Source organism: Trichomycterus rosablanca, chromosome 25 (assembly GCF_030014385.1).
Source record: "Trichomycterus rosablanca isolate fTriRos1 chromosome 25, fTriRos1.hap1, whole genome shotgun sequence".
In the NCBI taxonomy this organism is placed as follows: domain Eukaryota; kingdom Metazoa; phylum Chordata; class Actinopteri; order Siluriformes; family Trichomycteridae; genus Trichomycterus; species Trichomycterus rosablanca.
Genome location: NC_086012.1, coordinates 5996839 through 6068927, shown reverse-complemented (window position 1 = coordinate 6068927; position 72089 = coordinate 5996839). Strand labels below are relative to the sequence as shown.

The 72089-nt window shown below is 42.5% G+C and overlaps 3 protein-coding genes across 5 annotated transcripts in view; 2 read left to right on the top strand and 1 right to left on the bottom strand.

The window, feature by feature from the left end:
* The window catches only part of epc1b (enhancer of polycomb homolog 1 (Drosophila) b), a 35220-nt gene extending 11322 nt beyond the window's left edge, over positions 1 to 23898 (top strand). For both annotated transcript variants that reach the window (XM_062987376.1, XM_062987375.1), the window contains 13 exons: positions 11266 to 11425; positions 12403 to 12548; positions 13101 to 13307; positions 14243 to 14391; positions 15651 to 15792; positions 15908 to 16066; positions 17030 to 17119; positions 17965 to 18113; positions 19012 to 19337; positions 19455 to 19561; positions 20779 to 20920; positions 21967 to 22282; positions 23572 to 23898. In XM_062987376.1, coding sequence (XP_062843446.1) covers positions 11326 to 11425; positions 12403 to 12548; positions 13101 to 13307; positions 14243 to 14391; positions 15651 to 15792; positions 15908 to 16066; positions 17030 to 17119; positions 17965 to 18113; positions 19012 to 19337; positions 19455 to 19561; positions 20779 to 20920; positions 21967 to 22282; positions 23572 to 23644 — 2106 coding nt within the window. In that variant the 5' untranslated portion in view covers positions 11266 to 11325 and the 3' untranslated portion in view covers positions 23645 to 23898. The remainder of the gene's footprint in view (positions 1 to 11265; positions 11426 to 12402; positions 12549 to 13100; positions 13308 to 14242; positions 14392 to 15650; positions 15793 to 15907; positions 16067 to 17029; positions 17120 to 17964; positions 18114 to 19011; positions 19338 to 19454; positions 19562 to 20778; positions 20921 to 21966; positions 22283 to 23571) is intronic.
* A 3294-nt stretch (positions 23899 to 27192) lies between these two features.
* On the bottom strand, positions 27193 to 29329 carry LOC134302764 (dual specificity protein phosphatase 14). Its single transcript, XM_062987965.1, has 2 exons — positions 29254 to 29329; positions 27193 to 27837 (listed from the first exon to the last, which is right to left on the bottom strand). Exon 2 carries the CDS (start codon positions 27830 to 27832, stop codon positions 27317 to 27319), a length of 516 nt encoding a protein of 171 aa, XP_062844035.1. The 5' UTR covers positions 27833 to 27837; positions 29254 to 29329; the 3' UTR covers positions 27193 to 27316.
* A 2940-nt stretch (positions 29330 to 32269) lies between these two features.
* Positions 32270 to 71494, top strand: LOC134302897 (kinesin-1 heavy chain-like). 2 transcript variants are annotated; one of them, XM_062988150.1, is made up of 26 exons: positions 32270 to 32615; positions 45525 to 45612; positions 45698 to 45771; positions 46800 to 46904; positions 46994 to 47042; positions 48366 to 48421; positions 49571 to 49658; positions 49783 to 49907; positions 49991 to 50095; positions 53637 to 53782; positions 54109 to 54257; positions 56306 to 56514; positions 56599 to 56667; positions 57642 to 57848; positions 59412 to 59555; positions 59863 to 60048; positions 63020 to 63137; positions 63239 to 63288; positions 64008 to 64117; positions 65047 to 65148; positions 65755 to 65815; positions 65905 to 65976; positions 66059 to 66163; positions 66636 to 66852; positions 68193 to 68337; positions 68807 to 71494. In XM_062988150.1, the coding sequence occupies exons 1-26, from the start codon at positions 32490 to 32492 to the stop codon at positions 68808 to 68810; spliced, it is 2910 nt and encodes a 969-aa protein (XP_062844220.1). In that variant the 5' UTR covers positions 32270 to 32489; the 3' UTR covers positions 68811 to 71494. The 2 variants fall into 2 exon arrangements, with proteins under 2 accessions (XP_062844220.1, XP_062844219.1); XM_062988149.1 differs by having other exon boundaries at positions 59860 to 60048.
* The last annotated feature ends 595 nt before the right edge of the window (positions 71495 to 72089 follow it).

Sequence of the window (72089 nt, the reverse complement as noted above, 5' to 3'; positions counted from 1 at the left end):
TACAAACAAAGAAAGTAACCTCAAATAAATAAACTAAGGTTTTGCCTGTGCTCCTTCCAAGCTTGTTAAGTGCTGGCATTACAGTTTGGCTAAAGTGCGGGCGCGATGGAATGCAGTATTTAGGCTCCAGTGTGTTAACCAGCAATCGAAATCCCTCATTTTCAGCTACTGAAAATAGCCTCATATCTTTTGCCACGAAAATACCAATTCACCTCATGTGAATGCGCTTGTCAGCGTGGTTTGCCCTTTTATGAATGATTTTCGCTTACGCGGGGTGACCGGAGCTTCTCACTGTGGTGCCGGTTTATATGTTTATCATGTTCGTTGTGCTATTTGTGTAGTTCAGTATCCTGTTGTTTTTGTTTTGTCCATTATCTTTTTTTTTTTTTTTTCATTTTCGGTCTTGAGAAGACCAAAATGCTGCCACACTTCTGATTTGAAAGAGGAGGATCCTCAAGTTCCACATCTAGAACTGTGTAGTGACCGGATTGCCAAGTCAGGCATAAATCACCACTGCAACCTTTGAATTTTCACTCATTTTGAATAAGCTCGATTTGGCAACCAGGCGAGGTGGCTAGCGCAAGTGCCCTTTTCTGTTTAAAGTGAATATCGATTCATTTTACTTGAATTACCGAATTAAATCGTGGCAAAAATGAATCGATTTTTAACTGTGTTGGTGCATTGTTACATCCCTAATATACAGTAAGAGCGCAAATAAACCCCTAAATAATCTGAGTTAAATGTCATAATCATAAGAGGGTAATATAGCTGTTTCTAAATTGCCATGTACATTTGCTTTAGGTAAAAACATAGTGATGAAATGTTAAGGAATTAATGTTAATGAGATCTATTAGAAGAAACATAACAGATTGTGTCCATCCTGTCCAAACTGGGCATCTGAGTAACCGTAAGCCGTAGCCTAGTGGTGAAGGTACAGGACTAGTAATCCACAGGTTGCTGGTTCAAGCCCCACCCCTGCTAGGTTGCTCCTGTTGAGCCCTTTGAGCAAGGCCCTTAAACATCAGTTGCTCAGACTGTACACTGTAACCATAATGTAGGTCGCTTTTACATTTTCGGCATTTAGCAGATGCCTTTATCCAATGTAAGAATCCTTTTCACTCCAGAATTATGTGTACATGATAAATATGGCACCAGGATCGAAATCGTCTGGGCTGTAAAGATTTGTGTCTCCTTTCTCAATTACAATCAAGTCGTCTGTTAGAAAAGAATTCATAGACATTCATTACAGTGCCAAGCCATTCAGTTACACATCTGTATAATGACATATCAGCAAAAATCTGTACAGTGCTGGTTACATTTCCTTTATGAACAGCGTGTTCATCGGTGGTGAACAAGATTCATAGTTTGCTGCAGGGTTGCTATTTTATAGATCTGGAAGCAGTTGTTATAAAATGCTAGTTGACTACTATGGGGGTGGCACCGTGGCTAAGTGGGTGGCACTGTCGCCTCACAGCAAGGAGGTCCCGGGTTCGATCCCCAGGTGGGGCGGTCCGGGTCCTTTCTGTGCGGAGTTTGCATGTTCTCCCCGTGTCCTCGTGGGTTTCCTCCGGGTGCTCCGGTTTCCTCCCACAGTCCAAAAACATGCAGCCAGGCTCATATGGGTACCTAGCTGCTAGGATGCGTAAACCAGTGCGTTGTAGTGCCGGACCCAAGCCCGGATAAATAGGGAGGGTCGTGTCAGGAACTACTATGGAACACACATGCTCCTGGAGCAATGTATGGAATATTGTGGCTATGATTTTAAGCAATGTTAAGATTGTTACAATTTAAAATGCATCATGTTTGGACCTTTGATTGAACGTTTAGGTGATTGCTGCTTTTCCTGCTTGTGATAGGGTTAGGAGTAGTGATCGACCGATATGGGTTTTTTAATGGCCGATACCGATATTTAGACGAAATAAGTGGCCGATGGCCGATATATAAAGCCGATAATACCATTTTTTTACAACTAAAAAAATACAATAATAATAATAATAATACAACAAAACAGAATTAATGATCTTAAATAAACATTTATTTATCACTGTATATTCTTGTTTGCTCTTTTGGCCGTTCAAAAAAAAAAAAAAAAAAAACTTTAAATAAAATACAAATTATTTCAAAGGTTTCAGTGCACTTAACATACACAAGCAGATAGCAGTATCTTTTTGTTTTTAAGAATGAACAAACATGCTTAGTGAAGACAGTTGCACATAGAAGAACTTCTTTTAAGGAGCCATTATTTAAGCACCAAACTGTGTGTGCATTGTGTTTGAGCATTTAGATAAGTAATCAAAATATAAATAAAATATTAACCCAAATATTTGTGAATAAAAAATAATGAAGTTAAAGTTAAAGTGAAATATTTGGGAAAAAAAAAGGTTGTAAACCCTGTCCAAGTCAAGAGCAGCAAATTGTAGGAAACAGTTTCCAGTCTTGAAATAAAATGGCAATATCCTCACTGAATGTTTTCTCAGCCTCTCTTTTTTAGTAGTCCCAGTCTAAAAGCAGCAAGTTGTAATGCAGGAAACAAAGTTTCTCTGCATTTTCTCCAGTGAGCCTGTTCCTTTTCTTCTCATAAATGGTCCCAATCTCACTAAAAATTCTCGTTCTTGTGCATTCACTGATGTCTGCCTGGAGAGCTCTAACAACAGCCAGACCAATGACTGTATACAGTCACTGAGCTGACGGAGGCAATGTTTAAATATCGGCCTTGTGCGCACATATATCGGCCGATGCCGATTATCTAAAAAATGCCAAAAATCGGACCGATTAATCGGTCGATCACTAGTTAGGAGTGTTTTTTAATATAAATAATTACCATGGAGATTATTTTTCAGCTTGTGTTCAGTTCAATTCCATAGAACTGTGCATAAGAACTACCCAAGGTGCTTCTGCCGTATTAGAGTTGACGCTTTCTGTATTTTTTGGTCAAGATTGATGTGCGTGGTTAAGTGATCTTATAGTTGCCACTGATGCAGTGTTCATTGGGTCATCAATGCACACACACCTCGAACCCTTGAATCTCTGGTCAGTGTTTAAATTTACTGAAGCTATAATGTGTTATATAGGGTTGTTATTCGCTTGTTAAGTGTGACGTCACGCGTCATTTCCGGGGCCAAACGAACCTAATCGCAAACGCAAACAACTATGGCTAAACCTGTGAACCTTTTTATATATATATATTGTAAGATCCATATTGCACTAATTGTAATGATCTAACCCTATTTTCTGTTTGGTTAAAGAATACTTATTTGAGGTGACTTGGTATTTCAGCTATTGATGATTTTTCCTGGTAATCAGTGTATGCTGTTATTCATTAGTCCTCTTCGGTGGAGCCTGCAGGGGGCAGAATTGTACTGACTCTATATACTGACAATATTTATCAAATATACGGAAAGAAAGAGGACGTGGAGCAACAGATTTATGATCGTAGTTTTGTTTGTTATACGCCAATTGCGAACATAGTGAGTTTTTATAAGAAATTTGGATTAACGGACGAGTCAATGTAAGAAGAAAGTTAAAATAAATTCTGTTTGTGGAAAACTTAAGGAACTCGTGTTGCTGTCGTTGGAAATTGGATTTACAAACATTACCCGAGTCATAAATGTCTAGTCCTTCTCAATAGCTGTCTGGACGAGAAAAGGTCTTATTATATACATATATTATATATATATTAGAAACATACATTAAGATACAAATAAGACAAGATGTGCAGTACACTAGTGCACTTCAGGTAATCTGAATATCATGAAAAGTTCATGTCATTATTTCATTTCATGTCGCGGTCATATTTTTAATTCATTACATGAAAACTGACATTTCTGACTCTTTGGTTTTACTTTTAATCAGTATAGCTTATATAGTAAAAATCCAGAATCTCACATTATTATATGAAATAAATAAAAAAAGCTTGATACACGTGTAATGAATATACAATGACAGTTTATCTTTTTACATTGAATTATGAACAAAAATATTACTTCATGATATCTAATCGCAAGGAAAGTGGTAAAAAGACAGTTGGGTAGTTTTTTTCCGACTCTGACCTGTTGAAGCAGTACGGGACACAGCACTGTGGCATATTGAAAATACGAGGGACTCGGCCAACTTGGACCCGGATGTGACGTATCATAAGGTCGACACGTCACCACTTAACAAGCGGATTGAGTTCTCAATGGTTTAATCATGCCGTAACCCGACTTTAGGTCTTACAGACTAGCAGTAGGTTAAAAGATTAGCAGTATTATGTAGAAGCAGCTTCAACAAAATATCCTGCTACTCTATTACTGTAAATGTTCATTGGGCAAGTAAACGTTTGTGACTTGGTTGTTTACCAGCAACAGTCAGTTATCTGCTGATAGAAGGGGTGGGTAGCACTGACACCTTACGGTAAGAAGGTCATGGGTTCGGTTCCCAGGTGGAGCAGTCCGGGTCATTTCTGTGTGGAGTTTGTATGTTGTCCCCGTGTCTGCTTAGGTTTCCTCTGGGAGCTCCGGTTTCTTCCCACAGTCCAAAGATGTGCAAGTGAGGTGAATTGGAGATACAAAATTGTCCATGACTTGAACTGATGAATGTGTAACCAGTAATAACCGTTCCTGTCATGAATGTAACTAAAGTGTGTAAAACATGACTTTAAAACCTTAATAAAATTAATACATGCGCTGACAGACTTTGAAAAAACATGCCTCTGTACAGTGGTCATGCTGGACACGTTTGTAATTAGACCAAGTGAGGATTGGTAAGTTATAACCTGCACATTATGTGGGCATTTACATTTAGGTCATTTAGCAGACACTTATGATCTACGATTATGAATACCATGCAAGCAATTGTGGGTTAAGGGCCTTGCTCAGGGACCCAACAGAGGCAACTTGGCAGTAATGGTGATTGAACTGACAAGCTATTGGTCACCTATGACCGTGAGAAGATCCTGGGTTTGATTCCCAGGTGAAGCTGTTCTGGTCATGCGTTTGGCATGTTCTCCCGTGTCCGTGTGGGTTTCCTCAGGGAGCTCTGTTTTTTTTTCCCCACAGTCCAAAGACATTTAGTCAGTCAGGTTAATTGACGATACAGAATTGCCTGTGATGATGTTTGACATTGAACGTGAACTGATGAAGTATATATTACCTGTAACTACCTGCTCTGTCATTAATGTAACAGTGTAACAGTAGATTGTTACAGTGTAGCTGCCCGATGTGCTGCTATAACGTATTTAAAACTTTTTCTGTTCAATTTCTACATACATATAAGGGTTTATAATCAGTATCCACTTTCTGTATGTCACTAGAGTTCTTGCAGTTGTAGCCTAGAGGTTAAGGTACTGAACTAGTAATCAAAAGATCGCTGGTTCAAGTCCCACCACTGCCTTGAGCAAGGCCCTTAAACCTCAGTTGCTTAGATGGCAAGCCGTAGCCTAGTGGTTAGGGTACTGGACTAGTAATCAGAATGTCACTGGTTCAAGCCCCACCACTGCCAGGTTGCTGCTGTTGGGCCTTTCAGCAAGGCCCTTGACCTTCAGTTGCTCAGATTGTACACTGTAACTGTACTGTAAATCGCTTTGGATAAAGGCGTCTGCTAAATGCTGTAAATGTAAATGGTATACTGTCAGTACTGTAAGTTGCTGTGGATAAAATTGTCTCCCATATGCAGAAATACGGTCATATATATATATATATATGACCATAATAATTTATAGAAATGTTAACAGCTTAGAAGCTGAGGCTAAGTAAACCTGCGTATTGAACAATAGAGCCACTGACTGTATTCCAAAGCTTTTTAACACGAGATTAAAAATGATAAAGACTGTTAAGGATGAAAGGCTGCTAAGTCAGATTTCAACACTTCTCCTGGACTCACACTTTTAATGCTTGCATGTGTGTGTGTGTGTGTGTGTGTGATCTGTAGTTTTGCTTTCAATTCAAATGGCATTTTTAGCTGGTGGCATTGCTCATGCTTGTTCTGCAACTGATTTGTTGATTGTTTAGTCGTACATGAAACAGCTGTAAGCGTTTCCATCTTAGATTCCACCCTCTTTTGTTGGCGTGATTGTATGAGATGTGTGAATCATGAATCAAGTGTTCGTTGCTATAAAGGTGCTACTTGTTAAACTGGCACATTGACCTGGCATGTGTGTCTGAGACAAAGATGTATCGTTACCAGTAAGGGTAGCTGGGTTGTGTAAATGGTGCTTCACTGTTTAGGTGAAGACTACACTTTCACCACATTAGCTTTAAACTAGCTAAACTTTGTCTATGTTTAAATGTCTCATATTCGGCATGTTATAAAGCGCCTATTTTACAGACGTATACTGAGGTGGATTGGTGGCTTAGTGGGTAGCACTGTCGCGTCACATCAATAAGGTCCCGGGTCCTTTCTGTGTGGAGTTTGCATGTTCTCCCCATGTCTGCGTGGGTTTCCTCTGGGAGCTCCGGTTTCCTCCCACAGTCCAAAGACGTGCAAGTGAGGTGAATTGGAGACACTGAATTGTCCATGACTGTTTGAAGTGACGAACCTTGTGTAATGAGTAACTACCGTTCCTGTCATGAACGTCATTTTTCCTAATTTATTGGGTGCAACACGTCTACATTTTTAAATTTTCTGTTTGCATTTGTTACCCAATTTCCTTCCAATCTAGTCAGCCAATCACCCGATCGTAATTCACTTCTACTGGTGCAGACCTCCACTTGTTATTGATGTGGGTTGCAACCATTGCACGCTCCCCCCCCGACACGTGTGTCATATCACATTTACATTTTTGGCATTTAGCAGACACCTTTATTCAAAGTGACTTACATTACAGTTAAAGTATACAGTCTGAGCAATTGAGGGTTAAGGGCCTTGCTCAAGGACCCAACAGCAGCAACCTAGCTGTAGTAGGGCTTGAACCAGTGACCTTCTGATTACTAGTCCAGTACCTTAACCACTAGGCTACGGCTTGCCCTCATCTTTTTACCTGCATGAGGCGGGTTCATATGGGGGTTCGTTTTGTAATAACGTGCGTGTCTTACTGTGTAGGCGCTATGGATCAGCCAGCAGAGGTCGTAATTACAGCAGTTATTAGGAAACCTTGTTCAGCCATTGTCCCGCCCCTTTGAGACGCAGCCAATCATAGTAATAACTGCAACTGATCAAATCTGTGTTGGAGTGCCTATTAAACAGCTTTGTTAACCCTTGTTAAGCTTACTTTTGCTTCGAGGCTGGCTTTTCCAAGAGGCTTATTGCTAACTAATTATCTAATTATTATGTAAAAATACTCAGCTTTAGAACTTGACATATCTTTGCTTGAAGCTAACAAATTGTTATTGGATTGTTATTGCACCCAGGTAAAAAAAAAACCTTAAAAATACCACACATACTGGATTGTGAGTAGAAAAGAGTTTTAATCTTATTTGGATGAGCTTGATTGCCAGTAGTCAAATGTGATAAGACGGAAAGAAAATAATCACCCTTTATACTCCCATCAGTCAGCTTGAGGGCATCGTTAACAGTGCTAGAACATTGGACCTGGTCTAAACCAGCTAGAACTGGGTTTTGAAGGTCATACAATGTAATTGACGCACTTCTTGTCACGTACGCCACCGTCCAGTAACGTTCTATTGTAACAGTATTCTTGGAATATTGGAATATGACTAAAGGCAGTCATGCCCTAGGCATATCCACACGTTTTAAGTAGTAATTGATTATGTATTAATACTTCAAGTGTAAACATTATCCTCGCACATAAGCAATGCATATTTTTACATAGATTATACTCAGAATGCAGCTGCTTTTAAAAAGCTTTTAGTTCAGTGTTAATTTCGTCAACGAACATTTTTTTCATGATGAAAACGAGACGATAACTAAATAAAAACTACACAAGGATAAAAACTATGACGAAATGAATTGACACTTTCGTCAACGAATAAAAACGAGACGAAAATGTTTGGCAGGGACGACATCCAATCAGAACTGATTTAGTTTTGTGGAAGGTAGGGACAAGTTAGAAAGAGATCCAATCAGAACTACTTTAGCGTATGTGGAGGGGCGGGACAAGCCGATTAGCCATCCAATCAGTACTAATCTTTTGCGGTACCACGGTAAGAGCACACTCGCACAGGTTTGATCTAAACCCCGGAAGTCCAGAGTAGCCTGTGAACTGTCTTTACTCATGGAACGAGGTTAACTCCACAATGTCAACAGGGAGAAAGAGGAGAGCCGATATATGAACACATTTCTCATTTGATGTCGTGAAAAACAAGACGATGTGTAAACCATGTGGGGCGACGGATCGCTGGTAGTATAATGGCAACATAATGTCACAGCTGCTTTTACGGTACCCAGTTTTATAAAGAATGTAATATGCAATTTGTTATGAACAATGCATATATTTTTCAGGCAGAGCAGAACTACTGGTCATTAATATTTTGTTATTGTTATGCTCAATAAGCAGGTCAGGTAAATAAAGATGTTGTTTGAAATAAGTTAAATCTTGTTTTGTGTGTATTGCACATTCAAACATTAATAATATTCCATAACTGGTTAAAAATGTTTCATTTTGTGTAAGTGTATATAATGACTTAAATAATCTAAGGGAACTGATGAAAAAGCATTTAAATTTTACACCCTTTATATGTATTTTAGGGCGGCACGGTGGCTAAGTGGGTAACACTGTCGCCTCACAGCAAGAAGGTCCTGGGTTCGAACCCCAGGTGGGGCGGTCCGGGTCCTTTCTGTGTGGAGTTTGCATGTTCTCCTCGTGTCTGCGTGAGTTTCCTCCGGGTGCTCTGGTTTCCTCCCACAGTCCAAAGACGTGCAAGTGAGGTGAATTGGAGATACTAAATTTGTCCATGACTGTGTTCGATACAACCTTGAGAATCGAATAAACTTGTGTAACGAGTAACTACCGTTCCTGTCATGAATGTAACCAATGTGTAAAAACATGACGTTACAATCCTAATGAACAAACAAATATGTATTTTAGTCGACTGAATCGACTGTAGATGTAGTCGACTATATATAATTAGTCGACTAAAACTAGACTAAAACTAAAACAATTCAGATGACCAAATTACGACTAAAACTAAATGACATTTTAGTCAAAAGACTATGACTAAAACTAAATCTAAATTTGCTGTCAAAATTAACACTGTTTTAGTTCTGAAGCCAGCCAGTTAGGATGCGGCTCCTGATGCTGGACAGTACCCTGCCTTTTATAACTGATGTTATTTATGACATATGAGCAACTGTATTACTGGGCAAATGGAAGCTTTTTCAACGTGACTCTCAACCTTGTATAACCGCAAGCTAGCTGCTAATTGTAGCGTAGTTGAAATTATGCCTTTCATGATTGGTTTATATACAATTAGAGATGGGACGATCGGGGTTTTTGGCACCGATTGCGATCTCCGATCTCCTTTCAGGGCAATCGGACGATAGTCGATTTCGATCGGGGGGGGGGGGGGGCGGTGACATGCAATTTTTAGCGCAAAATCAGCAGTAAATAATAAAGTAACCAAACAATTATTTTTTTCACCCACAGGAGACATATCTTATTAGTCTAACTGACCACACACACACACACACGCAGGTTTAATGTTATCCAGTTTAGTCTGAAAAAAACTTAGAGAGCCTCACAGTGAAAATAAACCGAAAGCAACAGCGTGTGTGTGTTTCTTTAAAAAAAACGCTTTGTTCACAGTGTCGCTTTAAATGATTCTGATTCAGGAGTCGAATGTGACGCGTAAGTTTCTCTCTCCGTTTTTACTGTTATTAATAAATGCTGTGGTTTTAAATAAACACCAGCTACTACAGAACATTTTGTGTGACTTTCTTACATTAAAAAGCTTCATTAAAAAGCTTAATTAAACCGCTATTACCACAGAGCGGTCACCGAGTCAGACTCGTTCCGTCTGTGGAGCTAAAAGTTCTGATTACCCTAAAAGTTTAGCAGATGATCCTGAACTAACGAATTTGGTAATGAATAAACTTTTGCCTCTGATTGGCTCTGTAACGTTTTCTGTTCTCATCTACATCACAAGTAAGAACCGCTCACGATTTACCAAAGTGAACCAGGAGTTTATATAACGTGCTGATAGAATCGACTCAGATGTGACCGGGTTGAATTATCTTTTTAAAGTAAATATTACAATCAGCAAAATTACATCGTATGTATGATGCACAACGTTAATGATGTTATTTTAGGTCATGAAGAGCTTTCATGATGGTTTCTGTACGATGGTTGATGAATGGTGATGTGATGGTTGGCGTGTCGTAGCTCAAAGTCTGGATCAATCCACTGAGCTGTTAACTTAACGTGGTCTTTATATATCACACGATCGAATCGGCTACTTTTAGGAAATATCGCCGATCGCCGATAGCATATTTTGATTAAAAATCGGCCGATACCGATTCATAGCCGATCGATCGTCCCATCTCTATATACAATTACTCATTCAGCCCTAATAACGTTGTATAAATTACATGCAAATGTGGAAGAACCTTTTAAGGTTTATTTTTTGTCTAGTCGGCCGCCTAACACAATTAGCCGTGTTAAGGCAGGGGAGGCAGCAATCACTCTGACTTACTGTCTGGTCCAGGCGCCAGCATAAGTGGCAGAGGAATATAGATAGTCTGGCATCATCCATCCTGCTGCCTGTGTCTCCGTCCTTGCTGCTGAGAAGCACCCACATGGTATGATGCTGCCACCATCACGCTGTACCAAAGATCTCTGTAAGAATCCAGTGCTGGTTGCTGAATAGAAGTTTGATAAGCGTGTACACACGTAGGTCCTGGATTTGATTCCCATGTGGAGCGGTCCGGGTCCTTTCTGTGTGGAGTTTGCATGTTCTCCCTGTGTCTGTGTGGGTTTTCTGTTTTTTTCCCCCCACAGTCCAAAGACATGCAAGTGAGGTGAAGTGGAGATACAAAATTGTCCATGACTGTGTTTGACATTAAATTTGTGAACTGATTAATCTTGTGTAAGCAGTAATTACCTGTCATGAATGTAACCAAAGCTTGTAAAACATGATGTTAAAATCTTATTCTTAATAAATGAATGAATTCCTACAGAAGTTGTACACGTCCGTGTGTTATTCTGAGTAGTATGTGTTGGTGAAATATTAGGAAATGCACCTAAATAGGGATCCGCTAACTTAAAAAATGCACCAGTAAATCCAAGTCTTACTGTTCCATTACTTGTATTATTATAGTTTATATTTGTACACCAGGACTGCCGTTAAAAACAACCTGTTTCTTACACTTCGGGATTTTGTGTGTGTCTTTCAGGAGCACCATCTCCAGCGGGCCATCTCGGCACAACAGGTGTACGGCGAGAAGAGGGACAACATGGTCATTCCAGTGCCTGAAGCTGAGAGTAACATCTCTTACTATGAGACCCTCTACCCAGGGGACTTCAAGATGCCCAAGCAGCTCATCCACATACAGCGTAAGTTGAGCATGAGTTAATATTTAAAGCAGTAGCTGCTGTCAAATGGTAAAACGCATGGACTAAGTAACACATACAGGATGCCCTATTGACTACTCCCATATAGCATACGGTCACCTGACAAAAGGAGAACAACCCCCGTTATATGATACTTGCCTAACAGACTTTACAGTCTGTACCTAGAATCATGAAAGAAATCTTTACTCAAGGCAAAGCACCCAAATAAATACCCATAACACCCCTATAAATCCATCTCCCAAAGACAATTGATAAGGACTACAGACTAGAATACCTCTCCTGAATGTAAACATAAGGCCACTCTGGTGGCGCAGCGGTAAAAACACGCGCTGGAACCAGAGCTGGGATCTCGAATACATCGTATCGTATCGAATCTCAGCTCTGCCTGCCGTCTAAGGCTGAGCGGCCGCATGAACGACGATTGGCCTGTTGTTTAGAAATGGGCGGGACTAAGCCGGATGGGGTCCGGTGCAATTGCGACCTCTGCTGGCTGATCGACGGCGCCTGCACAGAGATGAGAAAAGAGTGCTGTCGGGGTGTGTCTCTCCGTACACAACGCTGAGCTGCACTGCACTCGTCAAATTGTAGGTGATACGATGCATACGGCACGCTGCCCACGTGTCGGAGGGGGCATGGGTTAGCTTCGTTCTCCTCAATCAGAGCAGGGCTCGGCATTGGTGGAGAGGAAGCATGACGCAATCGGGCGATTGGACGTGCTAAAAAGGGGGGGGGGGAAACAAACAAATGTAAACGAGGCATGTTAAACCCAAATAAATAAACCCTCTTGTTGGCAGTGTCATTGCACCAATTATCATGCAAAGCTTCTAGCAGTGAGCCAGTCAGATTCCCCAAATGAAGACAGTAGTTCAGTTTGTATGACACAATTGTGCACTGCAACAGGTATATGCTTTAGCATGAGCTACCAGTGCTGATCTTATCTTTTTTGTCCACCTATGCAGCCTTTAGCTTGGACACGGAGCAACCGGACTACGACCTGGACACGGAGGATGAGCTGTTTGTGACGAGGCTGAGAAAAAAGATGGAAGTGGGAGCCTTGCAGTTTGAAGTGATGATCGACCGGTTGGAGAAAGGCAGCGGACAGCAGGTAGAGCCAGTACAGTACTGGGAATGTAGTGGTGGGGGGGGGGGGGGGGGATACCACTCTCTACCACATCTCTACCACATCTCTACTATATTGAAATATGAAGTGATTAAATATACATACTGGCTCTGGACACAGTGCCAAACCATCCCACTCAGTGTCTAGGTGCCTGGCTGGCCTGTAGTACTTGCTGAGATTCGAACTGAGCTTCTCTCTCTGCTGTTGTTACTGTGTGTAGCAAGAAGACTTTTAACCTACCTTGCAACTATAAAAATGAACATATAGTATGGACCAAGATATAAAAACACATACATAAAACCTATTACTGCCATTAAATGACACCAATGTGTTAAACATGGCGTTAAAACCTAAATAAATAAGTTACTGTGTGTAGACTTTTGGGGTAAAAATGACCCTTCCTATTACTCATTGTTATGAAAGATGTCATGAGTGATTTACAAATATGTTGTGGACTAGTGCTTTTTCCATACAAGTAATGTACAGAACCAAACAAAAATGTTCGTGTCTCACTCTTTCCGTTCCTCTCTTTCACAGCTGGTGTCTCTGCAGGAGGCGAAACTCCTCCTCAAGGAGGACGACGAGCTGATCAGGGAGGTGTTCGAGTACTGGAGCAAGAAAAGGAAATCGTGCCAGAGCGGCTCTCTCATCCCGACTGTCAAACAGGAGAAACGAGACGGCTCGAGCACCAACGACTCCTACGTGGCCTTCAGGCGCCGGACGGAGAAAATGCAGACCAGAAAGGTGAGCTTTAAAATCTTTAATGACAACATACATATCAAATCTTTGGCAAGCCGAATGGGACAAACTTGACCCTAACAATTAGTTCCTGATTAGGGGAGAGAAGGCACCCTTCTTTAGGCTCTGTCAAAAGCAGAAACCCCCCCTGCCAAACATCTAAAGCTTAAAGAACATACACCAAGGAAATACAACAAGTACACATGCCTGGTACCATTAAAGAAATTCTCACACAAGACCACACAAGAACAGTGTTACCCTACCTCGTAGTCTTAAAAATGAAAATATAAAATGGACCCAAAATATAAAGACAAGATAAAATAATCAGACTTAAATTTCCCTAAACAAAACCCAAACAAACAGGCTGCTCAGGTGGCGCAGCGGTAAAAACACACGCTAGCACACCAGAGCTGGGATCTCGAATACATCGTATCGAGTCTCGGCTCTGCCTGTCGGCTGGGCTAAGCAGCCACATGAACAACGATTGGCCTGTTGTTCATATAGGGGCGGGTTAAGCCGGATAGGGACTCTCTTATAACTGATGCAACTACGACCTCTGCTGGCTGATTGATGGCGTCTGCACAGAGACGGCGAAAGAGCGCGGATCAGGGTGTGTCTCTCCGTACACGGAGCTGATCCGCAGCTGTCTCGTCCGGTGTGGGTGACAAAATGCATACGACTGCTGCCCACGTGTCGGAGGGGGCGTGGGTTTGTTTCGTTCCGGTTTCCTCTCACAGTCCAAAAACATGGTCAGGTTAATTGGTGAATGCGTGTGTCTACTCTGCGATGGACTGGTGGCCCCATCCAGGGTGTCACTGTGTCCCTTGCGCCCATTGAAAAGCTCCCCTCCCGCGACTCTGATTGGATAAGCGGCTAAGTGATTGAGTGTTTAAATTTCTTTATTGTTTTCTTTAAAAATATGCGTGTGTGTGTGTGCGCAGAATCGCAAGAACGACGAGGTCTCGTACGAGAAGATGCTGAAACTGAGAAGGGATCTGAGCAGAGCCGTTACCATCCTAGAGATGATCAAGAGACGCGAGAAGAGCAAGCGGGAACTCCTACACCTCACACTGGAGATAGTGGAGAAGAGGTCAGAAAGCTCAACCTCATTCATGCTCGGGTTCACACGTGCATTTCACTCATTTACCAGGTCGGCATTGTGAGGACGCACCTGCGATTTGAAACCCGAGCTACTATGAGGCAGCTATGAGTAATTATCGGGCTCTTGTATAAACTGAAGAGGAAACGGTATCTGCTGATGTTTAGTGGGGCGAGTGTTTTGAGACGTTAGCACGGGGAAAACAAAAGGACAGAAATTTGAAACAATTAGGCAGGATTAGGTTTCTGGATGCATGTTAAGTAGTGTTACTAGATTAATGATTAATAAGGGATAATGCCAATGGCCTAACATACAGTTGGCCCTGTTTGTAGGACGGGAAGTTAAATAGGGTATGACTGGTCTGGTCCGTTTGTAAAAATAGCTTGTTTCTCAGCACCTGAAAGTTTGGAAGGTTCCACCACTGGCAGGTGTAAACTGTAGGAAAATACTGTCTGGCTCAGACACCTGGCAGCCAAGGTATATTTAAAACATACATGGTGCTATTGCCATGACGTATATATTTATCTACATTCCTGCTGGCCCATACCGATCAATAACGCTTGCCCTATGTGGGTATTTTTAATGCATTGATAAGTCAACTATCGTTCAGTCACCAGTTAAAAGAATCTGCCAAGTGTTCACGTTTATGAGTTGAACCTCAGCAGTGCTAACAACCTGTCCAGGCGTCCAGCAGACAATAGAATAGAATGCCTTTATTCGTCATATATACATATACAGACGTACAGTACAGCGAAATTCTTTCTTTGCGTATCCCAGCTTGTTTGGAAGCCGGGGTCAGAGCGCAGGGTCAGCTATCGTACAGCGCCCTTGGAGCAGAAAGGGTGCATGGCAGTGCTTTCAGTTGATGACCCTACTCACTAGCCTACCACTGTCCTATACAAATAGACAAATAGCTGTGTATTAGGGAGGTGGGGTGGATAGGGTTTCTCCATGCTGCTGCAGTGTGTGATCTCAAGAGCTGGTCCGAGTTCTTTTATGGCTGTGGCGATACGGCTGTGTGTGGGAACCCACCACTGGTAGGTGATAAGTATTGGCCAGTGACCTGCGTGTCAGGGGTTTGTGTATATAGTCAGCTGCACTTCTTGCTGGCCAGAATGGGTTGGTGCATGCAGCAGTGAATCTACAATCGAAATCTATTTACTTTACAATTGGGAACAGCTAAAACACATCAGACATATTTTGAGGTTGCCAGATATTTGAAATATACATTCGGTTTATTTGTGTATCAGGAATGGCATGGCTGATTTTGGCGGGGAAGTGATGGCAGAGATGGCACAGAGAGCGCTAGAGAAGCCCGTTATCCCACTGATCCCCATCACCACCAGCAACCAGTACAGACACGTAGAACACGATCGCGACTACAAGACCAAGGTAAGCACACCCACCCACACATGCAGGCCACAAACAAAATTAATACATGACCCAAACAGCAATGCAAAATTTGACTGTCCAGTGGCCTTAACCATGTAGCAATATGTGTGTACAGGTGGATAAACCAGAAGTGGTGCGACAGAAGAGGAAGTATGAGAAGAAGCCAAAGCCGCTGCTGCTGACCGGTGCTCACCACACTGGCCCTGCAATCATCAACACTAAAGACCTTAACCAGTATGATTTTCCCAGCTCGGATGAAGAGCCCTACTCGCAGGTAAAGACACCTACTACATATACACCCCACCCCCCCAACCAGAGCTAACCGGTGGTTCACAGACACAAATAAAACGTGTTATGTTTTATTGTTATGTTCTTATTGTTTGTTTTGATGGTATTTTAATGCTAAAATAATGAACACAAGGCGTGCCCATGGTGCAGTGGTTAAACACACTAGCAAATCTCAAACTTTTTAATCTTAATCTAGGCTCTGCTGCCTGCAGGGTGGGCACCTATATTGACAATTGGCTCACTGGAGGGTGGAAATACCTGTGGGGATTCCTCATTAGTGCTGCAATTACGATCTCTACTGGCTGATCAGTGGTTGGCTGCTTAAGAAAAATGGAGATCAGTGCTTAATTCTCATTGTGCAATACGGATCTCTGTATGAACCGTCGGCTATTGCACGTGTCGGAGGGGGGGGGGGGGGGGTGTTAGGAAAATGTGATTGGGTAGTAGCATGTGTGATACACAACTGAAGTCAAAAGTTGTTGTGCACTACATTCTGGAAGCAACTCAGGTTTTAGGAGTAATGAAATTAACACACAGCATCACATTTACTCAATGATCAGTATGAGAGCTGCTGTGTCCCATATACCATCATCTTGTACTAAATAGTGTTCTGACCAGCAGCAAGGCTACTAATTTGGAGCACGCATAGGATCTTTGTGTTTGGATCGGGACGCAGTATGCACCCTGAAATTCAAATCTGATCATTTGCACCTTGACACTGCAGCCCTGATCATGCACTGTTTGTCTCCCCAACATCTAAATTTTTTTAACATTCATTATTATAATTTTATATATATATATATATAGGTTTAAATATTTGTCGACGAGGCATGTTTTGTTTACAGTGTAGATCGGCCAATCGGGGATGTTTGATGTTTCTTTGAATGTTTATCTCCATTGAAATTGCATCTTTCTCGATTGTTGGCTAACCGTGCTGTTCTCACACTAGCTGTTTTCCGGCTCATCTGAGGCAGAAGAGGAGAACGATCCAGACGGCGTGTTCGCGTTTAGGAGGAGGTCTGGCTGCCACTATCATGCTGTAAGTGCTGCACATGCACAGCCTTATGTTTAAATGTTTAATTGCTCATGTTATTATATGGAGACTCACTTTTAGTGTTGATTTACAAATCATTCAAGGTAAAATACAAAATAAATGGAAACAAATTGTCATTTAGGTGTTCCAGGTGCTTATCAGCATGCACCACCATGCTGCAGCACTGTTACTTTGGGCTGCTACAGGCTTGTTGGTTATTGGTTAACTGTCTGCTACTTTATAATAATATTCAGTTATCGGTTTAGAGAAATTAGTCAAATTTCATTTGCATTTCTAGTATTTGCATGTCCTGCTTAAAATTTTGCAGTGTTTTGCTAGCAGTTAACTTTGGAGGACTCCAGATTTTGCTTTCAAACTCTTTCCATTCTTAATAAATCACGATAATGTATTTTACATAATACAAGGGTGGCTCGGTGGGTAGCACTGTCGCCTCACAGCAAGAGGGTCCTGGGTTCGATCCCCAGGTGGGGCGGTCCGGGTCCTTTCTGTGCAGAGTTTGCATGTTCTCCTCGTGTCTGCGTGGGTTTACTCCGGGAGCTCCGGTTTCCTCCCACAGTCCAAAGTCGTGCAAGTGAGGTGAACTGGAGACACTAAATTGTCCATGACTGTGTTCGATATAACCCTGATAAGTGATGAACCTTGTGTAACGAGTAACTACCGTGTGTCTGTCATGAATGTAACCAAAAGTGTAAAACATGACATTAAAATCCTAATAAACAAACAAACATAATACAAAGCTATTTATTTGACCTCTTAAATAAGCAGTTCTATATATAAGCGGTTTGTACGTTATGTTAATGGTTTCCTCTCCCATTTACTGTTTTTGTTAGGTGCGTGGAGCGCAGTGCGGTTCATGGCCGTGGACGGATCCTACCGAGGGTGGTGTGGGAGACGCTCGCTACCGCTACTCTCTCACCACACTTACCGTTCCTCGAATGTGCGTGGGGTTGGCACGACGAAGGGTCGGCAGAGGGGGCAGGTGAGATTAAAACTACTTTCTGTTTCTTTTCTGCCGTGCCACATCTGGGCTGATATCAGCACTAGGATTTTACTTAAGTGCTGCTAGACTATTGCTTCTCTACATTAAATCTATGTCTGCTCAGTGATGCTTAGTATGGGGATGTAAATTCATTTAAACAATAGCCAGCCTTCAAATATTGGATATATGATTAAACTGGAGTAAAACAGCTGGGTGTGGTAAATCTGGCAGAAATGTAGAACAATGACATGAACAGAAATACCATGACCAGAGTTAAAGGTAAAAGCTAGGGCGGCACGGTGGCTCAGTGCGTAGCTCTGTCGCCTCACACCAAGAAGGTCCTGGGTTTGATTCCCACATGGACCTGTGTGGAGTTTGCATGTTCTCCCCGTGTCTGTGTGGGTTTCCTCCGGAAGCTCCGGTTTCCACCCACATAAACACTGAGTGAAAAGTCTTTCATCAAATCTAAAGAACAACACATAAGGACAGTGGTGGCTCAGTGGTTAAGGTATTGGACTAGTAATCAGAAGGTTGTCGGTTCAAGCCCCAGCATTGTTAAGTTGCCACTGTGGGCCCCTGAGCAAGGTCCTTAACCCCTAATTGGTCAAAATTGTATTCAGACGTAGCTGTAAGCCGCTTTGGATAAAAGTGTCTGCTGAATGGCACAAATGTAAATGTTAACAACACTTGACAAGGACTATAAACTGAAATACGAGAATTACCGGCCTTTCCTGTTGTGTAAGCATAGCGTAAAACATCTAAATAAACAATGAATGTGTCTAAACCACCTACACTGAATAATTAGTATAGATGTCCTTCAACGTATGGCTATGACATGTATCTTAACAGCTAAATGACTTATTATGACCATCACCGTTTCTGTATTCTATGCATTCAGGGTTTTGTTGGACCGTACCTCCTCTAAATGGGCTGCCACCTGTCATGAAGCGGACCTAGAATCTACTGATTCTACCACCTCCGGCCCACAGCCCGTCACTATGCTTACCTCACGTACCACGTCCCCTCCAGACCTCTCGCAGATCCTCCAGAACATCAAAGCCTGTCGCTGGAGGCACTTCAGACCTCGAACGGCCCCATCCGACGACCCCGAGAACCAGCACCCCTGGTCGGCACGGCGACGGGGCAGAGGCCTGCTCAACCAGCCGATCAGCGCGCTGCGAAACCGTCCTAATAACCGACCCCCTGCCGCACCACCCACACCTGGTCTGTGACTGTTTTACACAGAGAGGAAAAAACATAATGTACATGGTTTGTCACAGCTGTATAGTGACCCCACTCTGTGTGTGTGTGTGTGTGTGTGTGTGTGTGTGTGTGTTGTAGTGTTCACTGCTGAGCAGTACCAGCAGCATCAGGGGCAGTTGGCACAGATGCAGAAAGAGCAGCTGGAACAGGCACAGCAAGTGCAGCGACTCAGTGCCAATGTACAGGTTAGTGTGAAGAATGAGCCAACCAGGGTGGAAACGTGTGTGTTGGGTAAACATTGAGGGTGTGTGTCTGATAACTAAAGCTCCACCTAATTCAAGGCTGTCAAATTTTCCGTGTAATATGCAATTTGCTGTGCAATTTGTGAAATTCCTCCGGGTGCCCCGGTTTCCTCCCAAAGTCCAAAGACATGCAAGTGAGGTGAATTGGAGATACAAAATTGTCCATGACGGTGTTTGATATAAACTTGTGAACTGATGAATCTTGTGTAATGAGTAACCACTGTTCCTGTCATGAATGTAACCAAAGTGTAAAACGTGATGTTAAAATCCTAATAAACAAACAAAGAAACAATAATGCACCTGACTGCCACAGACACACAGAATGGTCACATGAAGCTCAGCGCGGCCCCCAGAACATGGTACGGCTCTCTGTGGGAACACAAGATTAACACACACGTACCTGATAAAAGGCGAAACCGCCCCATATTGCGCAACATGCCAAACACAGATTACAATAAAACATTTAATGCTGGAATGTGTCATCTGTAACCATGAAAGACAACAGATCTTATCAGCAAAAACCATAAAGGAACTTTTTACCAAGACAAAAGCAACAACACTCCTAAAATTCCTGTCATTAACAAAACTAAAGCAATACATATAAATGAACATACATAGACCACAGACATAACTTCTCTAAGTCAAATGAAATAAGTAAATAAAAGACAGATCACAACCTTTCCTGCCATGAACATGGCCCAAAGGGCAGACATGGCGTTTAAAAATTAAACACTACTACTACTCTCTGTGGGAACCCAACTCGGGTGATATGAAGCTGCTGCAGATCAGGGATTGTACAGTAGATGGGGGGGTTGGGTTGTTATTATATAAAAACATGTTACATAATAAGGGAAAGTTTCCATGCCGTTCATGTGGCACAGCTGTAATCACATTAGCCCACTACCTCTGAGATCTGGGGTTCGAATTCTGCCGCTGTTACACCGACATCCCCAAACAGACTAGTGTTGGCTGTGCTGGTTCCAAGCCAGAATAAGAAAATGACAGGAAGGGTATGCAGACAGTACAATCTACTGTGGCGACCCCTTAAAATATAAGAACTTCCAAATGAGACAAAAAGGAAAGCGTACATGAGCTATGTATTAAAATAATTTAGTTAAATTGAGCTGAATAAAGACATTTTGGTTTTTTTGTGTTATTAGACTTCATCATTCAGGATCTTAGACGCCGCGAGTGCGCAGTTTGCCGCCTCGGCATTGGTGCCTATGGAACATCTAATGGCACTGAAGAGCAAAGAGGAAGGACTTCTTGGACTTGGAGTCAACGGCGTTGTATCTGCCTCAGGTGAGACTAGAAGGCGCATGACAAATATATAATAGACTATTATATTTATTACAGACACTAGTAGGGTTTGACAAATATAATAGTTTAAATGAAAAGTTACATAATAAATCTACAAGTACTAGTCAAATGAATTCAGGTTTTGTTCATAATGAGGCATGCAAGCATATGTGTTTGGGTATTTTATTAAGCAAACAGTCATTAAATGGACGGTGGTACCTTAAACCTAAACGTCAATTGGTTCTGGGAATGGTGTCGCGTTTAAAAGGTGTTGAGGTTCAAGGTATTTTTTCCCATAAGAATGTATGGGAAACCTGTTAATGCGTTCCATGATCCCGTGGACTTGCATATAATTTAGGCTCAAGTCAAATAATGGGGTTGTTTTTGACACTTATACACTGAAAATGGTCCATGTGGGTTTCCTCCGGGTGCTCTGGTTTCCTCACACAGTCCAAAGACATGCAAGTGAGATGAATTGGAGATACTAAATTGCCCAAGACTGTGTTTGATATAAACTTGTGGACTGATGAACCTTGTGTAATGAGTGGTTACATTCATGACAGGAACGATAGTCAAAGTGTAAAACAGGATGTAAAAATCCTAATAAAACAAATATACACTGAAAATAACACAAATATAATATAAAACACTTTAAATTTTCAGCACCTCAAGCTGTAAAACAAGTTTAAAAGTAAAACAGTGAGGAAAATCCAGCTAAACACAGAAACATGTGGCCGCTTTCAGAGTGAATCTGAAGGTTATTCCACGCACATATGCACACTTTGATGATGTATTATCGCACCGCTCAAGCCGAGCGCTGAACAAAGCGGCTGTTTTTAAATAATTGCAGCTTAATAGTAACTAACTTTTTCAGTTGCATCATTGTGCTAAATAGCCAGTTGTCTTACTTCTGCTTTTTAATCAAATACAAAAACAGAAATGTTACATTGCCGCTTAATGCCAGTTTTACTTTTTACTTTATGTTGAAGTTGATACTAGGTTCTTTAGTTAATTCTTGTTAGTGATGTTTACGGTTTCTCCCTCTGCAGGAGCATATAAGGGCTTGCACCACGTGAGCCCCTCACCCACCGCCAACCACCAGTGCGACACCCCTACCTCCGCCCCCAACAACGGAACCCCCTCGGCCAACCACCACCTCGGCTCGGCCGGCCGGCCCGCCCCCGCGCAGGCGCTGTTGGCCGGGGCCGTGAGAGTGGGCCTGCCCTCGCCGAGTGCAGCGCTGAGCGTGCGGCACCTGCAGCGGCAGCTCACGGTCCCGACGGCCGCCCTCAAACTCGCCGCCAACGCCAACCGCCAGATTCCCAAAGTCGCAGCCGGATCCACCACTCTCGATATGGGAACCAGGTGAGAACACATTTGGTTTAGAGGTTTGGTTACAGTGCAGCAGCAATTGTCAGCTACCTCCAGGGCGATTTTTACTGTCCATCCAAAATGTTTAGATGAAATGTTCAGAGTAACGTAGAGCTCAAGACAAGATTTGAAGAACCTAATAATCAAACTAATAATAAAAAGAGCAACATTTAATAGAAGGACCAACATACCAGCTGTTCAGGGAGGATCTATTTTACTTCAGGGTTGAAGATAAAAGAATACGCCTCACTACCTATCACTAACTCTTGGAAGACGGTTGACAGCTGTCAAATTTAATAAATAATCCTCGGTGGGCAGCATTTTCGCCTCACTGCAAGAAGGGTCCTGCCATATCTTCTCTTCTTGAGTTCTTCTATTGCTCCAATGTCCAGTTTTGATGCCCGAGTTCTCACTGGGCACTTTGACTGGCCTGCAGCAACACAGCCCCGTGTACAGAAGGGTTCGTTGCACTGTGTGGTGACGCATTTCCATCACCAGTATTGATTGAAGTGATCAGCATTTGACCAACAGTAGCTCTTCTGTTGGTGCATACCAGACACCAGCATCCCAATGTCCTTCATATATTTCTATTTTAACGTAGTCAATGTTGGTTGTGTACTCCCTTCCCATACTTCGATGGATTTGCGCATGGCCACGCCCCAATCTCTGTGCTCCTCCACTTTCTGTACAGGCGCCCTGGGCAACCAAGGTCCTTACACAGCGTTGATAACCGCATGCCTTAGTCTGGTCTTTTTCCACCCAGCAGACTGGAAGCCAATTATGCGCCTGCTAGACGGCGCCCAGCCGACCGGTAGCAGAGCCGAGATTCGGAGGTGTTGCTAGCAGATTATCCCTCTGTGCCAACTGGGTGCCAGCCTTGTCCCTTCTGGGAGTAACACTGCTGCCTGTGAGCACTCCTCACTGTTTTGGAGATGGCCATAACAATTTGCCTTTTTATTAAAGTCGCTCAGGTCTTTATGCCTGATCATATCAATTGCAGTCAACATCTAAACTTTAATATTTCTGACTGTCACATGCACAACTGTTACAAAATTGGCATTGCTGTTTTTGGAGGTGGTCTTAATGTTTTGGCTCATCAGTGTATATTCTGTATTATTGATGTGATAGAGAAAAAAAACTTAAACCCAGAAACACCAGCAAGGCACAGTATTGTTTTCTGATGAATGCCAGTAATGTCAAACATAAATTAATATGCTTTTCTTGATGGTTGTGCTTTATCATTAACATTAAGAAACGTTCGACCTTTGTTTTCTTTTCTTCAGGGAAAATCATGACCAAGAAAAGCCAACATTGAACAGTATAACAGAAAACGCAGTAGCCATGGAGGTTACGTAGCCCCACTCCTGCTTTTTTTTCCATCACCCTACGATTTGGGGCGTTTACTTTAGGTGCTGTGCATCACTGACACTGCATCTTCATGGCAGCCGTTGGGACTCTACTGCAATGCTTGTCTGTTTTTGTTTTGTTTTTTTCCTTTCTCCCCCTTTTTGTTACTGTTAAAATATCATCTGTAAATTATGAAATGAGGCGTTTATTCTATGTACAGTACTACATATTTGTAATATGCCCTTTGTATATAACATTACTTGAATACGAAAAATTGTTCATTTGTTATGTTTTGCACTTGGGAGGGGAGGGGAGGGGAGGGGCAAATAATTCGGGGGGGGGGGGGGGGGGGGATGACTAATTGCGACTTTGTTGGCGTGAATGATGATGGTGTGTGTGTGTGGGTGGTGAGTGCTGGTGGTGCGTGAGGCGAGGTCACATGCATGGTGGAAAACCTGCTGTTTTATCTATTTATTGTGAGGTGTTTACAGGAGTTCTTCGGTTTTTATTGTTTTTTTTTTTATACACTGTAACCTTCTGGGGTTCCGTGCGTATGCGTGAGCGTCTCTGTGTGCGTAACCGTTTTTATGTGAAAGGTTTCTTGTGAAAATGATCCAGGGTGTTTTTTTTTTTGTTTTTTTTTCTCTTTATAATCTTCCCTGTTTGTTACGTATCACAATCGGCTCCCGTCATCCCAGTCACTCGTCTCATCGAAGATCTGAAGCCTCACGCATCGAGCTGCTCTTTCCCCTCAAAGCACTATTTTTTTTAATTATGATTTTATTAATGCTGCTTTGTTTTAATTAATGTCCTTTGTTTTATTGCTTTCGGAAGCATCGCCCTGTTTGTAAGGGTTTCTGAAATGAAAATGAGTCATTTGGAAAGAATTGAATCATTGAGGCGGCGCACCAGAGTTGGGTTTTCGAATACATCGTATCGAAACTCGGCTCTGCCATCCGGCTGGCCTGGGCGGCTGCATAAACGACGATTGGCTGTTGTTCATAGGGTTAGTCAAGCCGGATCATGGGTCCTCATAACTGGTGCAATTACGACCCCTGCTGGCTGATTGATGCCGCCTGCACAGAGCTGAGGAATGATGCCGATCAGGGTGTGGCTCTCCGTACAGTGCTGATCGGTGTGTATATATATATATATATATATATATATATATATATATAAACTCAACCCGTGCAGGTGAAAAATGCAGGTCTGTACTGAACACGTGTCGGAGGGGTCGTGTGTCAGTTGAGAGGCGTCCTTAGTTGAATCAGTGCAGGATGCAGTTCTGAAATGAAAATGAGTCATTTGGAAAGAATTGAATCATTGAGGCCGCTCAGGTGGCGCAGCAGTAAAATACGCTAGCACACGAGTTGGGTTTTCGAATACATCGTATTGAAACTCGAAGCCGGATCGTGGGTCCTCATAACTGGTGCAATTACGACCCCTGCTGCAGAGCTGAGGAATAATGCCGATCAGGGTGTGGCTCTCCGTACACAGTGCTGACCGGTTTATGAACTCGACTCGTGCAGGTGAAAAATGCAGTCTGTACTGAGCACGCGTCGGAGGGGGCGTGTGTCAGTTGAGAGGCGTCCTCAGTCAGAGGTGGAGGGTTGAATCAGTGCAGGATTCAATCGGGGAATTGAATCATTGATTTCTCTCCTTGAATCATTTCAGAGACTCGTCTATTTTTTGGTTTGTTTTGTTTTTGAGACCTTCAGTGAAATCTCAACATGCATCATCATTCCACTTTATGAAAATAAGAAAAGTGAACAAAAATGGCTTACAAGAATGAATTCTCCCTGTCGTCGGATGTTGTGGTGCCTTCCTTTGGAAACTGCGAGAGCTCTCTTCCGTGAAGAGGATGGTACTTCACAAGGCTACTTGTAGTTGTTCTTTTGTATGTACCACAATATAAATGCTCATGCCAATAGCATAATTAATCCTTACTGGGTTGTGGGTTTTTCTTTTTTGTTTGTGCTCCTTGTTTACCTCTTATTTCCCCCTTTGTTAATTTGTTTGACCAACCCCTCTGTTATGGAGTAAAAAAAAAGAAAAAGAATACCATGACCATGAATGCGATGGGGAAAAAAGATCAATAAAGCCAGGGCATTAAGTGTTTGACCAGCACAGAATCCTGCCTTTCTGTCTCGTTTGTTTTTGTAACCAGTTTGTTACACTAATCAGCCATAACGTTAAAACCACCTCCTTGTTTCTACACTCACTGTCCATTTTATCAGCTCCGCTTACCATATAGAAGCACTTTGTAGTTCTACAATTACTGACTGTAGTCCATCTGTTTCTCTACATACTGTTTTAGCCTGCTTTCACCCTTTTCTTTAATGGTCAGGACCACCACAGAGCAGGTATTATTTAGGTGGTGGATCATTCTCGGCACTGCAGTGACCCTGACGTGGTGGTGGTGTGTTAGTGTGTTTTGTGCTGGTATGAGTGGATCAGTTTTTAAACAGTGTCCACTCTATTAGACACTCCTACCTAGTTGGTCCACCTTGTAGATGTAAAGTCAGAGACGATCGCTCATCTATTGCTGCTGTTTGAGTCGGTCATCTTCTAGATCTTCATCAGTGGTCACAGGGCGCAGCCTACGGGGCGCTGTTTGCTGGATATTTTTGGTTGGTGGACTATTCTCAGTCCAGCAGTGACAGTGAGGTGTTCCATCAGCGCTGCTGTGTCTGATCCACTCATTCTAGCACAACACACACTAACACACCACCACCATGTCACTGCAGTGCTGAGATTGATCCACCACCTAAATAATACCTGCTCTGTGGTGGTCCTGACCATTGAAGAACAGCATGAAAGGGGGCTAACAAAGCATGCAGGGAAACAGATGGACTACAGTCAGTAATTGTAGAACTACAAAGTGCTTTTATATGGTAAGTGGAGCTGATAAAATGGACAGTGAGTGTAGAAACAAGGAGGTGGTTTTAATGTTATGGCTGATCAGTGTATGAGCCAAAACATTTGGACCACCCACTTAAGTAAGTGTGCAGTTTAGATGTAATGCTAAATGAATTCATAAATCAGTTTATATAACAGTAAAAGGCCTAGTGGATGCATGTACCAGGAAAACCAAAGTGGACCCGAACTGGAACCCTGGGGTAGCCCACAAGTAAAAGGTGCAGGTGAAGTACCAACCACTTATATCGAGGTCAGAGGTGATATTTTGAAGTAGTACCCCAAATCCTTACTCTACTAAGGGTAAATGTTATAATTAACAGTATCAAAATCTCGGCACAAATCCAGCCAAGTTGACGTGCAACAGCCTCCAGAGTCCAGAAGTATGTGGACACCACTACTAATTGCTTATACGTAGGTGTGTTAAATCTGGTAAAGCAAATCAACTGCTTTCAAATTTGGCGAAAGCCGATGTCTGTCTCAAAATAACTGCCCCAGTGCCCAACCAATGGATTGACTAGTGTGGAGGAACTCCAATGGTCTAAGCAAAGCTGTCCATTTAATATCAGTGCATGACTATACTAATGCTCTTTTCCCTAGGCTAGCACAATAATCCATACAGACTCCAAAATCAAGTGGTCAACCAAATCTATATTTATGGAATGGGGTGTCCAAGAAGTTCATGGTTAGGTGAACATGTGTTTGACCATGTAGTGTGTCTCAAAATACTCGTAAATACTAGGGTAGATTTTCATACATATGTCTTTAAATGTTCAAGCAGTATCCACAGTCTTTTGTTGGTGTTATGGACTCGGGCAGTACTCCATTTGTGCTTGAAACCATCCTGACACTATTACTACTGTGCAACCTTCTTTCATAATCGAGCAGCTGCCTCCAGAAGCCGGCGTTGGGACGGATAAACGGCCTTGCATCCAGAACCTGGAGGTACGCCTCGAGCAGAGAAGTCCCCTCGAAGCGCATCAGGTATGCCATGACCAGAGATGGAGATCTGCTCCTGCCAGCTGCACAACAAACCAGGGAACTGCCGCTCCGGTTCAGGTGAATGAGCTCCGCCAAGGCGTCGAAGTGTCGGTGCAAGGGGGCGTGGGGCTCGTCTCGCACTGGTACGCAGACCCACTCTGTGCCTGTGTGTTGTGACCGTGATGGGGGGTCACATAAGCACACCACTAGGGTGACGCGTCTGTGTGCGAGAGCAGACGGGTTCAAGGCGTCTATGCCGCTGAGGTAGAGTCTGGGAGTGACCTGGGAGATGGCGGACATGGAGGCTAGATCAGCAAACATACAGAAATGTAACGAATTATTACATCTGGGTCACATAGAGCAGGGCTTTCAAAGCCAAAAAAAATGGGTCACAGAAAAATAATTAAACAAATTTTAACATGCACATTAAAAAAAAACTTGTTTACAAACTCCCCCTTGTGGAGACTTTATGATATACATTGTAAACCACAGTGGGACCAGACTGACAACTTCTCATTAATTAAGAATATTTTTGTGTTTTGTTCTGATGAATTTGATGTGTTGTCATTAGTCATTAGAATATTGGGAATTCTTGCATGGTGCTCCTGTCCAGGAATTATTACCTGTGCAGTGGTAGCTCAGTGGTTAACGTACTGGACTAATCAGAAGGTTGTCTGTTTAAGCCCCACCACCATCAAGTTGCCACTGTTGGGCCCTTGACTGTTAATTGTAGTTAGATGCTTTGGATAAAAACATCTGCTTAATGCCAGAGGTGCTAATCACTGTAATTGATCAATGAAAGAGTTAACAGGGTTTTAATAAAGTTTGGACTAGACTTCTATTTCAATTTTATTAATTCTTTAATATACTTTGTATGCATTTTCTCCCTTTTTAGCGCGTCCAATTGCCCGATTGCTACATGCTTCCTCTCCAATGCTGATCCTCGCTCTGATTGAGGAGGACGAAGCTAACCCCCATGCCCCCTCCGACACGTGGGCAGCAGCCGTTTGCATCTTATCACCTACGCTTTGACGAGTGCAATGCAGATCAGCACTGTGTACGGAGAGACACACCCTGACAGCACTCATTCCCCGTCTCTGTGCAGGCGCCATCAATCAGCCAGCAGAGGTCGTAATTGCATTAGTTATGAGAGAGTCCCTATCCGGCTTTAATATCCCACCCCTATCTGAACAACAGGCCAATCAGTGTTCATGTGGCTGCTCAGCCCAGCCGGCAGGCAGAGCTGAGACTCGATACGATGTATTCGAGATCCCAGCTCTGGTTCCAACGTGTGTTTTACCGCTGCGCCACCTGAGCGGCCTTATTAATTAACTTGAGACTTGAACCAACCACCATGACACCAATTAGAGTCCATACTACAAACTATTTATATAATAGGGAAATATTAGTATAATAAAATAAAATGTTAGTATAATATTACATCTATTATATATACAGTACATTCAAATATATAAACTTATGTTTGTGGTTTGGATCCACGAATTCAGGCAGACTAAAATATCCTGCTATAAGAGAAGAATCAGTTTCACTGAATCGATTGCTTATGATTCGATCCTAAGAATCGACTCTTTGTAACATCGACTCCAGTACATATCAAGCACAGGCTACTAAACAGCAGTTAATATATTCAAAATACGTTCGCACTCAGACTTCATAGATGTTAAAGGATAAATGTTTACCTTAGACTGTGAGGTACATACCTGTATTTAAATGTTACCTCTCAGTAATGTGATTTAATCCTCGGAGTTCTGAATCGCACTGCAGTAACAGATCCGCTGTGTGGTTATAAATAGAACCGAGCGACAGGCTTTAGCAACAGAGCCTCATAGTGGTCATACAGCGGTACTGCAGTCATGTTTTATCTAAAGCGACTTACAATTGTGTCTAATACAATGCATTCAAATTAGGGTTCAGGGGCCCAACATTGACAGGTTGGAAAAGTTGGGGCTTGAACCAGAACCCTTCTGATCACTAGTCCTAGACTAGACCTTAACAACTAAGCTATCACTGGTCTCATCATCTTGTGGAGAATGACATCTTTAGACAGTTTTGGATTTAGATGTGTACTGTATTGTACTTTAGGGTACCATGCAATAAAAAAAGGGACAAAGGACTAAACTTTTTAGACCAAATAATACCCCTGATCAATCCAGAGTACACTGAGAAACTGAGTATATCCAAATTGGGACAAACCAATACCTTTATCTTGATATGTCAACTTAAATTACAAATAAAAATATTTCATATTTTATCATTATTACATTTTGTTTAAGTGCTTGATGCAAATATTTGTATTAAAATTATTTGGGGTATCACATGGGCTTCAAGTACCACCAGTAGCGAAACACTGCCATTTATTTAAATGTTTTCTGCCTTATCATTAAGATCTACATTATTGGTTAATATATTAAAACTAAAGAGGTGCATTTGATTAAAGAAATGTGATTATGATTGTAGCTCAACAGTGGTAGAGTATGTTGTGAGTTGAAAACGTTTGGTGAAAGATGTAAGTGTGAATTTATGTATGTAATGGGGTGGAAACTTTTGCTCAGATATGTGATTATGTGTGTGCAGGTATGTATTTGGTTGGGTGTAAATACTTTAGCTCAGATATGTGATTATGTGTGACTATTGTAAAGACTGGTTAGCATGGGGAAGCCCCCTTGGAGAGAGACTACCGGTGCTTAGTTACTTCCCCTGTCCTCCGAAGAAGCACACAGGAGACGACCAGTGCAGTGTAATGGAAGTATTTATTGGGCATAGGAGCACCCACACTTCCACTCATCACAATCCAGGATAGCAGCAGTAGAACACAACAGTCAGGCTACAACCCGAAATAATCACCATGAGTGCTTATCTAAAGATGTCTGAACGTTCTCTCACACAATAATGTGCATGCTCATACCACTTAAGGGACTGTTACACTATGTATGTATATGGGAGTGAATACTTTGGTAATATATGTGATTGTAAGCATGTTTGTGTATGGACAAAAGTATTGGGACACGTTTTCTATTTTTAATTCACATCCTTCAGCTTGCTAACAGGTGTAATAAATCAATTAAACACAGGAATTGGAAATTATATGCTTCCGACTTTCCTGTTCTAGCATGACTGTTCCCAGTGCACAAAGCAAGCTCTATAAAGACTCGGAAGAAAAATTTCAGTGGCCTGCGCAGACCTTTGAACAGCTTTGGAATGAACTGGAACATCAGTTGAGGCTTTCTTTCTTTTGGTTGAATGAAAACAGATTCCCACAGACATACTTCAAAGCCTTGTGAGAAGTGTTCTCAGAGGAAAAGCTGTCGTTGTAGCTGAAAAGCTCACATAGAGGTCTATGTGTGTTAAAAATCTAGATCATAACTAGATCATAGTCAGGTGTCCAACAACAATTGGCTAAAAACAGTAGAGTATGTTTATAAATTTGTCTTGGATACATACATGTGTTGGAAAATAGCATTTTTACACACTTTTTAATTTAGAGACTCTTAATCTAAAAGCAGTAAGAGAGACGTGTGGCAGCATTTAATGTTCTTGGCTTATAACTCCTTGTTTAAAATAGCCCAGAGAGATTCTCGATAAAATAAGACTCATCAGCTGATCTCTATCACACTGCTAGCTCGTGATCATATTCCAGTTCAAATTCTGTAAACACGTTGGTTATGGTCTATGTGTGTCATTACATCAATAAATTAGTGATGGGTGACAAAATGGAAATTATTGGTGCCTTAAAGCTCCAGGGACCCAGATGCTTTTCTTCTAACATCTGCCTGTCAATGCTCAATGCCCACCTCCCACCTTCCAAACACAATTACATGTTTTACACTCTTTGCTTACATTCATGACAGGAACGGTAGTTACTCGTTACACAAGGTTCATCAGTTCACACAAGGTTATATCGAACACAGTCATGGACAATTTAGTGTCGCCAATTCACCTCACTTGCATGTCTTTGGACTGTGGGAGGAAACCGGAGCCCCCGGAGGAAACCCACGTGGACACGGGGAGAACACGCAGAACTCCGCACAAAAAGGACCCGGACCGTCCCACCTGGGGATCGGACCCAAGACCTTCTTGCTGTGAGGTGACAGTGCTACCCACTTAGCCACCGTGCTGCCCCAAAGTGGATAGTATTGGTGCCTTAAAGCTGCCTGTCAATGCCCCCCCACCCAACCTTCCAAACATAAGCAGAATATAGTATTTTGTTTCCTGCAACTATGGTGTATTGAGATGCTGGCCATTTAGCAACATGTGGTGTTACACAAATTGACATGTGGTGTTAGACAGAATGGCGTGTTGGCACAGTTGGCACTATTCTGAAGACTTGGGATTGATTATTTCCCTGATTACTGTGTTCACAATGTCCTAGTGTCCTAGTAAGTTTCCTCTGGGTACCTTAGGTTTCCTTTTACATCCCAAAACATGCAGTAGGTGGAATAGCTACCATTAATTGACTTTAGTGAGTGACTGAATGAATGGGTGAGTTTGTGGTTTTTCTAACATTAAATAATAATAATGCAAGATTACTGCATATACTGTAGTATTAAATAACCCAGAACAGACCACTTTTTGTTAAACTTTATCTGAGTTCGTTTCATTGTTTAGAATCGACTCCTAAACCGCTGAGTCGACTCCCATGTGTCAGTACTGGAACTCGAAGAACCGACTCTTTTTGGGATCGGCTTCCAGCCCTAGATGTCACTGGTGTGTGCAACGACCGAGCTGGTGAGCCGCACCGGTACCAGGACTGCCATGTTGGAGAGGAAGTAATCGAAAGTCCCCAGGACTAGGCGCCTGTTTTTTGCGAATAATCGGTCGAGGGGGTCTCCTGCTTTTACTGGGTCGGATCGGGCAGGTTTCCCTCGACGGTTCACTTCGCTGGCGGTCAGATCAGTCCGCGCTGGTTAGGATTGTTCCCGTTCGGTAAGGGCGGAAGATGGCGGACCCGGCGGAGTGCAACATTAAAGTAATGTGCCGTTTCAGGCCATTGAACCGCTCAGAGGTGGACAGAGGGGACAAGTACGTCCCGAAATTTCAGGGGGACGAGACCGTCATCGTTGGGGTGAGTTTATTCTTGTTACCAGCTGCCTTACATTGCATGGTCGAAATGACTGGCAGTGGCTGCATCCCAAACCGCTTCCTACAGCACTAACTCGGACCCCTACTTAGTGCACTCATGACACTGTTTAACGTGACTATTTAGTGCTTAGTGTGTGGGTTTGGGACGCAACCCTTGTCTTGTTTTCCCTTGTCCACTCTGGATAGCTTGCTAACTTATCCTAATTCTGGTATAAAAAAAAAAAACATTGGACACCACATAATATCCTGCATATTTAATATGTAACACTGGGTGTCTACTTTAATTCTGACCTTATATTAAAGTGCTTTGTTTTTATTTACTGATAGCTAATAGCTAGTCCGGTTTAGCCAGCTAGCTAATAGCGACCAGGCTAAGTAAGCAATGTCCGTGTTTTACTGGCTGACAGCCAAACTGATTAAATTTGACATTTACGTGTTTAAACAATATTATTAATGACCTCCTGACGGCTTTAGTAATGTTTTACACGACTCCAAACACAACCAGTTTGACCTGATATTAGTTACTGGTATTCTAATCAAACCCATTAACAGCTACGTTTATCATACATGTGCTGCATATGTGTTTACCACGGACAATCATTTCAACATGTTCTCCTGTCCTGAGAAAAGCATTGAAAATGCTGTTTACTTGATTACTTATAGCTGTGAGACTTATAACCAATATAATACCAGTATTGCACTCTATGTAAAATGAATTGGAAGTAATATTTCAATAAAAATAGTTTTTTGCATTTCCCTATCTAGTCATTCCGTATTCTTAATTGCAAGTCATAATGCTTGCACCACCCACACACTAGCGCTTTTATCCTTTTTAATAATGGCTTTATACGAGTCCTGCACCAGTATCCATAAATCATCCACCCCTAGTTCAGGTGCCTTAGAGATAAAACCAGAGATGGGAACTAGAGTCTGTGACTCGGATTCATTTCAAGTGACTCGGATTCATTTCAATTGACTCGGACTCGACACCCGACTTGCCAAAATTGACTTGTGGACAGCAAGTCAGCAACATTAGTTACGTCTGACAATTTTATATATATATACATATATATATGATCCGACATCATTCTGATCGTCATTTTCTGCTCTCTAATAACGCTCCGGCCGTTTTAACCCACAACGCACACAATGGCTAAATGTTCCAGCCAGCTTCCGGCGTAGTGATGAAGCGTCGCTCCCTACTCCCTCCTTTGACTGTGAATCACACTTTAAATGGTGGAATACGCAGTGCACTTCACAGTATCAATTAATGTGAATGGAACGCTACAGAATTGGCGCTAATGACCTTCTGATTTAAATTGTTAGTAAGTTTGCAGCGTCACACAGATGATGGTCAGTGAAACGCTTGATTGGCTTTCTAATGAGTTCGTGTGTTTCTTCACAACCAGGAAAAGTTTGGAGGTTTTTAATTATAAGCACATTTACAAAATAACGGATTATATTCCTAATGGGACACACGCTTATAAATTTTATAGCTTCTGGAAGAACATAAGCTAAGGTAAGCAGTATTATGGATTTTTTTGCTGTGTTTTGGATTTTGGTCGCTGTGCCCTAATTTGCAATGAAAACAAAACGTCAGTTTAAGCTTTTAACTGGTACCTAGGAAAGTAAAGGCACGTAGTAAACGGCAAAATACAGTCGCTAATCTGTTGTTGTTTTTCATCTGAATTTACAGATTATTTGTTTATTTCTCCGCTACATTTCCAATATATGTTTTGTGTTTATTATATTGACTCGTGACTTGACTCGGACTCTAGCCTAAAGACTCGTCACTCGACTCGGACTCTAGCCTAAAGACTCGTCACTCGACTCGGACTCTAGCCTAAAGACTCGTCACTCGACTCTGACTCTAGCCTAAAGACTCGTCACTCGACTCGGACTCTAGCCTAAAGACTCGTCACTCGACTCGGACTCTAGCCTAAAGACTCGTGACTCGACTCGGACTCTATCCGAAAGACTCGTGACTCGACTCGGACTCTATCCTAAAGACTCGTGACTCGACTCGGACTGTAGCCTAAAGACTCGTCACTCGACTCGGACTCTAGCCTAAAGACTCGTCACTCGACTCGGACTCTAGCCTAAAGACTCGTCACTCGACTCGGACTCTATCCGAAAGACTCGTGACTCGACTCGGACTCTATCCTAAAGACTCGTGACTCGACTCGGACTGTAGCCTAAAGACTCGTCACTCGACTCGGACTCTAGCCTAAAGACTAGTCACTCGACTCGGACTCTAGCCTAAAGACTCGTCACTCGACTCGGACTCTAGCCTAAAGACTCGTCACTCGACTCGGACTCTAGCCTAAAGACTCGTCACTCGACTCGGACTCTAGCCTAAAGACTCGTCACTCGACTCGGACTCTAGCCTAAAGACTCGTGACTCGACTCGGACTCTAGCCTAAAGACTCGTGACTCGACTCGGACTCTAGCCTAAAGACTCGTGACTCGACTCTGACTCTAGCCTAAAGACTCGTGACTTGTCTCGGACTCTAGCCTAAAGACTCGTGACTCGACTCGGACTCTAGCCTAAAGACTCGTGACTCGACTCGGACTCTAGCCTAAAGACTCGTGACTCGACTCGGACTCTAGCCTAAGGACTTGTGACTTGACTCGGACTCTAGCCTAAAGACTCGTGACTCGACTCGGACTCTAGCCTAAAGACTCGTGACTCGACTCGGACTCTAGCCTAAGGACTTGTGACTTGACTCGGACTCTAGCCTAAAGACTCGTGACTTGACTCGGACTCTAGCCTAAAGACTCGTCACTCGACTCGGACTCTAGCCTAAAGACTCGTCACTCGACTCGGACTCGTATTTTGTGACTTGAATTGCCCTTTATGCCCTATATGCCCTATTGAATTGCCCTGGATAAAACCTATCGACCTTGACACCCAACCAGATTGAGAACTCAAGATCTCAGCAGTGATGGGCTAGCGCATTAGACGACGGACACCACCCGAGCGTCATGTATATCTAATGCCTAGTTCACGCTACATGATTTTTGCCCTGATTTTCGCTCGCTGACTGGTCGCCGCTAGATGTGGCAGCTCGGAGGCAACTCGACGCTCGCTCGACGAGTGCTCGCAGACTCCAGAAAAATATCTAGCATGCTAAATATCTGGACCTGTCGTGACTCAAATTCATGTAGTGTAAAAGGTGTTGCGAGCTGGTTGTAAGTCTTATGAACACAGGATACAGAAGGGAAACCCGGGGGGAGGAGTTGTAAATGTGTGGGGCATAATATAGTTTATATCAGAATACAATACACAAGCTTTACAGTATTTGTGACCTATCGTCCACGCCAAACCATAATACCAACGCTGCATTGCAAAAAATATTTATTAACCTCCAACTCACTACAGAACAGACCATCCCTACCCGCCGCATAGCCAATGATGGTATCATTAAACGCCTCGTCACTTCTCATGTGTTTTCGAGACAAAACGTAGTTTGGGAGACCAGATAGACCCGTCTGCGATTCCTCCCGGTGATAGATGGTGTAGTGTGTGACGCCCTATCGCCGATCAGTCATGTAGTGTGAAAACCACAACGACTTAAAAGACTCCCGATTACAAGAGATCAAGTCGTGTAGTGTAGTTGGTCTTTGTTGCTTTTTAAACCTTTGTCCTTGAGTAATCGAGTAATCATTCACTGCGCTGTGTAATCGTCTCCCTGGGTTTGAAGACGTTACGAGAAATATGATTTGCTATGTGTCGTCAAGTCAAAAGAAGGACGAGGGTCATAACAGGTTTAATTAAATCTGTTTGGGATGTAAATGATTAAGCTGTTAACTGAGTATTGTTTGGTCGGTACTGTCAGTTATTGTACAACAGCTGAGGTTCGATTCCGATTGAGAGTGAAGCTACAATCTTACATTACTGCATTTACTACATAAACACTTGAGATGAAGTCGTATCCAATTACCCGATTGCATTACGCTTCCTCTCTACCGATGCTGATCCCCACTGCTGATTGAGGAGAGCGAGACTGACACACGCCTCCTCCGACACGTGTGCTGTATTTGACAGCATCTTTTCACCTGCACGAGGTGAGTTCATATGCAGATCAGCTTTGTGTACAGAGAGCCACACCCTGATCAGCACATTATCCCTCGACTCAATCAGCCAGCAGAGGTCAGAATTGCACCAGTTATGAGCTCCCTATCCGGCTCCCACCCTGTATGAACAACAGCCAATCGCTGTTCGTGTAGCCGCCCAGTTTCGAACCGCCCAGTGCTAGCATGTTTTACCATTACGCCACCTGAGCTCTAGTTTTATTATTAGAGCCAAGCTTGTAAATACCAATTACTAAATGTACGTTAAAGTACTTTAACCCACTACTGCTGGGATCCAGGGTTCAAATCCCCAGCAGTGCTATCAGTCAGACTGGCGTGTACACACAGACGTAAATGGCTGTGTCTGGGATGATGGTCAAGGCCCCACAAGGGTACGGTGTCCAGTCTGGGGTGGGTTCCTGCATTGCGCTCAGTGACTCCAGGGAAACCACCCCACTGCCACAGTTACTAGGTCGACCAATCACGGCAGCCTTATAGCTGGGGTGAGTTCATATGCGGATCAGCTTTGTGTACAGAAAGCCACACCCTGATCTGCGCGTCATCCCTCGACTCCCTCGTGATTGCAGCAGTTATGAGGTCCCTGCTCGGGGTGTGGTACAGCATTGCTCACAGTGACTCCAGGGAAGCCACCCTGACCAGGGTGAAAAGAAATGAACTTCTTGTTTTGGCTGCCACTATACGTGTTGTATATGAGCAAAAAATCATGACCATTGATAGTAGTCATAGTAGTTGTCATGGTCACCGAGCGCTTTCTCTTCTTTTTCGCTGGCTTTATTTTAGCTAACCTAGCTAACAGGCTAATCCAATATTACATTTTCACTCACCGAACCTGAAGCGCTGTGAGGAATCAAAGCGGATGAACAATAGCCAGTCAACTCACAATGCTAGCTAGATACAATAGGACACAATTAAGCATTGTTTGCTAGCCAGCTGTCATTAACCTGTTTGCTTGAAAAGCCCTTGAACTGGTTTGGTTCAAGCCCTTGTACTGGTATGTTCACTGTATAGCACTGTGTTTAATAAATAAAGCATAAAGATTTGCTGATGGGAGGCTATAAGTCATTTATTGGCTAAAAGTAAGTGGAAAAATGACAGGAATTATGAATATATATTTCAGGTTATTGCTTTTTATTGAAGGGCATGCAGCACCTTTTGGGACTGGGGGGCTTAACTTAGCACTAGTGGTACATGTACCATAGCTGACGAACTGTCGGGGCGGCACGGTGGCTAAGTGGGTAGCACGGTCGCCTCACAGCAAGAAGGTCCTGGCTTCGATCCCCGGGTGGGGCGGTCCGGGTCCTTTCTGTGTAGAGTTAGCATGTTCTCCCCGTGTCCGCGTGGGTTTCCTCAGGGTGCTCCGGTTTCCTCCCACAGTCCAGAGACGTGCAAGTGAGGTGAATTTGTGATTCAAAATTGTCCAAGACTGTGTTTGATAAATTTTCAAATGAGTCTGTGGTTCTGTTTAAATTAGTTCCCATTCAGTCATAAAATAATTTGTGAGTTTAGTCAGTGACGTTGGACGTGGCCTGGTTCGTAAAGTTCTAGATAATCTCATAGGTGTTTAATGGGGTAAAGTAAAGGCCCTGTGCAGGTCACTGGAGTTCCTCCAAAACAAACTTGTCAAACCAGGTCTTTGTAGATTTTGCTTTGTACACAGGGAGCACAGTAGGGCTGGGCGATTTTGAAAAAAAAAAAAAAAAAAAAAACGATTATTTTAATATTATTACCGACTGTCGATTTCGATTGTTCTTGTATAATGCTATTGAAAAAAAGACTAAATTTTTTTTTTTTGCATTTTAATTTAAAAGACTGCAGAAGTGAAAAATAGTAACAGCACCACTAGGGCTGGGCGATATGGATAAAAAAATTATATCTCGATATATTTTAGCTGAATGGCGATATACGATATATATCTCGATATTTTTTCATCCCATAAGGTAATAACAACAAGACACTTCTGAAACAAAGCTACATGTTCCAAATACTAAATACCAAAAATTTTTACAGGCACTTTTATTAATATTCATGCTGGGGAAGCTTCACACAGGAACTACTTTTCCTTAAAAAAAAAAAAAAGCTATTCTAAAAAAAAGTTTGTTGTTTTCTAACGTCTCGCCTGTTGTGTAACGTGAATTACAAATATATTGTCCGGCCCTTTAAGAATGTTAAGTGCACTATAGGGCGCAGGGAGCGAGTGTGTAGGGAAGGTATTAGAATTTATCTGATCACGACCACGTACAACATCCAGTAGAGAAGTCCCTCCCCGTAATGTTTGATTTTTACAGATATAGCAAATACAGTGTATCACAAAAGTGAGTACACCCCTCACATTTCTGCAAATATTTCATTATATCTTTTTATGGGACAACACTATAGACATGAAACTTGGATATAACTTAGAGTAGTCAGTGTACAGCTTGTAAAGCAGTGTAGATTTACTGTCTTCTGAAAATAACTCAACACACAGCCATTAATGTCTAAATAGCTGGCAACATAAGTGAGTACACCCCACAGTGAACATGTCCAAATTGTGCCCAAATGTGTCGTTGTCCCTCCCTGGTGTCATGTGTCAAGGTCCAAGGTGTAAATGGGGAGCAGGGCTGTTAAATTTGGTGTTTTGGGTACAATTCTCTCATACTGGCCACTGGATATTCAACATGGCACCTCATGGCAAAGAACTCTCTGAGGATGTGAGAAATAGAATTGTTGCTCTCCACAAAGATGGCCTGGGCTATAAGAAGATTGCTAACACCCTGAAACTGAGCTACAGCATGGTGGCCAAGGTCATACAGCGGTTTTCCAGGACAGGTTCCACTCGGAACAGGCTTCGCCAGGGTCGACCAAAGAAGTTGAGTCCACGTGTTCGGCGTCATATCCAGAGGTTGGCTTTAAAAAATAGACACATGAGTGCTGCCAGCATTGCTGCAGAGGTTGAAGACGTGGGAGGTCAGCCTGTCAGTGCTCAGACCATACGCCGCACACTGCATCAACTCGGTCTGCATGGTCGTCATCCCAGAAGGAAGCTGACGCACAAGAAAGCCCGCAAACAGTTTGCTGAAGACAAGCAGTCCAAGAACATGGATTACTGGAATGCCCTGTGGTCTGACGAGACCAAGATAAACTTGTTTGACTCAGATGGTGTCCAGCATGTGTGGCGGCGCCCTGGTGAGAAGTACCAAGACAACTGTATCTTGCCTACAGTCAAGCATGGTGGTGGTAGCATCATGGTCTTGGGCTGCATGAGTGTTGCTGGCACTGGGGAGCTGCAGTTCATTGAGGGAAACATGAATTCCAACATGTACTGTGACATTCTGAAACAGAGCATGATCCCCTCCCTTCGAAAACTGGGCCTCATGGCAATTTTCCAACAGGATAACGACCCCAAACACAACCTCCAAGATGACAACTGCCTTGCTGAGGAAGCTGAAGGTAAAGGTGATGGACTAAACCCAATTGAGCACCTGTGGCGCATCCTCAAGTGGAAGGTGGAGGAGTTCAAGGTGTCTAACATCCACCAGCTCCGTGATGTCATCATGGAGGAGTGGAAGAGGATTCCAGTAGCAACCTGTGCAGCTCTGGTGAATTCCATGCCCAGGAGGGTTAAGGCAGTGCTGGATAATAATGGTGGTCACACAAAATATTGACACTTTGGGCACAATTTGGACATGTTCACTGTGGGGTGTACTCACTTATGTTGCCAGCTATTTAGACATTAATGGCTGTGTGTTGAGTTATTTTCAGAAGACAGTAAATCTACACTGCTATACAAGTTGTACACTGACTACTCGAAGTTATATCCAAGTTTCATGTCTATAGTGTTGTCCCATGAAAAGATATAATAAAATATTTGCAGAAATGTGAGGGGTGTACTCACTTTTGTGATACACTGTACATGCACATCACATATACAAACACACAAGTCAGAACAACAGGAGACGCACCGTTACGTTATTATTACTTTCTCAACACTCGCATACACTATATATGAAGTAAACACGTGCATGTCAGGCGGGGCAGGTGAACATGTGCAGAGGCAAACTGGGAGAAGAGAAAGTCGAACTGTCGGATCTAACTGGAACGCAACATCTACAGTATATCGATATATGCGATATTGTCTTATCTTATATCGCGTATGAAAATATATCGATAGAGACTCAAACGATAACACTAATTAAAACAAAATAGAAATCTTAATTAGCTATATCCTTTATAAGAATGGCTCACAAACAACCCTTACTTTAAATAATGTGCAGCAGAACCTCCTTACATTAGGAAAAGTGCAAAACCTTCAAAAAGTTCTTTAAGATAAGATAAGAATTTATTGATCCCCTTAGGGAAATTAACTTGTTACAGCAGTATGAAGACAGGAAAAACAGAAAGAAATACAACTAATATATTAGGTTATTGCACTTATTGTAAATAAATTACATATTGCACTTGTTATTACACCCAACATGAAAGATTAGGAATGAGTGATATTTATTATATATAGGGATGCATCGATACCATTTTTTCCCAACCGAGTACAAGTACATGTATTTTTGTACTCGCCGATACCTATTTAGAATGATGCAATCTGGAGCATTATGGAATAGTGTAGTTTTTAGTGTAAAATAGTGCAGTGGAACAGTTGCTTGGGTTGCCATCACTAATTGTAAAAAAAAAAAAAACACCGCACAGCCATCATTGAGAAAGCTTCTGACAAGCTAACGTTAACGTTCATTAATAAACGCACATAATTAACGTTGTGCACATCATACATGCGATGCGATGCGATTCTGCTGATTGAAATATTTACTTTAAAAGGATAATACAGTCCGATCCCATCTGAGCCGATTCTATCAGCACGTACATTCGTGGTTCACCTCGGTAAATCGTAAACGACTCTGAGTCGGCTCCCGCTCTGTGGTAATAACCAGTATAATTGGTTATTACCCCCGATACCCCCATGCACTAGGCACAAGGTATCGGATGTTTAGTATCGGAGCCTCGTTTGCGAGTACGAGTTAATGAGCGCGGTATCGGGCTAATACCCGATACTGGTATCGGTACTCATGCATCTCTAATTATATATTATTATTGTTACAGGTTTCTTAAGAGCACATGTCCCCGGTCAGTCAATCCTGATCGCGCTCATCGGCTCCGAAGTTGTGATTCAGTTCGGCTGTGTTTGATTCAGTGACTCTTATTTGAACGTTTTGCCGATCGTGTTTGCGCTCCTTATTTCTGAATCTAACCGTTACCGTGTATAATCCTTGTTGTCTTCCGTTTACTGTTTTAGTTTATCCTCTGGTTTTGGACTCTACCTGGTTTTGTACACTGTTTTCGCCCTTTTGATATTAAACTTTACCTGATTTATATTCCGCGAGCGTCTGGTCAGTTTCTGCCTCGTGACATGTTGGTATTTTAATTAAAAGATAAAGTATGTAAACAATCGCGATTGTCACATTTCTAACATCGGATGAAAACGTTCATGCGAATTAACCGAATTAATCGTGAAAATCGCCCAGCCCTAGAGCACAGTCATGCTGGAAACACTGGGGACAGTGGTAGCCTAGTGGGAAGAGCTGTGGGCAATTGGAAGATTGTCAGTTTAAATCCAGGTTCTGCTATGCAGCCCGTGTTGGGCTCTTGAGCAAGGCCCTTAACCCTGTCTGCTCCAGTGGTGCCGAACATTTGCTGACCATGCGCTCTGACCCCAGCTTCCAAACAAGCTGGGATATGCGGAAAAAGGATTTAATTGTACTGTACACCTGTATATGTATAACTCATCGTCCCCTAAACTTAAATTCTTTAAAACGTGACGTTCTTTGTGGAGAAATCTGTACCCTTAAACTCCCTTGTACCCTAAAAACATTAACAATGTACAGCCGCTTTGTTTAGTGCTCGCTTGAGCGGGGCAGTAAGAAGTTATCAAAGTGCGAATATGAGACGGATCTGCATTTGTGTGGAATAATTGGCAAATTCAGTCTGAAAGCTCCACGTGTATCTGTGATCAGCTGTATTTTTCTCCTGTTTCACTTTTAAACTTGTGTTACAGCTAGGGGTGCTGAAAATCTGTAAGGATCAACTTTTTTTTTCAAGAGTCTAAAATGCTTATCATTAAAAAAAGCTTAATGTGACTAAATGTATTAAATGGGACCCACCTCTAAGCTCTCTGTGACCCTCTGGTTGAGATCCATTGGGCTACAACATATGTGACTTAGTTTAATATGTGCAATTGAACCCTGTTTAGCCTCATCTATATAGATAGACACAATAAACTTTGGGCAGACAGATTATTCGTATTTCTTTACAGTTTTCTACTGTCTTTAAAATGAAGAAGAACACTTGTACACTTCATTCGCACATCTCCAAGATCTCTTTTCTGTTCCAGCTTAAGAACAAATGTGTTCTTTCTGCATCTTTCAGTTTAGGGTCATTCAGCTGACCAAGGAAAGGAACAAACAACCACAAAAACAAGCCCTAATTCACACACTCACATCTAGTGTTTTAGCTGATGCTTTGCCATGTTGCTTTTCTTGTTGTATAATTAGGTTTAGTAAAGCTAACTAATCATAACTAGGTTGGTTTGAATGTTACACGGGTAAACACTGTAGATACGATCAGGTAAAGTGTATTTAATAAATTGCTAGTGGCTTTATAAAACTAATTAGGCAACAGTTGGTTCTGGGAGTGGCGTTGAGTTTAAAAGACGTTGAGTTTTAAGGTATTTCTTCCCATAAGGATGTTTGGAAAGCCTGCTAATGCGTTCCGAGGGCCTGTGAAGCTGCATATGCACTATATTGCCAAAGTATTCGCTCGTCTGCCTTCACAGGCATATGAACTTGAGTGACTCCCATTCTTAATCCAAAGGGTTTAATATGATGTCGGCCCACCTGTTGCAGCTATAACAGCTTCAACTCTTCTGGGAAGGCTTTCCACAAGGTTTAGGACTGTGTTTAAATGGGAATCTTTGACCATTCTTCCAGAAGCGCATTTGTGAGGTCAGACACTGATGTTGGACGGTAAGGCCTGGCTCGCAGTCTCCGCTCTAATTCATCCCAAAGGTGTTCTATCGGGTTGAGGTCAGGACTCTGTGCAGGCCGGTCAAATTCTTCCACACCAAACTCGCTCATCCACGTCTTTATGGAGCTTGCTTTGTGCACTGGTGTGCAGTCATGTTGGAACAGGAAGGGGCCATCCCCAAACTGTTCCCACAAAGTTGGGAGCATGAAATTGTCCAAAATCTCTTGGTATGCTGAAGCATTAAGAGTTCCTTTCACTGGAACTAAGGGGCCGAGCCCGACTCCTGAAACACAACCCCACACCATAATCCCCCCTCCACCAAATGTTACACTCGGCACAATACAGTCAGACAAGTACCGTTCTCCTGGCAACCGCCAAACCCAGACTAATCCATCGGATTCGTCACTCCAGAGAACACGTCTCCACCGCTCTAGAGTCCAGTGGCGGCGTGCTTTACACCACTGCATCCAACGTTTTGCATTGTGCTTGGTGATGCAAGGCTTGGATGCAGCAGCTCGGCCATGGAAACCCATTCCATAAAGCTCTCTACACACTGTTCTTGAGCTAATCTGAAGCCCACATGAAGTTTGGAGCAGCTGGACTTGTTGCACAGGTGGCATCCTATTACGGTACCACGCTGGATTTCACTGAGCTCCTGAGAGCGACCCATTCTTTCACTAATGTTTGTAGAAGCAGTCTGCATGATGCCTAGGTGCTTGGTTTTATACACCTGTGGTCATGGAAGTGATTGGAACACCTGAATTCGATGATTTGGATGGGTGAGTGAATACTTTTGCCAATATAGTGTAGTTTAGGTTAATGTTTTTGACACTTATACACTGAAAATAACACAAATATATAAAAAACCTGTATTTTATCTTTACTTTTTCATTCTTTCCTTATGCTTCTTAATCGTGGAGATGCTTGATCTTGGAATTCTGTACTGAATTTACTTTTTATATTATTCTTGTGTTATTTCCAGTGTTTAAGTATTAAAAACAACCCCATTATTTTATTTATTCATTCTTTTATAACCATACAGATAAATAAAGTCCCAACAACACTCCTGCACCTGATACACTCACACCAGAGGAAAACATCACCAAGTCTTTCCTCATGTTTGTTTAAATACACCCAAACTAAATTACAGTCTCTGGTTTTTAGGGGTCCTATGTGGGTCCCTTTCGACTAATTAATAGGGTACAACAAATAGGCTACAGTCAGTAATTGTATACCTACAAAGTTTATCTATCTAAACGGTTTAGCTTATAAAATAATGAATGAATGTGTGTACCTAATAAAGTGCTCAGTGACTTTGACCATGGTGTAGGTGTTGGTGTAAGACAGGCAGGTTTGAACATTAACCCTAACCCTACCCCTAACCCATCTACTAAACAAGTTCAAACGGAATGGTGCGGAAACGACTTGAACAGTGGTTAGAGGAGATTGGTCAGAGTGGTTACTAACAGGAAGGCTGTGGTTGCTTGAATAAGCACTCTTTGTAAACGGTGATAAGAAGATATACAACACGTTGGATGTTAGGCTGGCGCAGAGCTAAAACACGCTAATGTACCAGAGCTGAGTTCGGATATTAGTTCTGCTACAGGCAGGCTGGACGCCCATACGGACAACGATTGGCTCATCCGGTGGGGGAATGACGCTTGGTATTCTTTATGGCTACTGCAATTATAACCTTTGCTGGTTGATGGTCATATGAGAGACTAACACCGATAAGGGGGCTTAGTTTTGGCATCATGGTACTCATTGTACTTGTGTGTTTGTCTTCCAGGGAAAACCGTACGCCTTCGATAGAGTCTTGCAGTCCAACACGACCCAAGAGCAGGTGTATAATGCTTGTGCACAGAAGATCGTTAAAGGTATGTTTTGCACTTCTGTTCATAATTACTGCACCTCGTTTTCTGTTCAGGCTGATCACTCAGAACCTTCATTTTTTATCGGCAGATGTTTTGGATGGTTATAACGGGACGATTTTCGCCTACGGTCAAACGTCTTCGGGAAAAACGCACACAATGGAGGTGAGAGAAATCATTTAAGAATGGTTTTAAGAATGAATTATGGTGCCTAGAGGGTTCAGTGGGATATTCCGCCAACTCAGCACAATCGGCAGTACCTGCAGCAGACGAAATTGGCCACTAGTCTGCTGGGTGGGAACAGATCGGACTAAAAACTGGGGTGGGGTCTTCAAGGTATATATTGACAGCAGTTCTTTAACATTTCTAGCCCTAAATGCCCCCTTTCACAGCAAAAAGGTCCCGGGTTCGATCCCCAGGTGGGGTTTGCATGTTCTCCCCGTGTCTGCGTGGGTTTCCTCCCATAGTCCAAAAACATGCAAATGAAGTGAATTGGAGATACTAAATTATAGGGCTGTAACGATACACTCTACCCAAGATGCGATATGATTCATGATACTGGTGTTCACGATATGATTTTTTCCCGATTTTTTTAAACTGAAATTGAAGAAAAATTATTTTATTATTTTTCTTAAAAAAGTCAAATAAAATACTGTATTTGTGATTATCTTTTATTTATCTAAATAATGAATGCCCTTTTATTTCTGAGGTAGGTACAAACTATGCAAAACAATTTTGAATTAAGCCCAATTTGGCTGAAAAACCCTGAATCTGGCAACCAGGCATGTAGTGCCAGTGATGTCAACCAGGCGAGCTGTATAGAAGATAGATGTGCCAGTCCCCTTTGCTGTTTAAAGTGAATATTGATTCATTATACATGTAAACCGATTTAAATCGTGGAATTTTCGAATCGGTTCTTAACTGTCTTGTGGTGCATCGTTACATCCCTACTAAATTGTCCATGACTGTGTTTGACCTGATGAATCTTGTGTAATGAGTAACTACCGTTTCTGTCATGAATGTAACCAAAGTGTAAAACATGACGTTAAAATCCTAATAAACAATAATAATAAATAAATGCCCCCTTTCAAAATTAGCTGTGTGTTTCAAATATCTAAAAAGCCTTTAACATTTTATAAATGTGTCACATGACTAAGCAGCTATGATTCATGTTGTTCTTTCTTTCCTCTCAGGGTAATCTACACGAAACAAATTCAATGGGAATCATCCCCAGGATAGTGCAGGACATTTTTAACTACATTTACTCCATGGATGAAAACCTGGAGTTTCATATCAAAGTAAGTTCTCGGTTCTTTTTCTTCTTCTCTTTTTCTGTTGCATCGCTGTAATTTCATTATAACGTGTTGTGATGGGTTTGTTTTTGTAGGTGTCGTATTTTGAGATTTATTTGGATAAGATCCGGGACCTTTTGGATGGTGAGTGATGCTGATTTTTTTAAATGCTATTTCTGTCAATTTAGTCATATCCAATTACTCGGTTGTACACTGATCAGCCATAACATTAAAACCACCTCCTTGTTTCTACACTCACTGTCCATTTTATCAGCTCCACTTACCATATTGAAGCACTTTGTAGTTCTACAATTACTGACTGTAGTCCATCTGTTTCTCTACATACTTTTTTAACCTGCTTTTACTCTGTTCTTCAATGGTCAGGACCCCCACAGGACCACCACAGAGCAGGTATTATTTGGGTGGTGGGTCATTCTTGGCACTGCAGTGACACTGTCCACTAACTGCCCACTCTGTTAGACACTCCTACCTAGTTGGTCTTCCTTGTAGATGTAAAGTCCGAGACGATCGCTCATCTGTTTGAGTCGGTCATCTTCTAGACCTTCATCAGTGGTCACAGGACGCTGCCTATGGGGCGCTGTTGGCTGGATATTTTTGGTTGGTGGACTATTCTCAGTCCAGCAGTGACAGTGAGGTGTTTAAAAACTCCACTCATACCAGCACAACACACTAACACACCACCACCATGTCAGTGTCACTGCAGTGCTGAGAATGACCCACCACCCAAATAATACCTGCTCTGTAGTGGTCCTAGGAGAGTCCTGACCATTGAAGAACAGCATGAAAGGGGGCTAACAAAGCATGCAGAGAAACAGACGGACTACAGTCAGTAATTGTAGAACTACAAAGTGCTTCTATATGGTAAGTGGAGCCGATAAAATGGACAGTGTGTGTAGAAACAAGGAGGTGGATTTAATGTTATAGCTGATCGGTGTATCTCCTCTACTGCTGCAGACCCCCATATTGACTGAAGAGGGCGTTTTTTTTTACTTGTGCATTCACACAGCCAGCGGATGGCTCAATTGCTGCAGTAATTAGGAGACTTTTTGACCCCGCCCACCCTCAGACACAGCTCCTCCTTTCTGTTTATACATTTCCCCCACTATTATTCCAGTCTAGTCGTATCTTATTACTCGATTGTAATTCACCTCTACTGCTCCTGACCACCACTCCTGACCATGGATGGTCGCACATGTGCAGGGTTATGTGCATATGGAGATCCGTATCGTGCACGGAGCTTCACGCACCGATCTCCGTTATCCCCCGTCTCATTGTGCAAGCGCCATCGATCAGCCCCTAGAGGTCGTAACTGCAGCAGTAATAAGGAAACCCTGTTTGGCCAGTCAATCTTGTGTCTGTGCAGGCACCTGGCCGGCTGAACTCGAAAGTTAGTGTAATTCTCTTTTACTTAACTTCCTCATGTGTCTGTTTCTGTTTCTATTTCAGTGTCGAAGACCAACCTATCTGTACATGAAGACAAAAACAGAGTTCCTTATGTAAAGGTTAGTTTCATCCAGGTCACATGACACGGTTTCAGGTCATAAAAAGCTTTCAGGTGCTGCAGTAAACATCAGGTTTGTCTTCCACTGCTGGGGGCACCAGATCGTGTCTGAGGAGGGTGTATTTGCACGTGCGCTGTCCAGGATTTTGGTGATCTCAGCGTTCCTATATTTATGTACAGGCGTCTTGGGCTACTAACCAGAGTCCTTACATAGTGTCGAAGACCCCGCCCCGTATTTAGTCTGTTTTTTCGCTGAGCAGACTAGAGGCCAATTTGTCTGCTGCAGGCACTACCAATAGTGCCTCTTAGGGGGCGCCCAGCCGACCGGTAGCTGAGCTAATATTCAAGCTCTGGTGTTCTAGTGAAGTATCCTACTGTGCCACCTGGGTGCCCATTTTCTTAGATTATTATTCATTTTTTTCCAGTATACTGATTTCCAGCTCCTGATTGCACACCCCACAAACACCACGAGCTGATCAAAGAGAGTCGGCTGTTTTCATGTCCCCGAAGACCCCGCCCCCTGTTTAGTCAGTTTTTTTTATTTTTTTGAGAGTTTAGAATCCCAGCACTGGTGTTCTAGCGAAGTATCCCACTGTGCCACCTGGGTTATTCATTATTCATTTTCTTCCAGTATACTGATTTCCACCTCCCGATTGCACACCCCACAGTCTGATCGAAGTGAGTCGGCTGTTTTCATGCCTCTGAAGTGGGTGGTTTACCATGATTAAGCATGAATAGAGGCTTGCAGAGAGCCGTATTGCACATGGAGAGTCATGCACTGCTCTCCATTAATGACCATTTTTTTGCAGCTGCATTCACACAGCCAGCAGAGGGCGCAATTACTATAGTAATAAGGAATCCCATCGACCCACCCACCCTTAGACACAGCCTAAGACACACTCGTAATACGCCTCTACTGCTCTTGGACCTCCACTCCTAATCGAGGATGGTCGCACATGTGCAGGGTTCATATGGAGATCCGTATCGTGCACGGAGCTTTACGCACCGATCTGCGTTGATTAAGCATGAGTAGATGGGACAGCTCTGGTAATCATTAAAATTTGAGGCTGGATCTGGAAATGAAATTGTTAGATTGTTATATTGTTACACTTGCTGTACTAGTCAGCGACGAATGTCTCTGTAATTGCAGGGATGCACCGAGCGATTCGTGTGCAGTCCTGAAGAGGTGATGGACACCATTGACGAGGGCAAATCCAACAGACATGTCGCCGTGACAAGTAAGAACACGCTTGTAAGAAGTAATATTAATAATGATGGTAAAGTTTATTTGTGAAGTTTGCTGTAAAACCTCTGTGTGTGTGTGTGTGTGTGTGTGTGTGTGTGTGTGTGTGTGTGTTTCAGACATGAATGAACACAGCTCCAGAAGTCACAGCATCTTCCTGATCAATGTGAAGCAGGAGAACACTCAAACCGAGCAGAAACTCAGTGGCAAACTTTACCTGGTTGACTTGGCAGGCAGTGAGAAGGTACAAATAGAATAGAGAGAGTTTGTATGTGCGTGTGTGAGAGAGATTGTTCACTCTACTCAACTGTACTGATTTTTTATTAGGTCAGTAAAACAGGAGCTGAAGGTGCAGTTCTGGATGAAGCTAAAAACATTAACAAGTCTCTGTCCTCACTGGGAAACGTCATCTCAGCCTTGGCTGAAGGGACGGTGAGTCTCTACTTTTATACAATTATACTGTTTATAAAAGAGAGAGCTGTACAGAATTTGGAGAGTCACCCACTATGCCCTGTGTGTTCCTCAACCAGACAGCAGAATACGGCAGATGGGGGCTGTTAGCACCGTGAGCCCTAGACTAATTCTCGTTATTTAATGTATACAAATATAAAACTACCCCATTCAGGTGAGAAGAAGTGGTTGGGTACTGCACAGGTGTCGGAGGGGACGTGTGCTAGTTACAGGAGTGGAAACAATATATATTTTGCTAATTGGATATGACTAGATCAGCACGGTGGCTCGGTGGGTAGCACTGTTGCCTCACAGCAAGAAGGTCCTGGGTTCGATCCCCAGGCGGGGCGGTCTCCGGGAGCTCCAGTTTCCTCCCACAGTCCAAAAACATGCAGTCGGGTTAATTGGAGACACTGAATTGTCCTATAGGTGAGTGGATGTGTGTGTATGTGTGTCTGCCCTGCGATGTCCAGGGTGTTACTGTGTGCCTTGCGCCCATTGAAAAGCTGGGATAGGCTCCAGCACCCCCCCCCCTTCCTGATTGGATAAGCGGTTAAGAAAGTGAGTGAGAGTGAATAATATTCAGATGTACCCCAAATTCAGGTGTTACAATCACACTGTATTTTTAACAGATACAGTGGTACCTTGTAACTCAACGTCCCCTAAAGAAATTTTTACATTTAAACTCGACGTTTCCCTTAAACCCGACGTGTGTGCGTGACCCAGATCAACCACAAAGCAGCATAAAATCATAACCGCTGCTTACCCGAGCTTCTCTCCTTTAAATTGAGTCCAAATCTACAGTGTATCACAAAAGTGAGTACACCCCTCACATTTCTGCAGATATTTAAGTATATCTTTTCATGGGAAAACACTGACAAAATGACACTTTGACACAATGAAAAGTAGTCTGTGTGCAGCTTATATAACAGTGTAAATTTATTCTTCCCTCAAAATAACTCGATATACAGCCATTAATGTCTAAACCACCGGCAACAAAAGTGAGTACACCCCTAAGAGACTACACCCCTAAATGTCCAAATTGAGCACTGCTTGTCATTTTCCCTCCAAAATGTCATGTGACTCGTTAGTGTTACTAGGTCTCAGGTGTGCATAGGGAGCAGGTGTGTTCAATTTAGTAGTACAGCTCTCATACTCTCTCATACTGGTCACTGAAAGTTCCAACATGGCACCTCATGGCAAAGAACTCTCTGAGGATCTTAAAAGACGAATTGTTGCACTACATGAAGATGGCCAAGGCTACAAGAAGATTGCCAACACCCTGAAACTGAGCTGCAGCACAGTGGCCAAGATCATCCAGCGTTTTAAAAGAGCAGGGTCCACTCAGAACAGACCTCGCGTTGGTCGTCCAAAGAAGCTGAGTGCACGTGCTAAGCGTCACATCCAACTGCTGTCTTTGAAAGATAGGCGCAGGAGTGCTGTCAGCATTGCTGCAGAGATTGAAAAGGTGGGGGGTCAGCCTGTCAGTGCTCAGACCATACGCCGCACACTACATCAAATTGGTCTGCATGGCTGTCACCCCAGAAGGAAGCCTCTTCTGAAGTCTCTACACAAGAAAGCCCGCAAACAGTTTTCTGAAGACATGTCAACAAAGGACATGGATTACTGGAACCATGTCCTATGGTCTGATGAGACCAAGATTAATTTGTTTGGTTCAGATGGTCTCAAGCATGTGTGGCGGCAATCAGGTGAGGAGTACAAAGATAAGTGTGTCATGCCTACAGTCAAGCATGGTGGTGGGAATGCCATGGTCTGGGGCTGCATGAGTGCAGCAGGTGTTGGGGAGTTACATTTCATTGAGGGACTCATGAACTCCAATATGTACTGTGAAATACTGAAGCAGAGCATGATCCCCTCCCTCCGGAAACTGGGTCGCAGGGCAGTGTTCCAGCATGATAATGACCCCAAACACACCTCTAAGACGACCACTGCTTTATTGAAGAGGCTGAGGGTAAAGGTGATGGACTGGCCAAGCATGTCTCCAGACCTAAACCCAATAGAACATCTTTGGGGCATCCTCAAGCGGAAGGTGGAGGAGCGCAAAGTCTCGAATATCCGCCAGCTCCGTGATGTCGTCATGGAGGAGTGGAAAAGCATTCCAGTGGCAACCTGTGAAGCTCTGGTAAACTCCATGCCCAGGAGAGTTAAGGCAGTTCTGGGAAATAATGGCGGCCACACAAAATATTGACACTTCAGGAACTTTCACTAAGGGGTGTACTCACTTTTGTTGCTGGTGGTTTAGACATTAATGGCTGTATATTGAGTTATTTTGAGGGAAGAATAAATTTACACTGTTATATAAGCTGCACACAGACTACTTTTCATTGTGTCAAAGTGTCATTTTGTCAGTGTTGTCCCATGAAAAGATATACTTAAATATCTGCAGAAATGTGAGGAGTGTACTCACTTTTGTGATACACTGTATATCAGTGTGTTGTTCCATTAGGGATATAATCCACTTGTTTTTCCTTCTTGGTGGTCATCTTGTATGTTTCCAGAATATTTTCAGAATACTTCCAGAATACATAAATCCATTTTCAGCTGTGTTTATCCACCAAACTAACGAAAACCGTCTTCGGATCATTTATTTTCTCAGCTTTTGTGGTTAAAAGCTGAAACTGGTAATTCGATAACTAAGCTGACATTCATACCTCCACAACCAATAAAGAGAGAGTTTTTCACTGCCAGATCACCTAAAAAAAAAGGATATATTTCTTTGGATTAAAGGACTGGAGGATTAGAACTGAAATTCCGCTCAAAATCTGAATTCGGAAGCTCTGATTGGTTTATACAGCTGTTTATCAAGGCCTGAACCACGACTGAAACTCTGGAACAAATGAACTGATTCATGGAGTTGTTTACGCACAACACCATAATGAAATAGAGTGAGCGAAACGAATGAATCTTAGAATGAGTCATAGATAAGAGCACAGCTCCCTGATTCGATTCCAATGAATAATTCATTTGAAAAGAGTCGTTTCTGACTCTTTACTCAGTGGTTCAGTGATGCTTTGTCATAGACTTAAATAACTCCAGATCAGAATTACTTAGAAGCTAATGATTTGGCATGGTGATTTGCCACAGAATTAAATTGTTAGTAATGGAATATAATATTATAATATTATTACTAATATATAGAATATCATACTCATATAATAAAATATAGCCAGTTCTATGCGACCATGGAACGCATTATCAGGTTTTCCATACATCCTGATTGGAAAAAAGTACCTTGAAACTTGCTCCCAGAACCAATTGAGGTTGAGTTTCATGGAACCGCTGTATATGAAATCAAATGTTGATAGCAAGACAGGCCTTTTCATCCAGCATCAATGTTTTTAACTGAATGGGCACAAATTCCCACAGATACACACCAAAATCTTTTGTAAAACCTTTCTCATGTAGTGGAGGCTATTATAGCCATATAGTTTAACTGAGGGGTCTTACGTTTTTTGTATCTTTTATATCTGAACTCATGTGTCATCATGTGTCCATCCTGCAGACGTACGTTCCCTACAGAGACAGTAAGATGACGAGAATCCTGCAGGACTCTCTGGGGGGCAACTGCAGGACAACCATCATCATCTGCTGCTCCCCGTCAAACTACAACGAGGCCGAGACCAAAACTACACTCATGTTCGGACAAAGGTGATCACACAGAGACACTTTTCCCTTACTTGGATTGTTTTTATTTGGATATACTTCATTCCTCTGTACACTGTGACCACCATGACGACATCACTTACATGGTTAATGTCCAATCTATCAAGGAACAAAAGGGAACAAAGTCAGTTTAGTTAACATGCTGTGAATGGCGTAGTTACACACTGTGCAGCACCCGGGATGCTTTTGGGGACACAATCAGGAATGCAGCACTGGTAGAATTGTATAAGACTAAATTGGAAAATATAATAGTAATAAAAGAATGACACTAGATATAATAAAGGAGAAAAATAAGGGGATTGTGTGTTTAGGGCGAAGACGATTAAGAATACAGTGTGTGTGAACGTGGAGCTGACTGCCGAACAGTGGAAGAAGAAGTATGAGAGGGAAAAAGAGAGGAACAAGGTCCTGCGGAACACCATCACCTGGTTAGAGAACGAACTCAACCGCTGGAGAAACGGTAAGGAAACATGCTCCGTGTTCACACAAGGCACAAACACTGACTGGCGACACCAGTGGCTGAATAATGAGTGATTTGGTGCTGTTTTATTTATGCACAGACCACAACTCTTTCTTATTCGCTTATACCTTTGGTAAATTCGCACGCCCTGATCTTCACGCTCCTCCACTTTCTGTACAGGCGCCTTGGGCTGCTAACAAGGGTCCTTGTAAAGCGTTGAGGACCCCACCCACTTTTCCGTCCGGTCTTTTTTCCACACAACAGACTTAATGGCCAATTTTGTCTGCTGCAGCCACTGCCAATTATGCCCACTAGGGGGCGCCAAGCCAACCGGTAGCAGAGCTGCTACAAGAATTACTCAAATCACTTTATGGTGCCACCTAGCCACACCCATTGCTAACAGGTGTATAAAATACATGAATGAATCTCTATCCACCAAATAAATTACCGAAAGGCAGCTAGAAGGCAGATGCATATTTGTTATTGATCGGTATGGGCCAGCAGCAGTAGCCTATGGATAAATATTTAGCGAGTTCCTCCTACGCATCAGTCGTGCTGATGGCAAGAATGAAAAGACGTTTCCAACCAGGCCAGCAGGGCTGGCGTAAGATAGGAAAGGGTTCAGTTCTATGCTTTCAATTTGTGCCAACAGTTTGGGAAAGGTCACATGACTCCAGTGCATGAAGTGAGATCCATAAAGACATGGGCTGCATCCGATGTAGCGTCCATACAAGTAGGCAGTGCGCACTGCTCGGCCGGTAAAGCAGTATGCTCTTTCAGTACGCAACTGTCTTCCTAATGTCATATGATGCATGACTTCACATCACCACAGTTAAAGCCACTATTTATTAAAAGCCTCACTCGCTCAGGTGGCGCAGCGGTAAAAACACGCGCTGCAACCAGGGCTGGATCTCGAAAGTGCGTCGTTTCGAATCAAGCTCTGCCTTCTCCGGTCGAGGCTGGGCGGCTATATGAACAACGATTGGCCTGTTGTTCGGGTGGGGGGCGGGATTCGAGACCGGACGGGATACTCTCTCAGGACTGGGGCGGTTGCGCCCTCTGCTGGCTGGTCGGTGGCACCTGCATGGAGACGGGAGAGGGTGCGGCGGAGTGTGTGATCCTCTGTGCACGGTGCTCTACCGCGCTGCACTCGTCAAGTGTGGGTGATAAGACGGTCGATTGGCTGTGCACGTGTCGGAGGAGGCGTGGAACGGCCTCGTCAGCCCCAATCAGGAGCAGGGACCGGCATTAGTGAGAGGATGATTGACGGGATGAAATTGGACGTGCTCATTTTATATTAAGAAAAAAAAAAAAAGCCTCACTCGCCAGGCCGCTCAAGTGGCACAGCGGTAAAACACACACCAGAACACCAGAGCTGGCCGGGCTGAGCGGCCACATGAACGACGATTGGCCTGTTGTTCATAAAGGGGTGGGATATTAAGCCGGATAGGGACTCTCTCATAACTGATGCAACTACGACCTCTGCTGGCTGATTGCCGCCGGCACAGAGACGGGGAATGAGTGCTGTCAGGGTGTGTCTCTCCGTACACAGTGCTGATCCGCATTGCACTCGTCAAGTGTAGGTGACAAGATGCATACGGCTGCTGCCCACGTGTCGGAGGGGGCATGGGGGTTGGCTTCGTTCTCCTCAGTGAGAGCCGGGGTCGGCATTAGTGGAGAGGAACCATGAATTATGGGATAGGTTATCGGATTACAGTGTGCTGTGTTTGCATACTCACAAATGGCTGCCCATGCAGTACGTCATCCGGGTACTTTTCCTGTACTGTTTAATGTTTGCTACGTATTCGGACACACTACCCGCTCTCGCATACTGCTTTCGCATACTGTTCAGTATGCGATTTGAGACGCAGCAACGGTTTGTTGGGGAGAAACTCCAGTTATATCAGTCAGGGGGTCTGAATACCTACTGAATCCACAGTACATGCATTTATTATCCACGTTCTGTGATCAGCTTGTCTCTAAACGTCTTGTGTTTCAATAACAATCAGTAACGGCAGGCCATTGTTGTGCATGTGTTTGATCGTCAGGCGAGACAGTCCCCGTGGACGAGCGCTACGACAAAGAGAAGGCTAACATGGACACGCTGGCTCTGGATAACGCTGTGATTAACGATATGTCCGCCTCGACCCCGGGAGTCAACTCGCTTCCCGGAGCCCCCGGGGCTCGGCTCACGGACGCAGAGAAGCAGAAGTGTGAGGCGGAGCTTACTAAACTCTACAAACAGCTGGATGATAAAGTAAGCGCACACACCTGTGAACACTGATTAAACATCTGGTCATGGTTCATTATAACCTTGTTTTTTTTGTTTTTTTACCTTTAGGATGATGAGATCAATCAGCAGTCTCAACTGGTTGAGAAACTCAAACAGCAAATGCTGGACCAGGATGAGGTCAGTATTTTTAGGATTTTAGGATCACTGAGTCAGTTTGCATGTGTAGAATAATTCTCAGCTGTACCCCCTGGTCAGGGTTGAGGCGGGTCTGGGTCAACCGGGAAACCCTAGCCTCAAGGCAGGAATACCCAGGACAGGGCGCCAATCATGTCTGGGAAGATGCACCATTGCTGGACCACCTAAGCGTCCCATCAGAGTCATTGTAAAGGCCTTGCGATGGATTGGCGTCCTGTTTGCCCAGTGATTCTGCCGAAACCAGACCCACCACGACCCTGTCCAGGATTAAGCGATTGAAAAAAAGAACAGCTGGGTTATATGACACAATTGGTCGTGTTTGAGGGAGGGAGGGTTGAGTAGGGTCTCTTCTCACCGCTGTTGCGGTGGGTGGCATAAAATAGCATCGTGGGGCACCCAGGTGGCACAGCGGGATATTCAGTTCGAATCTCGGCTCGGTGGTCTGGGCGCCCTTTAGCAGGCACAATTGGCAGTGACTGCAGCAGACTAAATCGGCCACCAGTCTGCTGGGTGGGAAAGGCCGGACTAATAAGTGGGTGGGGTCTTCAAACGCTGTGTAAGGATCCTGATTAGTAAGAAGGGGTCAAGAGGACTGCGTACACGTCGGAGGGGGGTGTGGGGCAAGTGAATATACCCTTCCTGGGTGCGATCGGGATCCCCAGCAGCAGAACATCAATTGGCTGTTGTTAAAATGTTAAAATCAGGGGAGAAGGGAGAAAATGCATAAGTAGAGCATCATGGATGTTCTTTTTCCCTTTAATTTGTCACTTGTTTGTACCTGCCTGCCTGTCACAATAGCTCCCATGCCACTATATAGACGTGCACATGCAAATATTTTGGAACCATAGCTTTAAATAGGGGTGTATTCTTTATTTTTTTACCACCAGGGTGGCTATCAATATCTTAGCATTAATACAGGCTCAGTGTGTCAAATTCCTAATGCGCTCATGTTCCAGCTCTTAGCCTCGTCGCGGCGGGACCATGACAACCTGCAGTCGGAGCTCACGAGGCTCCAGGTGGAGAACGAGGCATCTAAAGAGGAGGTGAAGGAGGTTCTGCAGGCTCTGGAGGAGCTCGCCGTCAACTACGATCAGAAGAGTCAAGAAGTGGAGAACAAGACCAAGGAATTCGAAGCCCTCAGCGAAGAGCTCAACCAAAAATCTGTAAGTACGAGGGGGTTGTGTGTGTTCAGGGGTTCTCAAGTCTTGAGCGTTTGAGTCGAAGTCTAGTTGACTTAATTGAACCTACATAGACATGGTGCTTCTCAAGAACTATATGGCCACAAGAATGTAGAATGTTCACCATGCACTTGTTCCACGCCCTGACTAGGCATAACATTTTGACCACTGACGGGTGAAGTGAATAACACTGATTATCTCTTCATCACGGCACCTGTTATATTAGACAGCAAGTGAACATTTTATCCTCAAACTCGATGTGTTAGAAGCAGGAAAAATGAACAAGCGTGAGGATTCGAGTGAGTTTGACAAGGTCCAAATTGTAATGGCTAGACGACTGAATCAGAGCATCTCCAAAACTGCAGCTCTTGTGGGATGTTCCCGGTCTGCAGTGGTCAGTATCTATCAAAACTGGTCCAAAGAGCCGCTCAGGTGGCGCAGCGGTAAAAACACACGCTGGAACCAGACCTGGGATCTCGAATACATCGTATCGAATCTCAGCTCTGCCTACCGGCTAAGGCTGAGCCGCCACATGAACAACGATTGGCCTGTTGTTCAGATTTGGGCGGGACTAAGCCGGATAGGGTCTCTCTCCTATGACTGGTGCAATTACGACCTCCGCTGGCTGATCGATGGCGCCTGCACAGAGATGAGAAAAGAGTGCTCTCAGGGTGTGTCCTCTCTACACAACGCTGCACTGCACTCGTCAAAGTGTAGGTGATGAAATGCATACAGCACGCTGCCTACGTGTAGGAGGGGGCGTGGGTTAGCTTCGTTCTCCTCAATCAGAGCGGGGATCGGCATTGGTGGAGAGGAGGCATGACGCAGTCGGGCAATTGGACGTGTTAAAAGGGGAGAAAATGCATTAAAAAAAATGCATTAAGTGCATACAGTAAGTGGTCCAAGGAAGGAACAGTGGAAAACCGGCGACAGGGTCATGGGCGACCAAGGCTCGTTGATGCACGTGGGGAGCGAAGGCTGGCCCGTGTGGTCCGATCCTACAGACGAGCTACTGTAGCTCAAATTGCTGAAGAAGTTAATGCTGGTTCTGATAGAAAGGTGTAAGAATACACAGTGCATCAAAAGGGGGACCAACACAATATTAAGAATGTGGTCATAATGTTATGCCTGATCGGTGTAAACAGCCCGTAATAATGTCCATAAAAATGTACACTTCATTTTATTATTCACTTCATTTTTATCTACTGCTTGTCCTGGTCAGGGTTGCGTCAGGCCCAGAAAGAGGCCCAGTTAATCACATGGCTTCGGCCATCCTCACCCCTCAGACGTAGCCAATCATGTTTGTGTAACGCCTGGTCGGCCACCAATGATAGAATCCGGTATCGAATCAGCACGTGTTTTAAAAAAATCATACACTTAGTACCTTCCTCGAACCCCTTTTCTAGCATTTTTGTTAATAACTACAACACCAGTGAGGTCTAACACACACACACACACACACACACTGACAGCATGACCATCTGCCTACAAAAAAATCCTGCCATTGCAATATAAGTGTTAAAATACTGTTTTCTCTGTTATCCTCAGACCATCCTGACCTCTATAGACTCAGAGCTGCAGAAGCTGAAGGAAATGACCAATCACCAGAAGAAGAGAGTGACGGAGATGATGTCCTCGTTGCTTAAAGACCTGGCTGAGATTGGGATTGCTGTGGGGAGCAATGACATCAAGGTAAATTTGACTAGGCGCTTTTTTTTTTAAGAAAGGACACGTATTTATTTATCGCAGGGCCCTGGCCACCCTTGGTATTTAGACTCCTGTATGTAGGCTGATAGCATCGCTGGGGATGTGAACCCTGGATCCCGGTGATTGATGCCGCCTGCATCAATCCGAGTCGAGGAATAACGCTGATCAGGGTGTGTCTCTCCGTACACAAAGCTGATCCGCACATGAACCCGCACTACTGCACACGTGACGGAGGGGGCGTGTTGCCTCACCTCTAATACCCACCCACTCCGTATGTTTCCTCTCTCAGCAGCATGAAGGCAGTGGCATGATCGACGAGGAGTTCACCGTAGCCAGGCTGTACATCAGCAAGTTGAAGTCGGAGGTGAAGACGATGGTGAAACGCTGTAAGCAGCTGGAGAGCGTCCAGTCGGAGAGCAATAAAAAGATGGACGAGAACGACAAGGAGCTCGCTGCGTGTCAGCTACGTATTTCACAGGTAACATTCAGTCTGTCATAGTGTCATATAAAACACTAACAATAAACCATCAGTACACAGAGGAACCAGAATCCTTTTATGTAGCAGATGTCACATGATTCGTTCACCATAAACCTGGGTGCATATTATTGCTTACGGCAATGTTTAAGTCTGCTGGCATGCTAGCAGTTTGCTTCATCCTATTGGTTTGAATGGCCTGAGGCTTACTCTGTTAGCTTAGTAAGCCAAAACTGTGGCAGTGCGTGGGGACAGCCCATGATGTAATGTCTGTCTAAGTAGGCAGCTGCCCAGGTAGGCAGTAGGCAGCAAGGCAGATTAGTACATTTTCAGACAGACCCACAGTGATCATGGCAGTGATGTTGAATAGTAGGACCAACAAACACTGTGAATTATTAGCAAACAGTTTCATTTGTTAGGCAAATATTTTTATTATAATAGGCAGGCAGTCACATTGTGGTTATTATAAGATGGTAAGCAGAGTATTTTCTTCATGCTGGAGCATGATGCATAATATCCACATCATTATTAACATGTTTAACATGCAGTAAGACTCGACTAGAATAGAGAAGAATCTCTGAATGTGGGTGTAAGCAGAGCCTGTGCCTGTGCACTGACACTCTTAATTGGAGTCAAGCGTCTGTTGTTGATTAAAAATGTTAATGGGTGGCATGGCAGGGCTCTAGAGTGCGACCAATTTGGTCGCACATGCGACCTAATTTCTCAATGGTGCGACTAAAAAAAATCTCAGGTCGCACCGGTGCGACCAGGCGTCCGAGGGAAAGAAACAACAACAGACACACATTAGGCCAATATCATGGTCTAAACCAATCAGAGATAGCGAAGGGCGGGACAATATTGTAGCGGTGATATGTGAGCGACATTCAGCTCAGCCAATCAGAATGCAGCACCAGGTTTCTACATGTGCGTTCGGACGTTCTGCCGTAAGTTTAGTTTTGTATATGAGACTCGCCGGATGTCCCCAGAATGGAAGTTCGGGTTCTGGAGCTCGGCGGTGTAAAGTGTTGTAACGCTCACTTAAGTCCTGACTAAACAGTTAAAGTGACTCGACCCTGTCGTGTGCCTTTATTCCCACACCTCCACCACCGCACAGCAAAAGACCCGCAGCATCCCCACCGGACAGCGGCTAGGTGAGCCGACCCTCTACAGTAGCAAGTGGCTAATGCTAGCGGTAAAGTGCCGCGATAGTGAAAGTAAAAACACGACAATATTTTCGTTAAGTAAAATATAAAAATAACTAAAAGACCAAAATATATTACAATACATGTAGTCAAAATACGCAGTGAGTGCACCGCAAGCGATTTTGGGAATCTGTGTAAAAGATTCAGTAAAGCCGATAATATAATGCACTGCATTTAAGATTACACTCTAACACACACACAAACATATACATATAATTTTAAATATACACACACATATAAATAGATATACACACATACATACACATTTACTCTATTATTTTTATAATTTTTATAAGTGTGCTATAATTAGTCTGTAATACTATAATTAACTGTAAAGAAGACCATGGCCGGCAATAGTATATTTGTGACTGGTTCTAATACATTTCGAATTGAAAGGCTGAAAAAGCCCAATGCATCTATAAAACACATTACATGCCGCGATAAATGCACTGCCCAAGTGTCCCCTCTCCCCACTGCCCTTCATTGTCAGGCAGCAGCAAACAGATCATCAGACGAAACCATGTTGACCAGATTGTTAGTTATTTCCAAGTCAATATTGCCTGTGTGGACAGTGATTTAAAAAAAAAAAAAAAAAAGTGAACCTGTAAAACTGCGGTGTTAAATGCGATGCGGTCGAAAATTTGGGTGCACCTAACTTTTGTGCTGGTGCACCTAAGAAAAAAAGTTAGGTGCACCAGTGCAACCAGTGCAAAACGTTAGTCTAGAGCCCTGCTTAGTGGGTAGCACTATCGCCTCACAGCAAGAAGGTCCTGGGTTCGATTCCCAGGTGAAGCGGCCTGGGTCCTTTCTCTGTAGAGTTTGCATATTGTCCAAAGACATGCAGTTGAGGTGAATTGGAGATACTAAATCATCCATGGCTGTGCATTAAAAACTTGAGCTGATAAATCTTGTGTAACCAGTAACTACCTGTTCTGTCATGAATGTAACCAAAGTGTGTAAACATGACGTTAAAATCCTAATAAATAAATGAAATGTTAATTAATTTAATTTGTTTTCCAACAGCATTAATCGATCCATGACTTCTTTGGCAGATTAACTGGTCAATGACTGGCATCACTAATTTGGGAAAAAAAATAAAACAGCATTATTGCATCCCTATTTGAAAGCTATACTATTTCTTGCATGTATTTAATGCAGTGCGAGTCACTAGTAGTCACCAACCAAGCCCTCACTGCAGGTCATTTCCATCCACCATAATTGGAATAGAATGGTAATTACACACACTTATTGTAATTCTTAAATAATTCCCATGATCCGCTGCGGAAAACACACTAGCACACCAGAGCTGGGATTTCGAATACATCATATTAAATCTCAGCTCTGCCATCCGGCTGGGCGGCTGCATGAACAACGACTGGCTGTTGTTCATAAGGTGGGACAAGTCGTCTGATTGATTGCGTCTGCACAGAGTTGGGGAATAGTGCTGATCAGGGTGTGGCTCTCCGTACACAAGGCTGATCTGCATATGAACTCGCCTCGTGCAGGTGAAAAGATGCAGTCGGCTACCGCGCACGTGTCGGAGGGGGCGTGTAACAGTTTTGCTCTCCTCAACTGGGGTGGGGGTCAGCTCCAGTAGAGAGGAAGCATAACGCAATTGGGTATAAATTGGACGCATAAAAAAAAAAAAAGCATGAAAAAGAATTCCCATGATCCAATATATGATAGTTCAATAACATCGTTCTATAATTTCCATCAATGCTAGCATTTTGATTGGTCGCTTTTTTCCCCTTTCTCTCCTTGTCTTTCTCTAGCACGAGGCGAAGATCAAGTCCCTGACGGAATACCTGCAGAACGTGGAGCAGAAGAAGAGGCAGCTGGAGGAGAATGTTGACCAACTCAGTGAAGACCTGGTCAAACTCAGTGCTCACGGTACACACACGCGTTAGCTTGTTAACTCATCGATGTCTTTTTTCAAAGAACGATATTCCAAAAATTCTGAATTCTCTTGTTTCTCTTATTTGGGAATGCAGAGAAAGTCAATGCTATGGAGAAAGAGATCCAGAGCACCAATGAGGTGAAGGTAAGAAACACGCATCACAATACGTTATTCACTTTGACGTGAATCTCAGACCTGTAGACCCGAGATTCCTTCTAGTGCAACAGCACAGGCTGTGTTTTATTCCTTACTGTTGTTCTCATCTGTAAGACCCGGCTTCACGTGAACTGGAAATGAAATGGTAGACCGCATCCGAGACCGCATCCCATGTGCCTTATTTTACAAAGTGCACTATTACTGCTTTCCATTTAGTAGAGTGGTGAGCGATTTGGAACACAGCCGCTTGCACGACCCCTTATCTGATCAAGGAAAGTCAGATCACCACACGCCTCGTCCAACACACAGTGTTGTTAGGTTCAAACAAAGAGCCGTATCGCGTACGGAGAGCCACTGTGAGTTCTATGTGACTCCCTCACACTTGTGCTGGCACATATCATGGCAGGGAAAGACCCATCATACCTTTTCTCCTTCAAACATGGGTAATTGTGTTCGTGTGGACGCCTGACTGGGTCGATGGCTCTGCTGAGATTCCAACACACGAGTATCAACACTCTCCATATCACCTGAGTGCAAAATATGTTATAATCTACTGCACATTAAGCCCTTTGTTATGTATTAATTAATTAATTGATTTATTTTACATTTAGTCCATTAAGTGGCACACTGTATGTGCATGTATGTGGATTTTTCTCTTACCGCTAGTCATCAGGCTTTTAATAATGACCGTCTGTGTGTCTTGCTAGGAGACAGTGGAGAAGCAGATTCAGAGTCACAGAGAGGCTCATCAGAAACAGATCAGCAGCTTGAGGGATGAACTGGACAGCAAGGAGAAACTCATTACAGATTTACAAGAGTATGTGGCTACACATCCCAATAAAGAATAGAACACACACACACACACACTCACACTTCTGCATGAACCAATATGCACATACAGACTCTCACATTCTAAGTGTTTTATTCACATGCAGTCGTGGATGAAGTCTATTTTAGTTTATATGAGAACTCTCTGCAGAGGCTGCTTGTCTGTAAATGTTCTCCAACGAGAACATTTCCAAACGAGCAGCCTCATATCATAATGTTCTATAAAACAAATAATCACTGCCTATATTAAAAATATGTGGCAGAAAGAATGGGAAAAGCAAACACAGAACAAACTCTACAACATCCACCCCAACATCCAAGCACGACCAAAACTGCTGACTGGAAAGAGATTGTAACAGACGACATATACAAGTGGTCGTATTGGACACTCTCGCCTAACTCATACACACCCGGTGAAGGGAGAGCGCCCACTGATATGTGACCACTGTAATACACAAATAACCATTGAACATTAATCAACAAAGTGCACAAAATGTAACATAGAACGTCAAAGACTTGCAATACCAAATACAATGGTGGAAATTTTTTAACAAAACCAAAGCAGAGACCTAAAGACAGAACTAAGATCGAGAACTAAACACAGAAAGGACACCAGACAAAGAACATGAATAAATAACCTGTACATAATCTAGGCACCTATCTTGCTATGAGAATTACCAACGTGTGAACATGGCGTTAAACAATAAATAAATAAATAATTAAATAATCATGATGTCCAAACCTCAATATTTTACTATGCTTGATGTTGGGATTATTCTGTACCCGCAACGATTCTGTCTTCAAATAAAAAAAAATTAAAAAAACCACACAACACACTTGGCTTAAGTTTTTTATGAATTACTTTATTCCCTTCATGATTACCAATCTATCTTTTTCTCTCTCACTTTGTGTCTTTAGTCAGAACCAGAAGATCATGTTGGAGCAGGAACGACTGAGGGTCGAACACGAGAAACTCAAATCCGCTGATCAGGACAAGAGTCGCAAACTGCAGGAACTCACGTAAGAATGCGATGTTCATTTAAATAATAGAAGTTTGGGTTTCCAACACCCAAATACCAAAATAATATTGATAAAGGCATTTATATTCTTAATAATCTCATGTTTGTGTGTGTTTCTGTCTGTCTCTCTGTGTCTCTGTGTGCATCTCTGTATGTTTCTGTCTGTCTCTTTTTTTCTTGTTTCTTTTTGTGTGTCTCTGTGTGCACCTCTGTATGTGTTTCTTTGTGTGTCTTTTTTCTTGTTTCTTTCTCTGTGTGTACTTCTGTGTGTTTTTCTCTTTGTGTATCTCTGTGCCTTTGTTGGTGTGTATGTGTGTGTGTCTCTCTGTGTGTTTGTCTCTGCTTGTGCCTTTCTCTTTGTGTGTTTGTGTGTGTCTCTGTGTCTGTGTGTATCTTTTTGTGCCTTTCTGTCTTTGTGTGTGTCTATCTGTTTGTGTGTTTCTGGGTGTGTCTCTGCGCCTGTGTGCCTTTCTCTCTTTGTGTGTCTGTATGTGTGTATGTGTCTGTCTCTGTGTCTCTGTGTGTGTGTGTGTGTCTGTTTGTGCCTTTTCTTTGTGTTTGTGTCTGTGTGTGTGCATGCTTTTTTCCTGTGTGTGTGTGTGATCAGTGTGATGCAGGATCGTAGGGAACAGGCCAGGCAGGACCTGAAAGGTTTGGAGGAGACAGTGGTGAGTAGAAACAGAGGAATAACACAAAGTAAATGTTGCTTCTTTAAAATTGTTTAGTTACTGAGTTCTGTTCTTCACTTCTTTATAAGGCCAAAGAACTTCAGACTCTCCATAACCTCAGGAAGCTGTTCGTTCAAGATCTGGCAACCCGTGTTAAAAAGGTATGGGTAACACAAAAAAGAAGGAATTTACTCTGTTATTCAGGGTTTAGATTTGTGTTCTGATGGATTTATGTGCTTACAGAGTGCAGAGATGGATTCTGAAGACACTGGTGGCAGCGCAGCACAAAAACAGAAGATTGCGTTTCTAGAGAACAATCTAGAACAGCTTACCAAGGTCCACAAACAGGTAAAATAAACGTGTGCAGCAGGCTAATCAGCACGGCTGTTGACCAGCCGAGCACCTGCAATTTTGCCTTCTGCTGGCTGGTTAAGGGCATCTGCACAGAGATAGTGAATAAAGGGGATAAATCTGTGCTCTGTGTGTGGTTCTGTCTCTGGAGGGTGTGTTAGGTCAGGGTAGGGGTCTGCAACAGTGGAAGAAAATTACAGCTGTGGAATTGGATATGTCTAGATTGGAAGAAAAAGAGAACAAATTCAGAAATAAAGAAAGAAATGACTGATGCCACAACTAGTCGTTTTAGAGCATGATTCAGAACAACATGAAATAATTGTGGACACTAAAGTAAAAAAGGCACTTTTGATTAAGCAGAACTGTGTGTGAGAGAGATGTAAGGTATTATACGAAGGATAATATGCGACTCATTATAATAACGTAATCATAATAACGTCTGTTTCTCTTTCTCTCTCTCTATGTTCAGCTGGTGCGGGATAACGCAGATCTGCGCGGTGAGCTGCCCAAGCTGGATAAGCGTTGGCGGGCGACATCCGAGCGTGTTAAAGCTTTGGAGACGGCGCTGAAGGAGGCCAAAGAGAACGCAGTACGCGATCGAAAGCGCTACCAACAAGAAGTGGACCGTATCAAAGAGGCTGTGAGAGCCAAAAACATGGCACGTCGTGGGCACTCTGCACAAATCGGTAAATTCCCTTACTCATTTGCTTAATGCCATGCTCAGCCCACTCGACACAAATCACTCCACAGAGCCTAAATAGAAATAAAGAAAAACAGGCAAAAGTGGGTTTGATGTGTATCATGTAAATGCAGCCAACAAGTCTATTAAAAATACAGTATATATGAATCATACATTTGCAAGCTAGCAATAATAATAATAATATTGATGATGATGATAGAAGTAATAATAATAGAAAAAAATAATAATAACAGTAACTATAATAATCATAATATTAATAATAATAAAATAACAGCAGTAACAATAGTAATGGTAATAAAATAATAAAATATTATTATTATTAAAATACAAATAATAGTAATAATAATAAAAGTAGCAGTAATTGTAATAATCATAATATTAATAATAATAAAATAACAGCAATACCATAGTAATAATAATATTAATAATAGTAATAATGGTAATAAAATAATAAAATATTATTTTTATTATTATTATAATAATAAAAATAAAAATAATAGTAATAATAATAATGGGAATACAATTAATAATATTAATTAATAAGTAATAATTAATAATAATAATGGTAATAGTAATTATATTGTAGTAAAATAAAATTATTTATTAATAATAACTAATAAAATTATTAATTAATATTATAATAATAGTAAGAAGCTAGCAATAATAATAATATTAATAATAATAATACTAATAGTAATAATAATTAAACTAATAATAATAGTAATAATAATAATAATGGGAATACAATTAGTAATATTAATTAATAATTAATAATAATAACAATAATCATAATATAATGGTAATAGAAATTATACTATATTAAAATAAAATAATTTATTAATAATAACTGTAATAAAATTAATAATAAATATTATAATAATAGTAAGAAGCTAGCAATAATAATAATGATAATAGTAATAATAATAACAATAATAATAATAATTATAGTAATAATAGTATTTATAATAGTAATAACAGTAATAATAATAATCGTAATTAAATAATAAAAATATTATTATAATTATTATAATAATGAAAATAAAAAATAATAGTAATAATGGGAATAGAATTATTCTTAGTAGTAGTAGTAATAATAATGGTAATAAAAATTATAATAATAATATTATTATTATTATAAACACAAATTATTGTTAATAATAATAACAACAATAATAATAATGCCAAATAAAACTCCATAAATACAAACTGATTTTAATTAAAGATGGAATCACGAATCACACACACACAGTGTTTCTAATTATGTTGTGTTTAAAGCCATGCTAATCCACAGCTTGTCTATTCTTTGTTTTTTTCCTGTGTCTTCAGCCAAACCTATTCGGCCAGGGCAGCCTCCTGTAGCCTCTCCCACTCACCCTGTCGTAGTGCGTGGAGGAGGAGGAGGTGGCGGCTTGTTCCAGAACAATCAGCCAGTGGCTATCAGAGGGGGCATGACTAACAAACAGGAGAACAGGTTGGTAAAATTACAAAGAGAACGTCAAAAAGTATGTGGTTACCCATTCTAATTATTATGCACAGGTGTTTCAGTGACACCCGATGGAAAAGTTTCGTGCATGGAGAGCCACGCCCCAATCTCTGCTCTCCACTTTTATGTACATGTGCCCTGGGTGACCAGGGTCCTTACACAGCATTGGTAACCCCACCCCTTTTTAGACCAGTCTTTTCCCACCCAGCAGACTAGTGGCCAATTTTGTCTGCTACAGGTATTGACTAATTGTACCTGATAGGGGACGGCCAGTTGGCTGCTAGCAGAGCAAAGATTCGAGTAGTTCAGAATCCCAGCGCTGGTGTGCTAGTGGAATATCCCCAAAAAAATACCTCCCACATGCTTTAAAAGTCCTATATTCCAAAAGAAAAAAGACTCTGGTCAGTCTATCTAGTCAGTCAATGATCTAACTCTTTCTCTCTTTCTTTCCATTCAGTTGAAGATGGAATGCACTTTAGTACCACGCTGGATGCTGGATGCTGATATCGCTATGGAAACCTGTCATTCCATTCCACACGGTCTCTCTCGCCTGCACATGTGGGATGTTTGAAATCGAAATATTTATGGACAGTTTTGCTCCCTGATCGGTTTTCTTCTATTGAAAATAATGAATTATTAATGCACACACATGCACCCACACATACTCTCATATAAAAACGAATCAAGAATCCAAAGCAAGCAAATGAAGAAAAGCCAGACGGCTGGAAGCCTGCCTGATTTGTTTTGAATGTATATATTCTGTATCCTGCAGCTTGACGTACTCGTCTTTCGGCTCGCCTGCACCACGCCGCACTGATTAAACACATCCACGCTAAACAGAAGGTGATTACTGGGTTTTAACTGTTCCCACAACGTCACTACATACTAGATCCAGTAAACTTAAGCTTGGTGGGGATAAGCAACCAACCACTCCCTACACCCCACCAAAACTATGTGATATGTAATTTGATAGTGTACAGGTCTATTGTATGGTAATGACTGTATGGGTAGATTAGGGTGACGGTTTTTACCTTATAAGGAGTGAACCTTTCTGCATTCACGAGATCATTCTTGGCATTTGTAAAAAAAAAAAAAAAAAAAAAAAAAAAAACATTACTGTTCATTGTAATGGTGTTTTTTACAGGGAAATGGTTACATCTGGCTGTATTTGAATGGAAAAGGCTTTGAAGGTGATTGGGAGCTGAGATCTTTATTCCTTGGATGACCCAAGTGCATCATAACTGCGTGTAATTATTGTAGATTTTTCATCACTCCACATATTTCTTTTTAAAAGTGATAGAATATTTTATGCATGGGTGGCACGGTGGCTAAGTGGGTAGCACTGTCTCCTCACAGCAAGAAGGTCCTGGGTGCGAAGGTTGCATGATCTCCCCGTGTCCGCGTGGGTTTCCTCCCACAGTCTAAAAACATGCAGTCGGGTTAATTGAAGACACTGAATTGTCCCATAGGTACAGTGCATTGTAGTGCCGGTCCCAAGCCCGGATAAATAGGGAGGGTCGTATCAGGATCACGATCCGCCGGCGACCCCTAACGGCAGCCGCCGAGGAAATAGAGAGTGTATTTTATGCATCAGTGTGTTGTGGTGGTTTGTGTGCTCTGTAAACATGTTCTTCTTCACTGAAATAGTTAATAGTAATAGGTAGTAGTCTTGTGAATGCAGCATCGTGCTGCCTTCACTACTACTATTCTGGCATACATTAAAAATGCTGGTTTTATTTATTTCAGTCCATCGAAATCCATTCAGATTTAGCAGGGTGGTGACGGAAATGTACCTTGACACAGTCATGAAAGTGAAGCATAATTGTAATTTTTACCAGTGGGTGATGGGAACGTTTGTGACACACAGGCTCATGTATGAGTAAATAGTATGTGATTTATGCTTCTCATTGGGTTTTTCATTTTCACCGCTCGTAAACACACCAGCAATGGACAGCAATGCTTTTTTTCTATTACTTGCCAAGTGTATCAGTGTAAATGCAGATTTAAGGTCATTTTTTTAATGGTTAAAGGTGATTAGATGAGGGTTCTGTTGGTGAATAATCAAACATGACAAAATTTAAATCACTATCTGGATTACATTATATTTTTTGCATCCTACACAAAATAGAGCAAACATTTCCTTATACTACCTGCCTAATGTTGTTTTACTGCTCCAGAGTCTAATAGAGGCATGTTTTAAACCACTCCATCTGTGGATTACACTATATTTTCTGTCTTCATGCAAATACAAAACATATATACAGTATATCGAACAGTCATTTATCAATGGATTTCAAACCACGAAATTTGCCTTTCCACTCCTCCAGGGTCTAATGATGTCATGCTTTAAACCAATTGGCCTGGATTACACAGTAAATCATCCAGCCTTCCTGTTCCAGTTCGTAGTGCTCCAGATGACAAGCTCTTGTGCAAGATGCACCTGATGAGGTTCATAGTCGTGGTTGGTCCACAACACCAAACACTGGACGTTGGTCAGACATCCGCTCTATACAGCGCCACATACCCACACAAGTAGCCAGTTTACTTTTTGCATGCTTTTAGAAGTGTAGAGGGGTGGAACTCGTGACACAGTGAAAGAACAAGCAAAATATCTAACATAGTGGAGGCCAGGACCAAACCCAGATCCTCAAAATCTGCATAATTTATTCAACAATTCTTGAAGGTTTTATTAATACCTTAATCAATTAGCTGGTATTGATAAATTTCTAATCAAATTTGTATTGTGAGAGTTGCAGCTTACAATCGGCTCCTTCTTGGTTACTTGAAACAACTGGCTAACTGATTCTAGTGTGTTCACATCGACACTCCTGATCTGGATGCTTAATTCCTCTTGAATAGCAATATCCTGAGGATACACCAAAACATATCATCTGTTCATGGGATGTACTACAATACATTGCAATAAAAAAAGCCCTGTTTGACTGGGTAGTAAGGCCATAGTAAAAAAAAAAACAATAAAAGACAAATGGATAAAGGTGCTGGATCATTCCAAATGGAAATGGGCACAAATGGACAGTTTTAGGAGAAAAGTAGGGTTTGGGGTTAATGATAATGATGTTGCCTTTTTTGGAGAGACTGCATGATGTAATTGTATGTGTGATTAAATAAATATGATCAACCATGATGCTACAATTCAATTCTTTGGTTCCAGTACTGATTTAGCCATTGATTAGCTGGTATTGGGTGGTAACAGGAGATGAAGTGAAGCGACATTGCAGTGACTTTGTACAGCACATTTGGCTCCAATCATATACCAGAGATGGGGACTCGAGTCCGAGTCGCACACAGCGACTTCAGACTTGACTCGGACTCGTTTCAAATGACTCGGACTCGTGACTCGCAAAAAATGGCTTGTGGACAACAAATGTCAGCAACATTAGTTACATCTGGCAGTTATATATATATAACACACGCAATGGGTAAATGTTCCAGCCAGCTTCCGGCGTAGTGATGAAGTGCCGCTCCCTACTCCCTACACAGTTTGAAGTGTTTACCTTTGGATTGCAATCTCACTTAAAATGCTGGAATACCCTACGTAGTGCACTTCACAGGAACAACTAATGTAAATGGAACGCTCCTACAGAATTGGCGCTAATGGTTGAAAGAACCGCTTTCTGAACCAATCAGACCTTCTGATTTTAATTTTTAGTAAGAAATGCTGTTATTTGCATGTATGTAGTTTGCAGCATCACACATGATGCGTCAATGAAACACTTTTA

Bases quoted from the DNA above. Each gene is read 5' to 3' on its own strand.
- LOC134302764 (XM_062987965.1), bottom strand. From the start codon at position 27,832: ATGTCCGCCATCTCCCAGGTCACTCCCAGACTCTACCTCAGCGGCATA.
- LOC134302897 (XM_062988149.1), top strand. From the start codon at position 32,490: ATGGCGGACCCGGCGGAGTGCAACATTAAAGTAATGTGCCGTTTCAGG. The intron at 54,258-56,305 runs GTAAGGAAACAT...TTTGATCGTCAG, and splicing joins ACTCAACCGCTGGAGAAACG to GCGAGACAGTCCCCGTGGAC. The intron at 65,149-65,754 runs GTAAGAATGCGA...GTGTGTGATCAG, and splicing joins CGCAAACTGCAGGAACTCAC to TGTGATGCAGGATCGTAGGG.